Here is a 72,089-nt window from a genome sequence, read left to right as displayed (position 1 = left end):
CTGCCATGGCAGCATGAATGGTCCGCACGTGAATAGAATCAATTACGGTTCATGATTTCTTCCGAGATTTGTTACCAAATTCAACCGGATTTGTTTTAGAACCGACTTGTAACGAGTCCATATCTTCCTTATATATAAATGAATTGGGGTACGACTGATTGATACCACCACAATCGATCTAATCAAACCAATTTACCAAATTTATCTTATTTGTCTTGTTCTTTTCATGCATTAGGAGTATGAGTAATCTAGCCCTAATTTAGCCTTCCTCTAGCTTAAATCTTCACCTCTTTCGGCTCTACATCGACTAGAGGCGTCTTGAATGGCCTGCCGACCCTAAGACAACACTAGGATCTGTCATCTCCGACAGGGTCCCTCCGGAGAGGCGAGATTTAGGTTTATGGGAAGACGAAGACTCTACGCCATCGCTGACCGTTCCGGCCCTAGACACGGATCAACCGAAAGTGCGCGAGAAGGAGCAGTTCCTGCAGCAAGGTCGTGAACCGTCCACTCTCCCACAAAGAGAACCACCAGGTGGTTCATTTTTAGTGTTTGATATCAGATCGTTTCCAACACACTTTTTGGTGACTCCGTTGGGGACAAGTGCGTTCTAGATTTATTATAATCGACCGCAGATGGCTGGTTCTAAAGATCGCACTAATGTCACCGAAGATAATATCCTTAGGCAGACTGTTGAGATTTTGTCGGTCGACGAGCAACAGCGATATTAGAATCTCATGAGCCAAGTGGAAGAGGATGCATGCTGGCAAATCGCTAAGGTTCAAGAGGAGGCGAAGGATTCTTATCATAATTTACGATGGATCGACACCAGAAAATTACCAAGCATGGTGAGATCGAGATCACATCTCTCCTACCTTCGATTCAAATCTCCAATGTAAATAAATTTGACGACATCCAATCAATTAAACAATATATAGATCAATGTCACACCCGGGTTTTAGGGACCCGTGCGCGAGCATAATCACCAGTTGTGCTGGGACCAAGTCTCACACATATGATGAATCATGGTACAGAAACGAATGTTACAACTTTACTATATAACATGAGTTTCTGTACAAAATAAATAAATAATTACATCGTAAGGAGACAACGATCCAGCAACCCAAAGTTGACTGGGAGACGACGACCTAGACCTCTCACGAACACATCACAGCATCCTCCATGTGCCTCATCCTGTGGTACATGTTCTTGACCTGTGGGGGGTGTGAGACAACAAGGGTGAGCTCACATATGTTCATCGCTCAACAAGTTGTGCGGAATAATGTACATGAACTCACCAAAGGTGGGAGTTCATGTGATGTGTAAGGCTGATCAATGATAGGGGTTAAAGCTGAGTATTGCTTTTAATAAGTTGGTCAAATTTTATTAGCAGTTACTAAATGTAAGTAAATATCAAACCATAATAATAATAGAACAAAATTAATAATAAATCTCATGCAATGCAAATGACAAATTGAATTTAATTCCATCATTTAATCATACGAGAGTTTTGAACTGCTCATGACCGCGAGCACGGCTAGTATACCAGTTTTACACTCTGCAGAGGTTGTACCCTGTACACACAAAGTCGTGTATCCCATGTCGTCAGGTTTAGCTAGACCCTTAGCTACTACCGAGGTGAATGGCTAGGGATCCACTACGAGGCCTTTACAAAGTTCTACTAGCTTCAGAAAACCCGCTACAGTTTTTAGGAAGAGCAATGCAGGAATCCCCCGTCTGACCGCCATTGCAGCAAAATCAACCCGGGAACCTCCCTACACGCCTACTCCCCTACTGCCCTTGCCCCTATCGGGTAAGGTAGTCCTCTACTAGCTTTCCTAGTTAGTCAGCTAAGGGCGTCTCATTCCACCCTTGTGGTGGCACGTGTTTCTCAAGTTAAGCTCCATGTTCCAATTAAAATAATGATCTTTGTCATGAACAATAAACAAAATAACAGTATAATTGGGACATAAACATAATGTAATATCAAACTCAAAACCATATAGAGCAATAGCAAAACTACCCAATTAGTTTAGGGGTAAACAAGGTAACAAGATAACCAGACTAGGGTGACCTAATAGGTACCATCAAAATTAAGCCTATGTATGAATAAGTGATAATAAAGAACATTATTGAGTAATAAAAGTGGTCAAGGGCACAACTTGCCTGGAGTTTGAAATTCCATGTACCAGCATGATTCTTTAGATCCTCGTGACCTCACTGCTAATCGTAGCAATACAAACAAACATGGCATAGACAAAATTAACATCACATCAAACATAAGTACAAACTGAATAATAATGATCTACGCGAAGCTACGAGATCGTGGGTTCGAGAATCGCTAAATTCGGAGTTACGGTTAAGGGGTTGTGATTTATGGAAGCTCTATGTGATCCAAATATTAAACTATATTATAAATTGATTAGTGTACACCATATGAGAGAATATTCTATGAATAATTAACTCAACCTATATTTTAATTATAACTTGACCAGAGATCGTATTTTAATCAAGTTATAGTTATGGATAGGTTAGCTTTGGTTTAGAAAAGTTAACCTAGTAGACATAGGATAAATAAATATCCAACTATAAAATTATGCAATATGGTATAATTAATAATGTTACTGCATAATAAATATTCACATGAAGCTAGCCAACTTGAACGGACCAAATCGGAATTAGAACGAAGAAGTTATGGATTTCCGAAGTTTTAAGTGGTAGATACAAAACAAATTAAGCGCATAAATTTAACCATACGTTTCATACTAAAATATGATTACTAAATGATAAACAATATTTTCATGAATTTATTGCAACTGAAATGGATCAAAAAGGAGTTAAAATAAATTTTATATGAACTAAACAAGTCTATAGAATTGTTAGAAATGATTTTATGAATATTCCTACTAAATCTGGACTGGTGACACAAATCTGCAAAATACCAGGGGCCTCAATGGAAGAGAAAAGGACCCAGCCGCCATTTTTGTGAGCATTACTCTTTTGTGTCTTCTGTTGAGCCTTTCAGGGTTGACGTTGCTATAAAGGATATAGACTTGTTGATGGCTATACATGAAGAGCTCAACAACTTCAAGAGAAATGAAGTCTAGAGCTTGGTGCCACGTCCAAAGCAAAAATGTTGTGAGCACCAAGTGGGTGTTCTACAACAAGCAAGATGAGTATGGAGTGGTGACAAGGAACAAGGCTCAACTTGTAGCAAAAGGTTATGCCTAAGCCATAGGTTTGGACTTCGATAAGACTTTTGCTCCTATAGCTAGGTTAGAGTCAATTCACATTTTATTAGCGTAGGCTACTCACCACTGTTTCATGTTGTTTCAAATGGATGTGAAGAGTGGCTTCCTGAATGGACCGATCAAGGAGGAAGTCTATGTGCATCAGCCTCCTGGCTTTGAGGATGATAAGTATCCCGACCATGTTTATAAGCTCTCTAAGGTGCTCTATGGGCTTAAGCAAGCACCAAGATCATTTTATGAATCCCTTAGAGATTTCTTAATTGCAAATCATTTTAAAGTCGGGAAGGCAGATCCCACTCTATTCACTAAGACTGTTGATGGAGTTCTTTTTGTATGCCAAATATATGTCGAGGACATAATATTTGGTTCTACTATTCAAAAGTTTTGTGAGGAGATTAGCAGGATAATGTTTTAGAAATATAGGCATTTTCCATATCATTTTAATTCCATAAATTATCATTATGATGATGACATATAAAAGGTAATTAATCATAGAAATCGTGATATCAAATATATCCATAACAATATGGATCATGAGAACATAAATCTTATGAATCATATAACTCATAAATATAATAAGCATGTAAACTGACGGGACAATTGAAAATAAACAGATAATAACATAAACAGCATGACTGTAAATTAAAACAAACAGATATGATATTTTAATAGTATGAACATGCATTAGAAATATCATGATATGATATGACAGAACTGTTTGGATAATTCTATGGCTACATACGAAACAACAGAGATGGACATATATAATCTGCAGAACGTAAAACAATAACGAAGTGAATTGATCATACCCCCCATGCGCTCTGAGGATCCTGATCCTTGTCCAGCTTCTCTTGTCATGTCGCCAGGAAGAATACGTTTTGGGCAGTCTCGTAGACACTCCCCAAAAACCTAATTGCTGATCCCCCGTGCAAGGTCTCGAACGGCAAGGGCTTCGGAGGCACCTGCCTTCTCGCACGCCCGCTCGCCGCCTGCCTGCCTGCCTCGGCACGCCACGCCCGGCCCGGTCGGCGGCGGCGCGCGCGCGCGTGTGGCACGCCCTTGTCCGTTTCTTGACTTCTCAAATTAAGTGGAATAATTCCCACCATATAAGTCAAGCCAACGACCCTTGGACTTCCAATATGGTACTATTGGTATTCTCCACCATTACACACCATAGAGTTTATTCAATAAATGGGCTAAGCCCATAAAAGATCCAACAATCCCCACCAAACTCTAGGGTTTGTAATGATGAAGTATCAGAATCACAATCCTTTGATATACCAGTGTTTCGATGGAGACTATTAAGTTGAACATCCATCTAGAATAAGAGTTTCACTCATTCACAACTGAACAATGGACTAAGCCTTGAATTGACAGTTTTGTGCGAAATGAGATTCGCTCAAATCCTTTGCTGATACTAGGCTGCAAAAGGGCATCCCCGCTGTTTAGAAGCATATAAGTCACACTTCAGTGCCTTTCATGAGTATTTAGGGATTACCCAAGTCCCATAGACTGTGACCAGCAGTCTGACTCATATAGGTGTATTCCTCAGAAGATGTTCTGTAGGACAACATCTCACCTTTATAAGACTCTTGGAATACATTAAGGTAAAAACCATTCTGCCTTACGGATAGGAAAGATGTGCATCAGAAATGAGTTAAAGAAGGGATCTTTCGTCATAATCTACTTCTAGCTTGTTTCTCCACTCTACTTCACGGGATCTCCGATCACATAGAGCAGGTTACCACTAGAGTAGATTTCACATGGGTCTTATACCCATTTCTCTCGATGCACTTTCTATCACATTGCGTGACAGACCCTTAGTGAATTGATCTGCCAGATTATTCGATGTGTGGATATAATCCACCGTTATAACTCCATATTTTTTCAGCTTTCTGACAGATTTCAATCTCCTCTTAACATGCCTTGTAGACTTCATGTTATTCCTAGAACTGTTAACCTTTGTAATCACCGTTTGGTTGTCATAGTTCATGGAAATAGCCGGTATCGGTTCTTCAACTACCGGTAAATCCAATAGGAAATCACGAAGCCACTCGGCCTCAGCCCCAGCAGTGTCTAATGCTGCGTTTTCTGCTTCCATGGTAGACTTTGTTAAGATAGTCTGCTTGCAAGACTTCCAGGAAACAGCGCCACCTCCAAATAGAAACACATATCCGCTTGTGGCATAAAGCTCATCAGCATCAGAAATCCAGTTGGCATCACAATAGCCTTCCAGCACTTTTGGGTTTCCAGTATAATGAATATTGTATGTCATATTACCTTTCAAATACCGCAACACTCTCTCAAGAGCACGCCAGTGATCATCTCCTGGTTTCGACACAAACCGACTCAGCTTACTCACAGCATAAGAGATGTCTGGCCTTGTTGCACTTGCAAGGTACATGAGCGAGCCAATGATCTGGGAATATGTCAATTGATCCCTTGCTATTCTTCGATTCTTTCTCAATAGCATGCTAGGGTCATAAGGTGTTGGAGCAGGATCACAGTCACTAAAACCAAAGCGACTCAATACCTTTTCCACATAATGGGATTGTAACAAAGTTACTGATAGTCGCCTAGAGGGGGGGGTGAATAGGGCGAAACTGAAATTTGCAAATATAAACACAACTACAAGCCGGGTTAGCGTTAGAAATATAAATGAGTCCGCGAGAGAGGGCGCAAAACAAATCGCAAGCAAATAAGGAGTGTGACACGCGGATTTGTTTTACCGAGGTTCGGTTCTCGCAAACCTACTCCCCGTTGAGGAGGCCACAAAGGCCGGGTCTCTTTCAACCCTTCCCTCACTCAAACGGTCCCTTGGACCGAGTGAGCTTCTCTTCTCAAATCAAAGCCGGGAACAAAACTTCCCCGCAAGGGCCACCACACAATTGGTGCCTCTTGCCTTGATTACAAGTGAGTGTTTGATCACAAGAACAATTGAGAAAGAAAAGAAGCAATCCAAGCGCAAGAGCTCAAAAGAACACGACAAATCTCTCTCGCTAATCACTAAAGCCTTTTGTGGAATTGGAGAGGATTTGATCTCTTTGGTGTGTCTAGAATTGAATGCGAGAGCTCTTGTAGTAGTTGGGAAGTGGAAAACTTGGATGCAATGAATGGTGGGGTGGTTGGGGTATTTATAGCCCCAACCACCAAAAGTGGCCGTTGGGAGGCTGTCTGTTCGATGGCGCACCGGACAGTCCGGTGCACACCGGACAGTCCGGTGCACACCGGACAGTCCGGTGCCCCCTGCCACGTCATCACTGCCGTTGGATTCTAGCCGTTGGAGCTTCTGACTTGAGGGACCGCCTAGGTGTCCGGTGCACACCAGACAGGTACTGTTTGCTGTCCGGTGTGCCAGTATGGGCGCGCCTGACTTCTGCGCGCGCTGTGCGCGCATTTATTGCTCTGCAGGTAGCCGTTGGCGCGGAGTTAGCCGTTGCTCCGGAGTCGCACCGGACAGTCCGGTGCACACCGGACAGTCCGGTGAATTTTAGCGGACTAGCCGTTGGCGTTTCCCAAAGCTGGCGAGTTCCTGAGGCCGCTCCTCCTTGGCGCACCGGACACTGTCCGGTGTACACCGGACAGTCCGGTGAATTATAGCGCGAGTGCCTCTGGAAATTCCCGAAGGTGACGAGTTTGAGCTGGAGTCCTCCGGACACTGTCCGGTGGTGCACCGGACACTGTCCGGTGGCACACCGGACAGTCCGGTGCGCCAGACTAGAGGTGCCTTCGGTTGGCCCTTTGCTCCTTTGTTGAATCCAAAACTTGGTCTTTTTATTGGCTGAGTGTGAACCTTTTACACCTGTATAATCTATACACTTGGGCAAACTAGTTAGTCCAATTGTTTGTGTTTGGACAATTCAACCACCAAAATTAATTAGGGACTAGGTGTAAGCCTAATTCCCTTTCAATCTCCCCCTTTTTGGTGATTGATGCCAACACAAACCAAAGCAAATATAGAAGTGCATAAATGAACTAGTTTGCAAAATGTAAGTGTAAAGGTTGCTTAGAATTTGAGCCAATAAATACTTACAAGATATGCATGGATTGTTTCATTCTTATATAACATTTTGGACCACGTTTGCACCACATGTTTTGTTTTTGCAAATTCTTTTGTAAATCCTTTCCAAAGTTCTTTTGCAAATAGTCACAGGTAGTGAATAAGAATTTTGCAAAGCATTTTCAAGATTTGAAATTTTCTCCCCCTGTTTCAAATGCTTTTCCTTTGACTAAACAAAACTCTCCCCCTAAATGAGATCCTCCTCTTAGTGTTCAAGAGGGTTTTGATATATCATTTTGAAATACTACTTTCTCCCTATTGTGAACACAGTAGGATACCAATTGAAAATATTCAACACTAAGTTTTTGAAATTGGTGGTGGTGCGGTCCTTTTGCTTTGGGCTCATTTCTCCCCCTTTTTGGCATGAATCGCCAAAAACGGAATCATTAGAGCCCTCTAAGTGCTTTCTTCCCCTTTGGTCATAAATGAATGAGTTAAGATTATACCAAAGACGAAGTTCGGTCCTTTTGCCTTCTCCCCCAAAGATGGAGAGTCTCTTGGAGCGACGGCGAAGGATGAGTTGCGAATTGGAAGCCTTTGTCTTTGCCGAAGACTCCAATTCCCTTTCAATATACCTATGACTTGGTTTGAGATAGACTTGAAAACACATTAGTCATAGCATATAAAAGAGATATGATCAAAGGTATATAAACTAGCTATGTGTGCAATCTAGCAAAAGAAATTGCGTGAATCAAGAATATTGAGCTCATGCCTAAGTTTGGTAAAAGTTTGTTCATCAAGTGGTTTGGTAAAGATATCGGCTAATTGATCTTTAGTGTTAATGTAAGAAATATCGATATCTCCCTTTTGTTGGTGATCCCTAAGAAAATGATACCGGATGGCTATGTGTTTAGTGCGGCTGTGCTCGACAGGATTGTCGGCCATTTTGATTGCACTCTCATTATCACATAGCAAAGGGACTTTGGTTAATTTGTAACCGTAGTCCCGCAGGGTTTGCCTCATCCAAAGCAATTGCGCGCAACAATGGCCTGCGGCAATATACTCGGCTTCGGCGGTGGAAAGAGCGACCGAATTTTGCTTCTTTGAAGCCCAAGACACCAAGGATCTTCCCAAGAACTGGCAAGTCCCCGATGTGCTCTTCCTATTTATTTTACACCCCGCCCAATCGGCATCCGAATATCCAATCAAATCAAATGTGGATCCCCGAGGGTACCAAAGCCCAAACTTAGGAGTATAAGCCAAATATCTCAAGATTCGCTTTACGGCCGTAAGGTGGGATTTCTTAGGGTCGGATTGGAATCTTGCACACATGCAAACGGAAAGCATGATGTCCGGTCGTGATGCACATAGATAGAGTAATGAACCAATCATCGACCGGTATACCTTTTGATCCACGGACTTACCTCCCGTGTCGAGGTCGAGATGCCCATTAGTTCCCATGGGTGTCTTGATGGGCTTGGCATCCTTCATCCCAAACTTGTTTAGAATGTCTTGAGTATACTTGGTTTGGCTGATGAAGGTGCCCTCTTGGAGTTGCTTTACTTGAAATCCTAGAAAATACTTCAACTCCCCCATCATAGACATCTCGAACTTTTGTGTCATGATCCTACTAAATTCTTCACATGTAGACTCGTTAGTAGACCCAAATATAATATCATCAACATAAATTTGGCATACAAACAAGTCATTTTCAAGAGTTTTAGTGAAGAGAGTAGGATCGGCCTTTCCGACTTTGAAGCCATTAGCAATAAGGAAATCTCTAAGGCATTCATACCATGCTCTTGGGGCTTGCTTGAGCCCATAAAGCGCTTTAGAGAGCTTATAGACATGGTTAGGATACTCACTGTCTTGAAAGCCGGGAGGTTGCTCAACATAGACCTCTTCCTTGATTGGTCCATTGAGGAAGGCACTTTTCACGTCCATTTGATAAAGCTTAAAGCCATGGTAAGTAGCATAGGCTAATAATATGCGAATTGACTCAAGCCTAGCTACGGGTGCATAGGTTTCACCGAAATCCAAACCTTCGACTTGGGAGTATCCCTTGGCCACAAGTCGAGCTTTGTTCCTTGTCACCACACCATGCTCGTCTTGCTTGTTGCGGAAGACCCATTTGGTTCCTACAACATTTTGGTTAGGACGTGGAACTAAATGCCATACCTCATTTCTCGTGAAGTTGTTGAGCTCCTCTTGCATCGCCACCACCCAATCCGAATATTGAAGTGCTTCCTCTACCTTGTGAGGCTCAATAGAGGAAACAAACGAGTAATGTTCACAAAAGTGTGCAACACGAGATCGAGTAGTTACCCCCTTATGAATGTCGCCGAGGATGGTGTCGACGGGGTGGTCTCGTTGGATTGCTTGGTGGACTCTTGGGTGTGGTGGCCTTTGTTCTTGCTCATCCTCCTTGTCTTCCTTATTTGCATCTCCCCCTTGATCATTGCCATCGTCTTGAGGTGGCTCATTTGCTTGATCTTCTACTTCATCAACTTGAGCTTCATCCTCATTTTGAGTCGGTGGAGATGCTTGCGTGGAGGAGGACGGTTGATCTTGTACATTTGAAGGCTCTTCGGATTCCTTAGGACACACATCCCCAATGGACATGTTCCTTAGCGCAATGCATGGAGCCTCTTCATCACCTATCTCATCAAGATCAACTTGCTCTACTTGAGAGCCGTTAGTTTCATCAAACACAACGTCACATGAGACTTCAACTAGTCCAGTGGACTTGTTAAAGACCCTATATGCCCTTGTGTTTGAGTCATAACCAAGTAAAAAGCCTTCTACAGTTTTAGGAGCAAATTTAGATTTTCTACCTCTTTTAACAAGAATAAAGCATTTGCTACCAAAAACTCTAAAATATGAAATATTGGGCTTTTTACCGATAAGGAGTTCGTATGATGTCTTCTTGAGGATTCGGTGTAGATATAACCGGTTGATGGCGTAGCAAGCGGTGTTGACTGCCTCCGCCCAAAACCGATCCGAAGTCTTGTACTCATCAAGCATGGTTCTTGCCATATCCAATAGAGTTCGATTCTTCCTCTCCACTACACCATTTTGTTGTGGAGTGTAGGGAGAAGAGAACTCATGCTTGATGCCCTCTTCCTCAAGAAAGCTTTCAATTTGAGAGTTCTTGAACTCCGTCCCGTTGTCGCTTCTTATTTTCTTGATCCTTAAGCCGAACTCATTTTGAGCCCGTCTCAAGAATCCCTTTAAGGTTTCTTGGGTTTGAGATTTTTCCTGTAAAAAGAACAACCAAGTGAAGCGAGAATAATCATCCACAATAACTAGACAGTACTTACTCCCGCCGATGCTTATGTAAGCAATCGGGCCGAATAGATCCATGTGTAGGAGCTCCAGTGGCCTGTCGGTCGTCATTATGTTCTTATGTGGATGATGGGTGCCAACTTGCTTTCCTGCTTGGCATGCGCTACAAATCCTGTCTTTCTCAAAATGAACATTTGTTAGTCCTAAAATGTGTTCTCCCTTTAGAAGCTTGTGAAGATTCTTCATCCCAACATGTGCTAGTCGGCGATGCCAGAGCCAGCCCATGTTAGTCTTAGCAATTAAGCAAGTGTCGAGTTCAGCTCTATCAAAGTCTACCAAGTATAGCTGACCCTCTAACACTCCCTTAAATGCTATTGAATCATCACTTCTTCTAAAGACAGTGACACCTATATCAGTGAAAAGACAGTTGTAGCCCATTTGACATAATTGAGATACAGAAAGCAAATTGTAATCTAAAGAATCAACAAGAAAAACATTGGAAATGGAATGGTCAGGAGATATAGAAATTTTACCCAAACCTTTGACCAAACCTTGATTTCCATCCCCGAATGTGATCGCTCTTTGGGGATCTTGGTTTTTCTCGTAGGAGGAGAACATTTTCTTCTCCCCTGTCATGTGGTTTGTGCACCCGCTGTCGAGTATCCAACTTGAGCCCCCGGATGCATAAACCTACAAAACAAGTTTAGTTCTTGACTTTAGGTACCCAAATGGTTTTGGGTCCTTTGGCATTAGACACAAGAACTTTGGGTACCCAAACACAAGTCTTAGAGCCCTTGTGCTTGCCCCCAACATATTTGGCAACTACCTTGCCGGATTTGTTAGTCAAAACATAAGATGCATCAAAAGTTTTAAATGAAATGTTATGATCATTTGATGCAGTAGGAGTTTTCTTAGGCAACTTGGCACGGGTTGGTTGCCTAGAACTAGATGTCTCACCCTTATACATAAAAGCATGATTAGGGCCAGAGTGAGACTTCCTAGAGTGAATTCTCCTAATTTTGCTCTCGGGATAACCGGCAGGGTATAAAATGTAACCCTCGTTATCCTGAGGCATGGGAGCCTTGCCCTTAACAAAGTTAGACAATCTTTTAGGAGGGGCACTAAGTTTGACATTGTCTCCCCTTTGGAAGCCAATGTCATCCTTGATGCCCGGGCGTCTCCCATTATAAAGCATGCTACGAGCAAATTTAAATTTCTCATTTTCTAAGTTGTGCTCGGCAATTTTAGCATCTAGTTTTGCTATATGATCATTTTGTTGTTTAATTAAAGCCATATGATCATGAATAGCATTAATATCCACATCTCTACATCTAGTACAAATAGATACATGCTCAACAATAGATGTAGAGGGTTTGCAAGAATTAAGTTCAACAATCTTAGCATGAAGAATATCATTTTTATCTCTAAGATTGGAAATGGTAGCATTGCAAACATCTAGTTCTTTAGCCTTAGCAATTAAATTTTCATTTTCTACTTTAAGGCTAGCAAGAGAAATGTTTAATTCTTCAATCCTAGCAAGCAAATCATCATTATTATCTCTAGGATTGGGAATTGAAATATTACAAACATGTGAATCAACCTTAGCATTTAAACTAGCATTTTCATGTCTAAGGTTGTCAATTATCTCATGGCAAGTGCTTAGCTCACTAGATAGTTTTTGACATTTTTCTACTTCTAGGGCGTAAGCATTTTTAACCTTAACATGTTTCTTGTTTTCCTTAATAAGACAATCCTCTTGGGAATCCAAAAGGTCATCCTTTTCATGAATAGCACTAATTAATTCATTTAATTTTTCCTTTTGTTCCATGTTAAGATTGGCAAAAAGGGTACGCAAGTTATCTTCCTCATCACTAGCATTTTCATCACTAGAGGTTTCATATCTAGTGGAGGATCTTGATTTTACCTTCTTCCTTTTGCCGTCTTTTGCCATGAGGCACTTGTGGCCGACGTTGGGGAAGAGAAGCCCTTTGGTGACGGCGATGTTGGCGGCGTCCTCGTCGTCGGAGGAGTCGCTTGAGCTTTCGTCGGAATCCCACTCCCGACAAACATGGGCATCGTCGCCCTTCTTCTTGTAGTATCTCTTCTTCTCCTTTCTTCTCCCCTTCTTGTCGTCGCCTCGGTCACTGTCACTAGATATAGGACATTTGGCAATAAAATGACCGGGCTTACCACATTTGTAGCAAACCTTCTTGGAGTGGGACTTGTAGTCTTTCCCCCTCCTTTGCTTGAGGATTTGGCGGAAGCTCTTGATGACGAGCGCCATTTCCTCATTGTCGAGCTTGGAGGCGTCTATTGGTTGTCGACTTGGTGTAGCCTCCTCCTTCTTTTCTTCCGTCGCCTTGAATGCGACGGGTTGAGCTTCGGATGTGGTGGGTTCGTCAAGCTCGTTGATCTTTCTCGAGCCTTCGATCATGCACTCAAAACTTACAAAATGCCCGATAACTTCCTCGGGGGTCATTTTAGTGTGCTTGGGTAATTGAACTTGAGTAGGGTTAAGAAAAATAAGTGACCTTAGAATAACCTTAACCACCTCGTGGTCGTCCCACTTTATGCTCCCGAGGTTGCGCACTTGGTTCACCAAGGTCTTGAGCCGGTTGTACATGTGTTGTGGCTCCTCCCCTTTGCGAAGCCGGAACCGACCGAGCTCCCCCTCGATCGTTTCCCGCTTGGTGATCTTGGTGAGCTCGTCTCCCTCGTGCGCGGTTTTGAGCACATCCCAAACCTCCTTGGCGCTCTTCAACCCTTGCACTTTGTTATACTCCTCTCTACTTAAAGAGGCGAGGAGTATCGTTGTCGCTTGAGAGTTGAAGTGCTCGATTTGGGCCACCTCATCCTCATCATAATCCTTATCTCCTACGGATGGTACCTGTGCACCAAACTCAACAACATCCCATATACTTTTGTGGAGTGAGGTTAGATGAAAACGCATTAAATCACTCCACCTAGCATAATCTTCACCATCAAAAGTTGGTGGTTTGCCTAATGGGACGGAAAGTAGAGGTGCATGTTTAGAAATACGAGAATAGTGTAGGGGGATCTTACTAAACTTCTTACGCTCTTGGCGTTTAGAAGTTACGGAGGGCGCATCGGAGCCGGAGGTCGATGTTGATGAAGTGTCGGTCTCGTAGTAGACCACTTTCCTCATCCTCTTTTGCTTGTCCCCACTCCGATGCGGCTTGTGGGAAGAAGATTTTTCCTTCTTCTCTTTGTGGTGAGAAGAAGATTTCTTCTCCTTCCCTTTGTTGGAGGAGCTCTTCTTCTTCTCCCTCCTTTTGGTGCGGGACTCTTCCGATGAAGTGCTCCCGTTGCTTGTAGTGGGCTTTTCGCCGGTCTCCATCTCCTTCTTGGCGTGATCTCCAGACATCACTTCGAGCGGTTAGGATCTAATGAAGCACCGAGCTCTGATACCAATTGATAGTCGCCTAGAGGGGGGGTGAATAGGGCGAAACTGAAATTTGCAAATATAAACACAACTACAAGCCGGGTTAGCGTTAGAAATATAAATGAGTCCACGAGAGAGGGCGCAAAACAAATCGCAAGCAAATAAGGAGTGTGACACGCGGATTTGTTTTACCGAGGTTCGGTTCTCGCAAACCTACTCCCCGTTGAGGAGGCCACAAAGGTCGGGTCTCTTTCAACCCTTCCCTCACTCAAACGGTCCCTCGGACCGAGTGAGCTTCTCTTCTCAAATCAAAGCCGGGAACAAAACTTCCCCGCAAGGGCCACCACACAATTGGTGCCTCTTGCCTTGATTACAAGTGAGTGTTTGATCACAAGAACAATTGAGAAAGAAAAGAAGCAATCCAAGCGCAAGAGCTCAAAAGAACACGGCAAATCTCTCTCGCTAATCACTAAAGCCTTTTGTGGAATTGGAGAGGATTTGATCTCTTTGGTGTGTCTAGAATTGAATGCGAGAGCTCTTGTAGTAGATGGGAAGTGGAAAACTTGGATGCAATGAATGGTGGGGTGGTTGGGGTATTTATAGCCCCAACCACCAAAAGTGGCCGTTGGGAGGCTGTCTGTTCGATGGCGCACCGGACAGTCCGGTGCACACCGGACAGTCCGGTGCCCCCTGCCACGTCATCACTGCCGTTGGATTCTAGCCGTTGGAGCTTCTGACTTGAGGGACCGCCTAGGTGTCCGGTGCACACCGGACAGGTACTGTTTGCTGTCCGGTGTGCCAGTATGGGCGCGCCTGACTTCTGCGCGCGCTGTGCGCGCATTTATTGCTCTGCAGGTAGCCGTTGGCGCGGAGTTAGCCGTTGCTCCGGAGTCGCACCGGACAGTCCGGTGCACACCGGACAGTCCGGTGAATTTTAGCGGACTAGCCGTTGGCGTTTCCCGAAGCTGGCGAGTTCCTGAGGCCGCTCCTCCTTGGCGCACCGGACACTGTCCGGTGTACACCGGACAGTCCGGTGAATTATAGCGCGAGTGCCTCTGGAAATTCCCGAAGGTGACGAGTTTGAGCTGGAGTCCTCCGGACAGTCCGGTGCGCCAGACCAGAGGTGCCTTCGGTTGGCCCTTTGCTCCTTTGTTGAATCCAAAACTTGGTCTTTTTATTGGCTGAGTGTGAACCTTTTACACCTGTATAATCTATACACTTGGGCAAACTAGTTAGTCCAATTGTTTGTGTTTGGACAATTCAACCACCAAAATTAATTAGGGACTAGGTGTAAGCCTAATTCCCTTTCAGTTACCCCACCATCAGCTTCTCTAACAAGCTTGATGTTTAGAATGACATCAGCTTCTCCCAAATCTTTCATTTCGAAATTTCTCGATAGAAGATTTTTAACTTCCTCAATCACATTGAGATTTGATCCAAAGATCAAGATGTCATCAACATAAAGGCACAGCAAAACAGACTCACCCCCACCATACCGATAATACACACACGTGTCAGATTTATTTACAGCAAAACCAGCAGCTATAAGAGTATTATCAAACTTTTCATGCCATTGCTTAGGTGCTTGTTTTAGGCCATACAATGATTTTATCAACCTGCACACCTTGTTCTCTTGACCATCCGCAATGAACCCTTCTGGCTGATCCATGTAGATCTCCTCATCCAACTCTTCATTAAGGAAAGTTGTCTTAACATCCATCTGATGAATGATAAGACCATAAGAGGCTACCACGGCTATTAATGTGCGAATTGTAGTCAATCGAGCCACTGGTGAGTAGGTATCAAAGAAATCTTCACCCTCTTTATGGGTATATCCTTTGGCCACAAGCCTTGCCTTGTACCTCTCGATTGTACCATCAGGCCTAAGCTTTTTCTTGAAGATCCATTGCAGCCTATAGGTTGACAACCATAAGGACGGTCAACGACCTCCCAAGTTCCATTAGACATAATAGATTCCATCTCACTCCTTACTTCTTCCTTCCATAAGTCAGCATCAGGACAGGAATATGCCTCACTAATGGTAGTTGGTGTGTCCTCCACAAGGTACACTATAAAGTCATTACCAAAGGATTTTGCAACCCTCTGTCTCTTGCTCTTTCGAGTGACTATAGTGTCATCCTCCTCAGGGATGTGCACGTGAGGATCCTCAGCATGATCTATAGGAATCGACAGTTCGTGCTCATGGGAAATTATAGTCTCATGACTTGTATCACTAGGTGTATTCTTCATGGGAAACTCATTCTCAAAAAATGTTGCGTCTCTTGATTATACCGCCAGCCACAAACTTGTCATGCAAAGGACAAGGAAAAAGTTCGAGTTCCTTAGCTAGTGCCTGAAACTCATGAGCCTGTTCCACTACAGATCGGTTCTCAACCATCTTGTAGTCATACAACTGCTCTATGAGATACAGCTCGCTACCAGCGTCAGTTACTTCAAACTTTCCAACAAGTGCATCCCACAGCTCTTTCCCTGTATGAAGGATGATATAGTTTTTCTGGAATTTTGTATCAAGTGCGCTAATTACTGCTCCTCGAAAGAGGTTGTCTTCAGCCTTAAACTTAGCCTCATCCTCAGGAGGTAAGTTGATAGGCTTGCCCTCAATGGCATGAAAACAAGACATTGCAGTAAGCCACAATTCCATCTTAGCTTTCCATATCAAGAAGTTTTTACCATCAAAAGGATCAGGCTTTAGCACAGCAGCAAAACCTCTGACAGAAAAATGCCTAACATTAGGTTTTTGGATTGTTAGAAATATAGGCATTTTCCATATCATTTTAATTCCATAAATTATCATTATGATGATGACATATAAAAGGTAATTAATCATAGAAATCGTGATCTCAAATATATCCATAACAATATGGATCATGAGAACATAAATCTTATGAATCATATAACTCATATAAATATAATAAGCATGTAAACTGACAGAACAATTGAAAATAAACAGATAATAACATAAACAACATGACTGTAAAATTAAAACAAACAGATATGATATTTTAATAGTATGAACAGGCATTAGAAATATCATGATATGATATGACAGAACTGTTTGGATAATTCTATGGCTACATACGAAACAACATAGATGAACATATATAATATGCGGAACGTAAAACAGTAACGAACTGAATTGATCATACCCTCCCATACGCTCCGAGGATCCTGATCCTTGTCCAGTTTCTCTTGTCATGTCGCCAGGAAGAAGACGTTTTGGGCAGTCACGTAGACGCTCCCCAAAAACCTAATTGCCGATCCCTCGTGCAAGGTCTCGAACGGCAAGGGCTTCGGAGGCACCTGCCCTCTCGCTGCTCTGTGCGCGCAGAGTCACGAGATGGAAATACCCTCACTTGCGGCTGGACTGTGACACTGAAGGTTCTGTTCTCGTGTACCAAGTGACAAGGGTTCTCCCCTACTTAACCTCCCGCGGAGGGAAGCTGAAGGAGAAAGGTTGCCTCGCCTCGCCTCGCCACGCCGCCTCGCCACGCCACGCCACACCCGGCCCAGCCCGGCCGGCGGCGGCGCGCGCGCGCGTGTGGCACGCCCTTGTCCGTTTCTTGACTTCTCAAATTAAGTGGAATAATTCCCACCATATAAGTCAAGCCAACGACCCTTGGACTTCCAATATGGTACTATTGGTATTCTCCACCATTACACACCATAGAGTTTATTCAATAAATGGGCCAAGCCCATAAAAGATCCAACATAATGGTGTAGAAATTTGAGATGTCTATGATGGGCAAGCTGAACTACTTCCACAACTTTCAAGAAAAGAAGCTCAAGGATGACACCTTCATCTCCCAAAACAAGTACACGCAGGACATCCTCAAGAGGTTTGAGATGTAGGATGCGAAGCCCATCAAGTCGTTGATGGGAACGAACGAATATCTAGACCTCAATTTAGGAGGTAAGTTCATAGATCAAAAGGTATATTAGTCTATGATTGGATCCCTTCTTTATTTTGCTTCTAGACCAAATATTATACTTTTAGTTTGCATGTGTGCAAGGTTCCAATCCGAACCTAAGGAATACCATCTTAGGGCCATGAAGAGGATCTTGAGGTATTTAGTTAACACACCTCACTTTGTGCTCTAGTATCCTAAGGGGTCTACATTTGACCTGATTGGATATTCAGAAGCCAATTATGCCAGATGTTAGGTATATAGGAAGAGCACATCTGGGACTTCCCAATTCTCGGTTAGGTCTCTTATGTCATGGAGCTCTAAAAATGAAAATTTCATTGCCCTATCCACCACCAAGGCCAACTACATTGCTACAGGACACTTCTGTGCGCAATTACTTTAGATGAGGCAAACTCTCCAGGACGTTGTCTACAATTTGAGCAAAGTCCCACTGCTATGTGACAAGGAGAGTGTGATATGCATGGCAGAGAACCCTGTTGTGCACAACCGCCCAAAGCACCTAGACATTCGGCATCGCTTACTGAGAGACCGCCAACAAAGGGGAGATATCGTAATGTACCATGTGAGTAGAAATGGCGATCGGTACCCGTAACCCGAGAACTAGACGAGATTTAACTGATAAAGCGGTGGGTATGGAAGTGTCTTCTCATCCGTTGGTATCTAAATGGGCAAAAACATGTACCCATTGGGTAAGGCAGGTACAAGTACGACTAGTAGTACCCATACTCGTATACCCATGGGTAATATACACCCCCTAATTTATATTAATCCCAATAATTTTAGCTTACCTTAGTCCAAAAATAGCCTAGCCCATCGGATCCTGTAAACACTACCCACAATTCCTAACCCAAACTCGGTAACTCCCCCTGGCCACCCATTCCCACCATGTGATTTTTATTTTTACTTGTACCCAACCTAGCACATTGCGACTCTTATTTGTTTAATCAAGTGCCTATCGGGTATGGGTAACCCGTTAGGTAAAACTTTCTGAACAGGGTATGGGTGTGGGGATTTTGGTGGGTAGAATTATGTTTCACGGGTACGGGTATGGAACTGAACTACCCAATAGGTATGTGCCTGTTGCCATCTCTATATGTGAGCACCCACTCAATTAGTTCAAATGCCTTTGATCATGTTGTATTTCATATTAATTGGTTGTGTTGGCTCAACGTGTAGAAAATCATCCCCGAACCTCACAAGTCCAAGTGTGTTGGATGCACGTATCTAGGGGAGGATAGTGTACATGTTGACCATTTTGGGACCAAAAATACTTTTGAGTTGATCATGTATGTAGTCCCAAGGCGCTTCCACTGCACAATGGTATCAAGGTTCTTTGTGATGAGGACATCACTTCTATACATACAATGAATGGACCGATAACACGATCGCGTGCACGACAGCTAAATCTCCAGGTACGTTCTACCCTAGTCAATTGTGTTTCAGAGCTTACGCTTGGGGCCATGGATGTTTTGATGATTAGGAATCTTGGAGAGAACCAGCAAGGACTTGGGAAAGGCCAAGGTGTTGAGGAGGACCAGCAAGGGCGCCCACAATAGGAAGGAGATCAAGTCCGACTCGGCTGCGACTCGATCTCGGGTTCTAGGACCAGTGTGCACTAAAATGGACGCCCAAGACGCATCCGGACTCCGATTGCGACGGACTTGATATGGTTGGAAAGATAAGGAGATTATCTAACCAACCCAACTGGTTCCACCATAAAATTCATCCAGAGTCAATGGAAATCGTCGAAACAATTCAGCATTCAGATTCTGTTTTGGTGCTGCAACACTGTCTGTTGGGCCGTTGGGCCGTGTATGGCATCAGAGCCCATTAGGGGCGAGACCAGGGGTCACGCACGCCCTAATAATCTATTTATTCAGCAGCCACTGCCACATTAGGTTTTTTGTTTTTGCTTAGCTCATTCTGTCATCGAACAGTGTCACCGTCATCGGTTTGTGAGACCCCATCCTGTAATCAATACAATTTTGGTTGTGTTTCTTTCCTGTTCTTGCTTGTGTTCTTGATTGCGCTTGCAGGGATAAGCCTTCATGGCGAGGTCACTCGTGTGTCACAGGTGATAACCAATGGAGCCATGGTGCAGTGATTGCGAGGAACTGTTCGCTCAGAGCCTTGGATCATCAACGTCGAGATCTCCACTCAATCAAGTTATCGTATCTCACGGAAGATCGAGCCTCGTCTTCTACCACTTTGTCTCCATTTCCTTGTTTTTCATTGCTTCTAACTTTGATTCCCTATTTTTGGTGAGGCAATGGGGTCAAACCAATTGGTTTATCTGTTGTGGTGCTTAATGCCAAATGGAGAGAAACTAGAGGCCAAAGCAACTAGACCAACCACTACTTGAGTTTTCAAAAGAGTTTTGAGTTTGAACCTATCTTTTGATCCAAAACCCTCTTGATTGCAAAGAGGATTCCTCTCATTGTGAAAATTGCTTAGAGTTGAGTTTTTTTATCAAAAAGGGTTATCTTTAAGTCAAAATAGGTTTGGTTTGCAAAACTCAAGTGTATTTGACTTAGAAAAGGTGAAAATGTTGAAAATGTCTTAGTTTGCAAAACCAAAAAGCAAGTGGTGGCTCAAAGGTCCAAATATGCCAAATCTTTGAAAAACTTCATATATTTTATTTGGTTGAGTTTGAACTTCAAATTGCAACTTTTATCTCATATTGCATTTGAGTTAATCAAATTCTAATTGCTTTAGTTGTGCTTGTATTAATCACCAAAAAGGAGGAGATTGACAAGGAAATGGGCTAGATAGCCATATGTACCTGTTTTCGAGATTGAATGTCCAACGCAACATCGTGGACTAATTTATTTGCTAAGTGTATGAGCACTCTAATATGCAATTCTAAGGTACTAAGTCCAAAAGAACCCACAAGAGGCTAGAAGTGCAACTTTGAGTAGCCTATTACAATGTTTCTAGCACTTAAGTTTGATGTCTAACTCAATTCTATGAGTAAAGTGCATTTCAGAATTAGCTTGGGCCATAACCCAAATCTTAGTGAAATATTGAGTAGAAGGTGTGTTTCCTAGACTTAGTCAATTTGATTATGTGTTGACTATGTTTGTCTAAGTCATAGGAAAGCTTACAAGAAAGTGCAAATCAAATGGATCAAGTTTGCAAAGAAAAAGACTTCATTGTGCCACTCTCGGAGTCACTGGACTGGTTCGGTGGTCCACTGGACTGCGTCCATACGAACTCCCTTCTCTTGGGGTTTTATTTATAAAATCTCTGGAATAATGATTGCGCACGGTCCAGTGGTGCACCAGATCACCAGCAACGACAACTTCTCGGTGACACGCAAGGGGCCAATGGCTAGCTAACATGGTGGATGGTCCAGAGGTGCACCGAACTGGTCTGGTGACCATCAGCTAATGAAAGGCCCAGTCAGACTCCCGAAGAAGCTACCCCTATTCTGAGTCTGGTGGTCAATTGGATCAGTCCGGTGCACCAACCGAGCAAGATTTCAGCAACCTTTTAGAAGGAAAGTGCAATGGCTAGGAGGTGTATTTGGGCTATAAAAAGACCCCCTTGGCAACCTCCTTCATTACCCAAGCACACCAAGAGCTATTGAGCACTCCCATATTCCACCACAACACATTCTTGTCATTCCAGTGAGATCCGAGCGCCATTTTGACATGTTCTAGTCATTATGTGGGAGTGTGCTCTTGTGATCGTATTTCTTGGGTTATGTAGCTGTGTTTTGCTGTTGTGTGTGTATTCTCCTCTCTATATTGCTGTGATTTGAAGTTGTAACCCTGTCATCTTGTGTATGACTGCAAGAGACTCCAAGTTGTGGAGATTCCTTGCGATGAGATTCAGATTGATATAAAGAAGATCGTGGCACTCAAGTTGATCGTTGGATCACTTGAGAGGGGTTGAGTGCAACCCTTGTCCATTGGGACACTACAACGTGGAGTAGGCAAGCATCTTATGCTTGATCGTACCACGGGATAAAAATTGTTGTATCTCTTGTCATTGGTTCTTTGCGATTGATTCTTCCTCTAAGTTCTTGATCACACTTGTAAAGTTGCTCTAAGTCGAATTCCGCATCTAGAGAGCAATCAAGTGCAAGAACTCTTCGCCCTCTTTCACTTGCTTGGATCTTGCATATTGAACTAACACTTAATCAAGATTCAAGTTTTGTGTTTAATTTATGTTTTTCAGGTATTACCTATTCACCCCCTCTAGGTGACTCTCACGCGTACCTCTCAGCCTTATTCTCTCTTTCATACTTCCATCGCCTATTGTTTCTTCTTTGGTTAGTTGGGAGAGATCCTCCTTTCTGCCCCTTACTTCCTTACCCATGGATTCAGGTAAGCACCCTGCAGATGAGCGTCCACTAGTGACGAGGCCGCTGTGGCAACATTTACTTGAATCAGGGTAAGGGCTGTTTTAGAATTATGTTTTGCTTTCCTACCTCTTTTCGTGCTGATATTCATTGTTACATTCCCTACCTTATTCCTAGGGCGGTGATCCATTCCTTGGGAATGCGCAGGACCTTCGAGTTTCCCCTGGATATGTTTGGTCCATCCAACCTTCTGAGTCGACCTTAGCAGAACTTCGGGAAAGTTTGGCCATGGCACATAGGGCCCTCGAGGATGCTAATCGCGAGATTGCAGACCTCCGCATTCACCTGTAAAAGTTAGAATATCTCAAGCCCAGTAAGTTTTGCTTGCTTTCGTTGTTTCTCATTCTTTCGTTGATCCTTTCTCCCTTTTTTAGAGTTCGAGTTGGAGGCTCTCATTCTTCATGACAGCTCAGACCACATCGTCGAGTTTGTCCACGCACATGTTGAGGGTCAATATGGATGTATTCTTGACGTATTAAGCTAGATTTGGGACGTTGTTCATTGTGGAATCCATCATGGTGTAGCCATTGCTCTGGCCATTGTGCAACTCTAATCTGTCCACGAGTTACGCAACATCATTGGCCTTTCAGGGGCCACAATAGAGGGTGATCCTAATGCACTAGTGGATGACTTTGAGTTGGCTGCTGATGCTGTAGTCGAAGGGCTGCTTGTGGAAGACATAATCTAGAGGCCTTTTTAGGTTGTTTCGGGGGTCAAGTAGGGGATGCCCTCTTGCCCAACTCGGGCGACTGTGAGGTCGCTACCCGGCCATCCCATGGATGCGTACATCCCTCTAGGCGTCTTGAGCGGTTGGAAAGGTGTCCTCGGAACCCCAAGAAGTCGCACGAAAGCTCGATAGCTGCTGTCAAGTATCTAGAAATAGGGTACCCCAAAGTAGGCTCACAACTTCCTTCCGGCCCATTTGTGGACTAGACCTTTGTCGAGAAACCCAGTAACGCGGAGTGGCTGACCAAGCCCTCTGCCGAGCAACCCAGCAAGGAGGAGTGGCTGACCAAGTCCCTGCTGGGCAACCCTACGAGGCGGAGCGTACGACCAAGTCCTCGCCAAGCAAACCTGCGAGGCGGAGCGTACGACCAAGTCCCTGCCAAGTAACCCTACGAGGTGGAGCGTACGACCAAATCTCTCCCTAGCAACCCTGTGGTGGAACCAGCCAGATTATTCCAGCTTAGGTGCTCCAGTATCGTCATAGGACAACAATGCACTTGAATCGGAATAAACTATCAGTCCGTCGAATTTAGTCCGATAGAACCACTAACAAGGATCAAGTACCATTTACTCACATGAAGGTGAGACATAGAGAGATACAATAAAGCATAAAACCACAAATTAAATAAGTACTTGAGTTATTACATAGATCGGAGTTCAATATTAAGAAACATTGTTTTAGTGCAGCAGATAACAACTAACGATGATAATGGGGAGTAGGGCGAAGCGTGGCCCACTACTCCTCCTAGTCCTCTCCTACTGAGGTAGCATCCCACTCGACTATCAAACCTAGTGGCTGGCCAAGTCACACTCTAACAACACAAAACCATCAGCTAAAAATAATGCGTTTAGATTATTAGTGGCAAATATAGTAGTGAATTTTTCTTTCAAGTGTTTGATCTTATTTACCTTTAGAATAATTTTTGTTTGCTCATATTGGATTGATGATTGTTTTTGTGGAATCCCTTTTATATTGGAAGCCCGATTAATTAATATATAAACATTGGTCCAAAATTAAGCAATTTAGTTATAAATAATTTTGGTGTAATTATTACGATTTTTAGAAATATTTAAAAAACATATTTGTTTATATTTCGAATGAAAAAGGAAAAAAGAAGCTGAAACCCTAATGGCTCGGCCCAGTCGCTCGCCTCCTTGTCCCCTCCCGCCCTCTCTCTCTGCAGGCGGGGCCCACCGGGGCTTCTTCTTCCTCCTCGCGTATGGCTCGCCCGCGCGCCTGTCCTCGCGCCGCTGATTCCGCGCCCCGGCTGAGCCCCGGACGTCGACCTCGCGCCCTGGCCCGCGTCCCCTCGGTTCCCCTGCACCAGAAACCGCCGCGCCACCTACTCCTCTCCCTCCCCCACTTCTCCTCGCCATTATTGAAGAAACCATCGCCGCCACCATTAGGGCCATTGATGGCCGACCATTGCTCCCCCCCGACGCCCTCTCCTCTCCCCTTCTCGCTCTATAAATAGGACCGGCTGAGCCCTTCTCTCCCCTACAACCGAGCTCGCCCAAGCCTCTCCTCTCTTCGCGCTCGTGCTCTGCTCTTTGGACCGCGTCGCCGCTCGCCGGAGGTTCCTGCGCACCTCGCCCGGCCCCGTCCGTGACCACGCTCGAGGTAGCTAGACCATCTGTGTCCCCAGCCGAGCTCTGGCCACGACCGCCTCGCCCCTCCTTGCTCGTCGAGTTCCTCCCTGCGGGGTCAGCTCCAAGGTAGAAGAAGACGATTTTTCATTTTAGCCCCTAGTTTTGTGTAAAACTAATTCCGAAAAATCCAGTTCAGAAACTATTAAAAAGACACCCCTAATGTATAAGTTTAATTATAGATCAGCCCTGCGACAATATTTTGGACATGAGTATTATTTTATATTTCGAAAAATAAATAATGTCATGATTCACTAACTTGGTGATTTAAATTTAGAAACATTTGCGACTGACTTCTCATTGTAGCGCATAAAACGATATTATGTTAATAGTAGGTTAAGTTTTACTAATATAAGAAAATGAAAGAAGTACTAGGCAACGTATTGTCGGTTAGGTTAAGATATCAACTTTCACTAATCAGGATACAAATATTCATACGTATATCGCTTAATCACTTAGAATTAGTAAAATATCTATTTATGTCAAAATAACCATGATTATGTTACTAAAGTCCAAAGTTAGTAATCTACATTAATTCTTAGAATATTAATGTTAGGTATTTATATTTTTCGCTATACGTATAAATTCTATTTAGAAAGAAAAGGATAAAACCTAAAGGACTATTAATAGTAATAAAGAAAATAAATAATTAATAATTATTTTCGTAAAATTTATAAAGTCATTTTATCTACGCTCTATTAGACAAAATAGCTTCGTATCACCTGCTCATATATTTTCACCAATGATAACTTAAAGTGGAAAATCTAGTGGATTAATAAAAGAGTTATGATTTAGGCATTTTTTACAAGTATCGTTGTGTGATATACTGGCGTAGCTCCTAAAGGTCTCACTTCAATATGAATCGAAGAAGCGCTTGCAACGGCCACTTCCCTTTCATCTTCAATTTTCTCATTAGAAGCTTCGGTAGAAGCAGGAGTTGGCATCTTCGTGGATTTCAAAACAGCATCCAAAACAATGGCCATCCTCCTTTTCTTAGGAGTTATTGTTGTGGTTGCAACAGATGTTAGCTTCGGCAACTTAGTTACGGTTGGGGGACTCAACAGTTTTGGATGCTCTTCTGCCGGACCGATACTAGCTTCAACTGTCGCAGCAGGAATTGTCTCCGGAGCTAAGGGATAGCTTCGGTATGTTCAGCATTCTCTATCTTTTCTGTATCAAGCACTACGACTGTCTTCTCTAAAGGACGTGGCTTTGGCCTGCGAGTCAAAACCTTTGCTCTTTTTGGCTTAGGTGCGATGGAAGAGGATGAAGCTGCCACTTTTCTCTTTAACCCTTATTTTCGGGCAGGAAAGCAGTAGTCAGGATAAAAAAATCCGATCACATCAAAAACTCTATTCAGCCTCCTCTTGTCGCGAGCGCCAAAGGAAATTGTCATGGCTTCGTCTTCTGTCTTTGAATAAGCTCCCAACAGCTCGTCGCTGGTGGCATCAACAACCTCAAGCCAATCATCATTCGGCTCATCAAATTGACTTCTATAGCAATAGATGTATCTTAAGTAAACCAGGCCACCTTCGCTGGAGCCGGCAGTAGTTTTCTTCGGCATTTTCCAGTAATTCACCAGTGGCCACACTTTGTAAGCAATATGCTTTTGTACCAAATCCTTGGTACCAATGTAGGTGCACACAGTGTTAAAAGCCATCAAACACGCTTGCACTTCGTTCCTAATTGCAATAGACAACCTTCTAATGATAAAGCGTGATCGTATGGGATGTTGGATAATGCCCTCCACATCTTCCCTCTCACTCAGATCATAAAACTTTTAAATATTACCACTTCATCTGCTTTAGGAAGTCGAACGGTGTTTTCTCCTCTAGCTCTCACTATGGATATGTCGTGAAAATATTTTCCCTTTATCGCTTCAATTTGTCCTTGCTTGACAGTTGATTTCTCGAAAACAACATGGCTTGGTCTCCAAGACCGATCTTCGGCATCTTCATTACCACTATCAACATCGAAACTATCACTATCACTGGAATCTCCAGACAGCCCAGCCAACATTTCGCCAGTGTTCTTTTCGACGTTAGTTCTTTCCATAGTTTTGTAAAAACCAGCAAGTGTGGGGTCTATAGTCTTCTTATCTTCCGTCATTTCGACAGTGATCACAGAAAAAGCCGAAACTCAAAAAACAGTTGCGCTCACAGAAGACGAAAGCTAAAACGGCAATCACAACACAAAGAGCTAGATAGCACGAAAAATATTCGTGGCGCAAGCCTCTGTATATATACACAAGACACCACTGAGCGGTGGGTCCCACGATTCAGAATGACTCGCTATTCTAACGAAGGGAAGATGTTTTTTCGGACCTTCGGCTAAAGATCTTCGTTCATATCGCAGTCTGAATTTGTTACAAAGAAACAAACTAATACTGCGAGTGGCTACTGTTGGGGGCCTTTCTCTTTCGAAGGTCCTCAAAAACACGACTAACCATTTGTTTCTAGCATAATGTTGATTATTACAGGGGCTTCATCACAAACAAAGGTTCATGATGGGAGTTTACTCCTGTATCGAAGGTATTCAAGACGAAGATATAGGCCGAAAATAACAACAATGAACGTCGAAGCTATAATCAAAAAGTGACAGCTTCGGCTTAGAGTGGTGCCGAAGATCAAGCATGATGCTGAGCCAAATAGGAAAAGACTGGCTAGACCCTAATAATTAGGCTACAATTATGAACAAATGTCAAGGTCATAAATATATTTTTACCCGGACTGCGTCCCGTGCCTATAAATAGGTGAAAAGTATCATCGTACTGTTCACGCTGAATGATAATCGCTTTGGCTTCAACACCTTCAAACAAGTCGAACGTATCAATGTAGCATGAATCTTATTCATATGTTTATCATGAAATAAATATATGAATTGATATTGGAATGGATAATACTTATTATATATATATATATGTAAATTGTTATTCTCGCAAATGATGAAGGTGTGTCCATCATGACCTTGGTCCGAGAACCATTGTATCCGAAAGGAGATGATGTTTCGGAGGACGAAGGTCACTAGTCTTTAACAATTGTGTTGTCTTTTTCTTGATCCGCAGTGTTTGAAAACAAGTGACCAACACTACTGAACTGTAAACACGCAGGATCGAAAGTAACACCTATGAAAATTATATAAAAAAGTGTGCCAAAAAAGTATGATTGTTATTTGTATTGGGAGTAGCTGTTTATTTAAGTAGTAGGAATTCATTGCAAGACAGTATGTTTGTTTTTTTATCAGGAGTAACTGTTTATCTAAGTACATAGGAACTCGATTGCAGGCCAGCATCAATTCAGATTGATATTGTTGTAACTAAATATACTAATCCATTGCTACCTTGTAATTATATGTTCAATGGTCTTTATAGAAAATTTCCTTTGCTGCATATTCGCTGTGCTTGTCTAATACATCTCAGAATTATGTACTTGACCTGTAAAATATTGTTTTCATTAATAATGCAGTTGATTAGCCAAAGGGTTCTTCAGGCGTGACATTGGTTGGCGAGCATTGAGGCACGAGCAAGTGGCTAATTTTCATAGACAACCACAAGTCCACAACTAAGGTGATCCTGTGGTGTTACAAGTAATAAAAAGGGAAACATGTAACCTTCACTGTTTTTGGTTGTGGAAATACAAAATATTGCTGGTAAAACAACAGCATGTTCAAATTTTAACACCTCCTGGTTTTGGTATTTGTAGATGTTTAAACTGATCTTGTGTTCAGAGTCCAGACAAACACTTCAGTGAAACAGCTCCAATATGTTTATGCTGAGTTATAGTCCATTACAAGGCTAATGGTACTTTTGTTGTTTTATATTACGTACTGCTAGTACTATACTAGTGGGACCAGCTCTATCATTTCAAAGTACAGAGCAGAGGTGCACACAACGCAACTACAAAAATATTTGTTAACAAGGACCAGCTTTATGTAAATCCCTCAAACATGATTTATGGTGCAATGGCTTTCCCGGTGATCATGCTATACAAGGTGATCAGAACATTCTCTCCGTTTTCATTGCTGCATGAGCTCTTACCATGTGAAGCCACAGTTAATTAGGCTATCCTTTTTCCAGCTTCTTAGAAGTACATCATCCTGTCAATCCTGTCGTTTGGTGAAATGACTTACAAAAGTACAGTGTGTTCCAGTAATCATCTTCATCTCGTGTCTTCCCTCCCTTCTAAAACTTGCAACTTCTGTCTATCCTTTAACTCTCATGATTAAAGATATATAAGCGCGATGGTCGAAACGGTTTTCTCGTGTGATTGTGTGAATTCCGAAGCTGCATTGCTGACACTGCAGGTGTCCAGTGTCCTGTGTGTCCATATACATCATAGGGTTATCATCTGTTCATGAATTTTCTCTCAGCGGTTCAGCCTATCTGTGCTTCCATAAAAGTTGTGAGATTCTTGTCTAGGTACTAGCTTGTGCTTTAAGAGCGTTGGGAACTGAGATGTTTTCAAAGACTGTCCAGTATCGCGCGCTCTCTTTTTTTTCTCATTTATCTTCCATGCTTTCCCTGAAACCAAAGCTCCAGTCAAGAATCTTCCAACAGATGATCGCCACACCCGGCCTGTTGGCTGTTGCTGACAAAAAAATGGCTCAAATGATACAAAAAGCTATATATGAACAAGTACCGGGAGTACTCATCAGTACACATAACCAAGGATTAGTACTCGGGGACAATGGATGGTGGCTAAAGATTACCAGGAGATTACAAAAGTGCGAAAGCTATGATGATGGAAGGGATGCTACTGCATCTCGGACAGCATAATCCCCTAGATAGGCGGTAGCATATGATCAGACCCTATACAGCTTTGAATTGATAGATGAACAAAAAGAAAATAATTCGGAGAGGAGATAGAAGAAGAAGAAGAAAGACAAAAAAAAGTTACATGTTATTGATTCCCAGCTCTATCTTGTCACCATTTCCAATGTCGGCCGACCAACCTGTTGAACGTCTAGCTCCATTCTGCACTACATGCTGTAACTTTAGCCCTGCACGACGATTGAGTAGTAGCCTTGTGTCTTGTAACAATGGCAGCAAAATAGGTTCCGTCGTCTGCGCTTCAGTTTATCAGGCCAGCAGGTCCGGGAACAGCTTGTAGCAGTTGGCCGGCGGCTCCTTCCCGTCGTCGGGGCTGCTCTCCTCGCCGGCCTGCGGTGGTGGCGGTTCCACCGCCGACGACGACGAGGAGGAGGAGGAGGTGGACGGCGACGACTCGTGGCGCGGGAGCTCGGCGAGCATCTGCACCACCTCGCGCATGGTGGGGCGCTCCACGCTATTGTCCTGCACGCAGAGCATGGAGACGAAGAATAGGTGCGCCACCTCGTCGGCCGGCGCGCCGCCGACGAGCCGGCGGTCCACGATCCCCGGCACGGCCTCCCGGCGGCCGGCCGTGGCCCGCTTCGCCCACTGCACGATGTCCACACCTTCCCCGAAGTCCCCCACGGGGCGGCGGCCCGTGATGAGCTCCAGCAGGACCACGCCGTAGCTGTACACGTCGCTCTTCTCGTCCACCCGCAGCGTGTACGCGTACTCTGGAATGTTTTTTGTTTTTTTTTGGGGGGGTCAGAAAAGAGCTTGCACGATCAGTAGGTATATAATTATTAAGCAGGTTATAAAGCAACAGTAACATAATTTAGCACTTTAAAAGATAGGAATCCAAATTCAGTTGTATCTAGCTACGCGCTGTTTTTTTTAATACAGCTGGTCCTGTGCGTAGAGGACAAGACCTATAAAGCGCCGCAACGAATTCCAATAGGAATGGCGATCCAAGGAATCCACTGGAATCTTTCACAAAACTAAACCTTTGGCAAACCCAAGGAAAATTCGTGGTCCGATCCGGATCAACAGAGACTGCCCTAATTAATCTTTGTCTATTATGCATGCCCATGCGGCCATGCCTGGGCAAGGCGATATACCAGCCAAATCGTTATCTTTGAACACGCATGAACCGAAAAATAAACTAGTGTATTGAAGCTAATGTCACTGTTACCAAAGAGAGAAAGAGAGAGAGAAAAGAAGAGTTCGTGACTGCACGCGGCAGCAGCAGTGGCGTATATGTGCGCCTCTGCAGTTGAAAAAGCATGGCCCTTGTCCCTTTGGCGACGTTGCTTGCATGGAGCACGCCGCTTTGGCGAAGCCCCAAGCGGGCGGAGGACCGCGGGCGGACGACGAGGCCTTTTGTTGGGCTCGGTGCTATTGCCTGCGTGGTGGTCAAAGATACAGCAGGGAAGGAAAGGGAAAGGGACCAAAGGCCAGCCGTGTCTCGCGGCTACGGAAAAAACGCAAGGTATTCTTGCTTGGACTAAAAAAGAAAAAACTCGATTCGTCGTCTCAGCTACTGTACTGCACTGAGAGTGACAGCGTATGTGTACCTCCAATTTGGAACCGCTGGCTGGCCAAGACATCTCACATCTGGACCGCACCACTATGCATGAGACCATGCAGGACACTGCAAACATGCATGCGTTCCCAGGCTTCAGGCAGCCACATTGATGGCCTTTGGAGTTTGGCAAGCCCGATGCTGCTCCTCTGCGGTCCGCGCCTCCATCATCGCGTCTCTGGTCTGGCGGCCTGAGCTGACTCTATCAGACTACGGTCGGCCAGCCGGCCGGCAGTACACCTCCGGTTTGACGTGCCAGTCCCCCTGCCAGTGCCAGGGAGTACGTACAGTACACAGGCGGTACACGGACACGGGAGCCCCGACGCGGCCCAGCAGGCCACAGGACCGCGCCGTGCATGCAGCATGTCGCTGCCCTGGCGCGCGTTCCGATGCGCGGCTTCCGAGGGACTGCGCTGCCCTGTCGTGGGGCGGATCGGCATCGCGTGGTGTGCGTGCAATGCATGACCTTGCTGCTGGGGCTGGGAACGGCGAGGGCGGACCGCCGGGCCCGCGCCCACATCGTCCAGTCACCATCGTCGCGACGCGGGGCCCGCGCCGGGAATTATTGGGCGATCGAGTGCGGGCGGACCCGAGTCGAGTCTGCCCAGAGGACCTCTTTTCGGCCGTTTTCGATGCCGGGCCCACGACTCATTGCTGACGTGTCATGGCCTTCAACATGTGCGCGTACGTCTTACGTACTGTATGTGTGCCCTCCAGAGGCCGCAGCGGCATGGAGCCATATACCCCCGATCTTGCTATTCCATAATGGCTCAATCATTCCTCGCTTATACGCAAGCTAGTCTACGCTGGTACGTGACGCACTGCTTGAGGCGCGACTGTCGCGTCCCGTCCCGAATCACCAGTGGCCATTGACACGTTCACTAGCTGACACCACCTTTGACTTCTCCCTGATGTCTGGGACCCACGCCCATTCCCCCCACCAGATAATCGACCGTGGTGCTAAACAGACCAATCGAATCCTAACCGTCTGATTGTCGGCAGCGGCACCTCATGTTGATGTAGGAGCAGAGACGAAATCTAATAAATAATTATGGTAGTACAGTACAGTACGTACCAGGGGCGATGTAGCCGTAGGATCCAGCGACGGCGGACATGGACTCGGAGGTGGCGCCGCACCGGAGGAACTTGGCGAGGCCGAAGTCCGCGACGCGGGCCTCCAGGTTGTCGCCGAGGAGGATGTTGTTGGACTTGACGTCCCGGTGCACGATCATGGGCGTGCAGTCGTGGTGGAGGTAGCACAGCCCGCGCGCCGCCTCCAGCGCGATCCGGTACCGCCGCTCCCACGCCAGGAACGCGCCGCCCTTGCCGTGCAGCACCACCCCGAGGCTGCCGCCGCCCATGTACTCGTACACCAGCACGTTCGCCTCCCGGTTCGTGCAGAAGGCCAGCAGGCGCACGATGTTCCGGTGCCGGATGCTGCCGAGCGTCCGGACCTCCGCGCGGAACCCGCGGTCGTCGCCCTGCTGCGCGCCGGCGCCGCCCTGGGCCTGCAGCCGCTTCACCGCGATCGCGCCGCCCGACCGGGTGCGCCCCGCGTACACCACCCCGGCGCCGCCGCGGCCCACCACGTTGCCGTCCTTCATGCACTCGATCACCTCCGCCACGCCAAAGTCCACCTTGTGGAACGCCGTCAACCGCCACCTGCCCGCGCCGACGTCCACGCGGAACGACCGCGCCCGGAGCACGGCCGCCACGGCGAACACAACCGAGCAGGCGAGCAGTCCCAGCGCAAGCACCAGCTTCAGCCCGCCGAGCCGCGTCGTCGCCGCGCCCGCGACTCCGCCTCCTCCCGTGTAGTTGCACGGCCGGCTCACCACAGAGCCGCACAGCCTCGGGTTGCCCGCGAACGCCGTCGCGTTCATGTACCCCAGCTGCCCCGTGTCCGGGAGCTGCCCTGACAGGTCGTTGTACGAGAAGTCCGCCGCCGTCAGGCTGCTCATGGCCCCGATCGCCGTCGGGATCGCGTCCTCCAGCGCGTTCCGCGACAGGTTGAGGTAATTCAGCACCCGGACGCCCGCGATCGCCTCTGGGATCGCCCCGGACAGGTTGTTCCTGCTGAGATCGAGATACGTCAGCTCGCCGCACTGCCCGACCGCCCCGGGAATCGGCCCCGACAGCTCGTTGCCGCTGAGGTCGAGCTTCACGAGCCGCCGGAGCTCCCCGACCTCCGGCGGCACGGCGCCGCCGATCCGGTTGTTGCTCGCAAGCAGCGTCTGCAGCGCGGTGAGGTTGGCCAGCGTGCTCGGCAGCGGCCCCGCCAGCAGGTTGTTGGACAGGTTGAGCTGCGCCAGCTGCGAACTGGACGCGCTCGGGCTCGGGTTCGACGGCACGGCGCCTGAGAGCAGGTTGTTGTGGAGCTCCAGCAGGCTCAGCCGCGGCAGGTACAGCAGGCCGGCGGGGATGCTGCCGTTGAGGTAGTTCTGGCCGAGCCGGACGCGGGTGAGGCTCGTGCACGAGCCGAACGAGCCGGGGATGGGCCCGAAGAGGAAATTGTTCATGAGGATGACCGTGTGGAGATCGCCGGACGCGCACAGCGCCTCCGGGATGACGCCGGTGAGGCGGTTCGAGGACAGGTCGACGAGCCGGAGCGCGGCGTTGGCGCCGAGCCCTGCGGGGACGCGGCCGGTGAGGTTGTTCATGAACAGCTGCACCGTCTCCAGACGCGGCAGCGCGGCGATGAAGTCGGGCACCGGTCCGTGGAGCCGGTTCAGGAACAGGTTGAGCAACTTGAGCGAGGTGAGGGACGCCAGCGAGCGAGGGACCTCGCCGGTGAGCGCATTGTTGGAGAGGTCCAGCGCGGTGAGCGACGTGAGGTTGCCGAGCTCCGGCGGGATGGGCGCGGAGAGTTGGTTGGTGTGGAGGAAGAGCGTCTCGATGGAGGCGAGCGCGCCAAGCTCCGCGGGGACGCGCCCCGTGAGGCCGCAGTTGGAGACGTCCAGCACGGTGAGGCTGCGCAACCGGCCAAGCGCCGGGGGGATGCCGCCGTCGAACACGTTGTAGTAACCGAGGTAGAGCTCCCGGAGGGTGGTGAGGTTGCCGAGCTCCGGTGGGATGCGGCCTTGCAGGTTGTTGCCGTTAAGGGACAGGTACTCCACCGCGGGCATCGCGCCGTACGCCGCCGGGATCTCGCCCGTGAAGTAGTTGCCGCCGAGGTCCAGGTAGCGGAGCCTCGGGAGCGCGGCGACGCCGAGCGGGAGCGGAGCCGAGAAGTTGTTGTCGTAGGCGTCCAGCACCTCGAGGCCGGGCAGCGACGCGAAGTCCCAGCCGTCGAGGCCGCCGCCGAGCTGGTTCCCCGACACGTTGACGTGGCGCAGCGCCGGGAGCGACGACGCGGCGACGGCGCCCACGATGCCGTTCCCGGCGAGCGAGATGGTCTCGAGCGCGCTGAGCCCCGTCACCCGTGCCGAGACGGGCGCGCCGCTGGACACGTTCATGTTGGCGATGTCGACGGCGACAACGCGTCCGGCCGCGCACCGGACGCCCGTCCACGCGCACACGGACCCGGCATTGCCCTCCGACCACGACCGCAGCGCGCCCGGCCGGCAGCCGAGCGCGGCCTTGAGGGCGAGCAGCGCCATCGCGTCGCCGCGCAGGTCGCCGTTCCCATTCCCATTCCCATTCCCATCGGCGGCGGCAATGGTGGACAGGAGCGCGAAGTGCAGGAGCACGAACAGGAGCAAAGGTGGCGAAGGCCTCATCACGGGGTGGCGTCGAATGTTCCCTTTTTTTCTCCGGGTTTGCTAATTACGGTGGGAGACTAGCTAGAGGAACTGAGCTGCCGCCATTGGCACCGGCATTGGAGGTAGTTTAGTAAGATGACCAGAGAGAGAAAGAGAGAGAGGAAGGGTAAAGGCATGCGATCGCGAGAATCTTGAGAAGCTTCACAAGAAGATGGAGTAGAGGCTTGAGAGTGAAGCTGAGAGGTGGAAGGTGATAGTGTCTGGAGCGATCGACGGGAGGAATATGTTCGTTCGTTGTGGAAAGGAGGGCTTTGTCTTTTGAGATATATATGGCGTGTGGGTGAAGTGTGTCACTCTAGAGCAGCAGCCCTGCGCAGTGCAGTGCAGTAGTACTGATCTAGCTAGTGCATCGCTCTGCTCTACTATCCGACCGATTCATCCCCTTTTGCTTTCCTTCGGGAGGAGAGGGAAGCCAACCGTTCAAGGCCCTTTTGTAGGCAAGGAAGCAGCCATGGCAAAGAGATGGGATGGGTGGCAGGTGCCTTGCACCGGGCTAGGGAGTTTCTAGCTTTGAATTCTCCAAGGACATGCATGGTCCCTTTGGTGTTGTATTTTGCTTCGTTCAAATCTATCTTTGTGCTACCGGTTGGTTAACAGGGCGTTTATTTGGAGGAAAGTTTTGTTTGAATTATGATGGCATTATCGCCCCACAGGAAAAGAGGAACGCACTCCGGTCTCCATCAACGTACAGGAGCGGGCCCTAAAAGAGTTCCGGTAATAATTATGGAGCAAACAAAAACAAATGGATCGGGGAGATCTGCACTCCTGGGCTGTCGCATTGTTAGGGCTAGTTTGTAATCCACAAAACCTAAGGAAACTGGGGGCTTATTCATTTTTGAATAAGAGAGAGTTTAAGCCTCTCAAATTCTATTCGGTTTTCTCGCTCTCAAACTTTGACGCCGTCAAAATGAAACCTTTAGCCATGGCCTGGGTACAAATTAAACATCATTTACGGTAAAACCATAGAGGCAGATCGCGCCTTGCAGACGTCCTCTTGATTAGGTGAAGCACCGAAACAAAAAACTAAAAATAATAATAATAATACTCCATTCTTGAGCTCGCAGAGAAAGACAGATGCTGTCTGAATGTGAATGGGCAGGAAGGAAAGCAAGGAAGGGGCAGGTTGCATATCACCCTGCCATCCCCATCCACGACGAGGTGGGAGGCAGGTGCAATTGCAGGCCAAGGCCAAAGCGATGCTAGCGCGGCTGGCCGGCTAAAGCGGCGTTCAATGGCGGCCAGCTCCGGCTGGCTGGGACGGGACACCAGGGACAGGGGGCCCAACAAAACAAAGCAAAGGCGCGCCGGCTGCAAAACAAAAGGCGGCGCTTGACCACTTTGCATGCAGCAGAGCACCCCCGTCCCATCCGGCGGCTCCAGCTCGGCAAAGCGATGACGCGGATGGGCGTGGCCAGCGGCGCCACGGCACGGACCGCATCCAGGAGGACCAGGATAAAAAAGCATGCATGGAACCATATGAAAATTTAGCATAAATTATTTGAATACCCGCTCCATCAAGAATATGTTTGATTTGAGATAAAAATATTATGAGATAGAGTCATCCTTAATTTGGGGTAGAATCATTTTTAATAACTTTTTGTTTGTTAGAAGGGATGAACTTAGATGGAACCATCCCAGTTTTTGTTTTGGATGCAACGTGAGAGGGTATAGGCAGCACTATCCGCTCGTTTTTTGGACCGCGCCGCCACCAAAAATTACTCTGGTGTTTACCTTGTCGCTGCTTGACCATCATCCAAACATTATAGAAAACGTTCCTGCTTGTACATCCAACCAAATACACCCCAAAACTCAATCAAAATGAGGAGAGAGAGGATTCAACTTAAGAAAAATCAACCAGTTTTCTATTCTATATGAAACATAAACCCATAGATCACGGTGTGATTATGACCACACTTCCTCCAAAAATCAAATGCATAGATGCCTTAAGTCCAACACATCTAGGGATCTCCTAACAAGATGATTGAATGTGTTGGTCACTCGTTCTCAAATGCTATGAATCAATAACAAGACAACACAATCGTTAAGGATTAAGGATCTTCGTCTTCTGAAGCATTATCTCCACATGGGGATAATACTCATCAGACAAAGATCACGAAAGACAAGCATTCACTATTTAATATATGAATGGGGATACGAAAGGATAAAGATGAAGATTGGATCTTTATTAATTCATTTATATTCATGTTCCATAAAATGTAAATGAATATTCAACAGTATTGATATTACATTGGTACATTCGGCTTGCTCGAAGGCGAGAATACAGGAGAGTGATTACAATCCAGCGTGAACAGTTCGGTGTTACTATTCATCTATTTATAGGCACAAGACGCAGCCCGAGCAAAAGTACATTTATGTCCCCAACATTTACACATGATCGTAATACAAGTTATTAAGGACTAAGTAGTCTTTTCCTCTTTCGATCATCATCATTATTCACCATCTTCATTGCGAGCCGAAGCTGTCCATCTGGGGATGGCTTCGGCGTTTACTCTTATCCTCTTTGATATGTCTTCATCTTGTATGCCTTCATCATGAGGGAGAAGCTTGTATCTTGAAGACGAAGTTTCCTGTAATAGCTTATGCTGAAAACAAATGGTTAATTATGTTTTTGAGGACCTTCGGAAGGAGAAGGCCCCAACAGAATGGTCCAGGCCTCCCTCCTATTTATAGAGGGTTATTCCTCTTTCCTAAACTACCCCTAGACAAATAGAGCTTATCCACTCAACCTAGGACAAAATGGACAAAGTATTGATGTATTGATTTGACAGCTATGCACTTTTTATGGTTCCTTCTGAAACAGAAATTGGCTTTTAAGCCATTTCTATTTTGGTTTTGGTGTTTCATGACCATCACAACATTATAGACTAACTAGTTTGCTAAGTAAATGGTTGTAGGTTTATAAGAATAAGAATAGAAGATTCAATATGAGTAATAGTTCAAAAACCCAGTTAGAAAGAGAATAATTTAGAAAAGAGGAACCTTGAGTGATTCAAGTGTTTGGATAGGTTTTAAGAGGCCCTAGGAACATTTTGGAACCCTTGGAAGTGGCTACAAATTTTAGGAATGCAAAAGGGGGTTCTAGGAACTAAGTTTGGAAAATTTGAGTTGAAAAGAGCACATGGATTAAAAAGGGATGGAAAAAGGACGAAGACCTATGACTTAGAGTGTTTGGATAGATTGAGAATATGTTTCTCTAAGTTATAGAAGTGCTCAAATGAATAGTAAAATGAATACAAGAGAAAAGAGCCACAATTTGGAAAACTCAAGCTATTTCGAGGTGCATCAGACCAGTCTGGGGGTGCACCGGACCGAACTTCAAGAGAATGACTCAGGCGTCCTAGATAGCTGGCGCACTGGACTAGAGTTATGTGTGCACCGGACTAGTTTTCCAGAGAGGGTGCTTTCAGACGCAGAGGGCTTGGCACACTAGACTAGTCCGGTGTGCATATGGATCATGCACCGGACCAGTCCAGTGTGCCAATGGACCATGCACTGGACTAGTCCGGTATGCCATTGGACCATGCCTAGACCAATTTTGAAGAGAGTAAATTTTCAAACCTAGAGCAGTTGGTGCAACAAACCGAGGTCTGGTGAGTATTGGACCAACAGTGCGACCAACGATCATGAGAGTTTGCCAACGGTCGGATGAAGTGGCACCGATGTGGCAGGTCTGGTGGTGCACCAAACCTGTCCATTGAGTTTGAGAGACCGACAAGTTTTGCAGAATGGTCAGTGAACTATCAAGGTGACAGAGGTCCGATGTGCACGGCATCAAGTACTATTCAAGGTCCGATGCAGTCGAAAACTATGTAGATTTTGTAGTGGATGACCAAAGTAACAACTCAAATTTCTATTTTAGAATTTAGAAAGCTCTCCAAAAGATTTTTGAATTAAAACATCTTTTATTAAAAAAGTTTCCTACCTTTGAAGTCACTCTTCCCAAAGTGATTATACTTTCTATATAAAATTAAACAAAAGAAACTTATGTAAACTAAATTATCCCTAGTTGAAGTATATAGATATATTCATAAAAAACTATTTCCTAATATATAGTTTACAACGGAAATTTTTTTAAGAATAAAATAATATGTGTGCATGGCATGCTTTAGAGCATTTATTTGATGGAATGTAATAATAAGTAAATAAAAGAAAGGAAATAAATAATCAAAAATACTTTTGTATTTGCATGGTGGAGTTTCTTGATTGTGCAATAAAGCTTGAACTTAAATTTAAAACCATTTAAACTTGGATTTGAATTAAAAAGAAAAGGAGGGGAAGGAACCAACCTTGCGCATGGGACAAAACTGCTTCTGAGCCCATCACCTCATCCCATCCGACCAACCCAAAACCTCACCACCGCAGCCCATTTTGCCCTGGCACTCAGTCTATGACACATGGGCCCCACCGGTTAGGCATCAACCCGCACTAGTCGCACGTGCTCGTTCCGCGAACCTGCTGCACGTTGGGCCCAATGGTCAGACTCACAAATCATCGCATGTTCTCACTAAGTATCTGTCGCGTAGGCCCAATTTGGTAGATGCATCTTCCCCGGTGTTCGTTGCAACGAAATCCTACATCCACGTCGAACATCTCGGGCCTGGCCTAGCTGGCGTCCAGCCATCGGACTCCGCCCTGGGTACATGAGTCGTTCCACCCTAGCATGCAGATCCTCTATTGGATTATTGCTTCCACTACTATTCCCCTCATGTCGAGGAGCCAATTGGTGTCGGGTAGACCTTGAGGTCCGGTTGCCTTTTGTTGCATGGTCTTGGTACGTGTCATACCTGCATAAGAGGGAAAGATTCATTTAGTATAGTTTGAACATAATGCATGCATGACCTAATAATTATGGAACCAACCTTTTCGATCCCTTACGTCCTACATATACTATTATTTGGCACTCTGTTACCCGACTCCAGAGATAAGTTACTACCAGAAAGTGTCAAGATAAGAATGAAAGAATGTTTCAAGGTAAATATTTTTTAAAATCTTTTGAAGTACTACGTAATGTCTGAAGAGACGGGCTTCGCTCTGATACCAGCTGTGACGGAACCTCCCAAGGTATTAGGTCCACCTACAGATGTCCTTGTCCTAAGGACCTCAGACAGTCATGCAGGTGTGCATAATGACTCGGCAAGTTCGGTTATATGTATTTTCATCATATCGCCCAAGAGCGCTTAACCCATCACGCAGACATTACACATCATCGGAGTAGAGAATGAGCGGAAAGGACTAAATTAACATAATTTACATTCATATAAAAATATAGAAAGAGTACTTATTACATAACCGGGTGTTTGAGTGCGAAACTTATTATTACATTACTGGGAGGCAAAACACCCTCCCCCAAATAAGTTTAGTGTTCTTCCTCCTGCTTTGGCACTACCTTAGAACAGAAAGAGAAGAACTCCGCCATTTCATCACCTACAACAACATGGGTTCGAAAACCCTGAGTACGGAGTGTACTTTCGCAAGTCTTACCCGTCAAAGGAAAAAGACTCTCAAGGATATGCTGGCTTTTGGGAATCAAGGTAAAGTTTATCAAGATTTAATGACTCTGTTTGCAGAAAAAGCTTACTAAGAGTGGATCCTTAAAAATCCATTTTTATTAAGAGGTTAAGTAATTACCTGCATCTAGAATTCTGTCTATCCTAGATCAAGCACTTGGCCTACACTAGACATCTTTTATCAACCCTTCAGTTCACTTAACTGCTACGTGTAAGTCAGTGACCAAGTCTTCATGTCCGAGAAGTAACGGCGATCCGACTCGATTAATACCCAGCTGGGGATCTCCAACCACATGACATATGTAGCACTTAACCCTTGCATATGTCAACTCGCCACCGGGTTTCTCAAGACCAGAATGAGTTCACGCCAACCGAGAGCACAGATACACCACTGTCCAGCCTCTTGCCACGGAGGGTATACACTACTCTCGCCATCTCTCCACTCCCATTGTGTGGTGGCCTTTCTGGTATTGGTCCGACCGAGGCAAAGCTTACCCATGATGAGACATATGGCTAGTTAAAAGGTCCTCGGTCAGCAGGCCTACATCGGCTCGGTCCTTAAGCGACTCAGACAGAGACACTACACCGAGACTTCCTTCTCGTGCAAGTCACCCGCCTGGTCTCGTCTTTATCATTTAAAACCCAAAGTTTTGGTACCTGGCAGAGGTACATCTTTTCATATGTTGAACCCATCACGGCCATGATAGATTCACCATCACTAGTCTTTTCTTTATAAAATCCCCATCCCACATGAAACATCACCTTTTTTTAAACAAAACATTTTGTTTTCTAAATCAAAGTTAAGCATCAGAAAACTTTAAGTAAATCAGGTAACAAGGAATGGTGATCAGTTCCAAGGAAGGGAATGCATCAAGTGTTTAGCACACAACTCCTATCACCTAATGCATCATATAAGGTGATAAAGATTTTAAAACATCAAGGAAAGGGGATAATGCACCGGGGCTTGCCTTGTGTTGCAGGAGGTTCCGGGTCTACTCCACAAATGTGGAAGTAGAAGTTATTCTCGGCTCGAGGATTCTCATCTTGAGTGACAACTTCTTCTTCAACCACAGTTTCTTCCTCGTTTTCTATACATGACAATACATGTATATGAATGCTTATGTGATGTCATGAATATGCAGTTACAATAGAAACGTACTAAGTTGTATATTGAATATAACTTTCCATCACGGTACACACTAATCACTAGGGTTTTCTAAGTTGGTATTCTACTAGTATTAAGTAACTTAACCATAGGAGGCTAGTGTATTGGGTTTGTGACCAAACAGTGTCCAAATCATTTCAAACTTCACCCAAGGTCTTCAATCATCATACTAAACCTACCCAAAAAGTTTTACCATTTTTGGAGCTACTAAATTATTTCTAAAATTCTAAAAGGCTTGGTTTGAACATCTTTAAATGCTAAATAATTCTAGACTTGGGATAAAAATCTGGGAACTATTTTTATTAAATACTAGATGATTTTAGGAGTCTTGAAAAATTAGTCTCATAATTTTATCTACTATTTTCTACATAATTCGTAATCTACCAACAAAAAGAAAAAGAGAAACAATGAATAGTGTTGGGCTCAATTCAGCCCAAGTCGGCCCGCAGACGGGAGAATACGCGCGCGCACGTGCCCGCGCTAGCGAACTTGTGCAGAGGCCCCTAGTTATTCAAATAACCCATAAAGAACCTGCGACACTATTCACCTGTCCTCACTGACCGTTGTGAAAGTCGCCTGGAGGGGGGGTGGATAGGCGAAACCTGTAAAACTTATAATTCTAAATACAATCTAGATCCCTTGATTACTGGTTAGAACAAGATTCACAATTATCGGAGTACAAAACTAAGTCCTTTGCTTGCAACGAGTATTGTTTTCAAAGAGTGCGGAATTTAATCAATAGCAATACTACTAGAAATGTTAGTGGTGAATAATGCAAGAGGACTTAGATAAGAAGAGAATAAACTCAAGTTCTTTCTTGCAAGGAGTTGCTTCTCTAAAAGAGAATTTAACTTGAAGCAACACAAAGTAATATTAGCAAAGAGTAGCGCAAGAGAACTTAGAAAGGGAGAGAACAAACAAATCACAAGCAATAAACACAAGAGACACGGGTGATTTGTTTTACCGAGGTTCGGCCCTCAAAGGCCTAGTCCCCGTTGAGGAGTCCACTAAGGACGGGTCTCTTTCAACCCTTTCCCTCTCTCCACCGATCTCAAAGATCGGCGAGCTCTTCTTCTTCTCAAGGATCACTTAAGACCCCGCAAGGATCACCACACACTTAGGTGTCTCTTGCTAGCTTTACAAGCCTCCAAAACTTTGGAGGAAGTTCAATGGGAGTCAAAACTCCACGCACAAATGAACGCAAGATGTAGTACACACTTTCTCTCAATGAATCTCACAAGGCACTAGAGCTAAATTCTCACAAGAGGCTTTCTTTTGCTTGCTCTCTCTTTTGTGGCACTTGTGTGGGTTGTAGTGGTCTAAATCTTGTGTATAGGATGGATCAACGAATAGAGGTGGTTGGGAGTGTTTGGATATGTCAACTATGTGACTTTGAAGTGGCCGGTTGGGGTGGTATTTATAGCCACCAACCAAATTGTAGCCGTTAGAGAAGGCTGCTGACGATGGGCGCACCGGACAGTCCGGTGCGCCACCGGACAGTGTCCAGTGCGCCACCGGACAGTGTCCAGTGCGCCGCCACGTCATCCTGTCGTTAGGGCTTGGAGCTGGTCGACCGTTGAAGGCTTTGTCCTTATGTGGCACCGGACAGTCTGGTGTCACACCGGACAGTCCGGTGCCCCTTTGACCTGCTGCTCTGACTTCTGCCGTGACACTGTGTTGCACTGTTCATCCGTCAGAGTCGACTGTTGCGCGCAGATAGTCGTTGCTCCGCTGGTGCACCGGACAGTTCGGTGGCACACCGGACAGTCCGGTGAATTATAGCGGAGCTGCGCCTGGGAAACCCGAAGCTGTGGAGTTGGAGTTGATTCACCCTGGTGCACCGGACACTGTCCGGTGGTGCACCAGACACTGTCCGGTGGTGCACCAGACACTGTCTGGTGGCACACCGGACAGTCCGGTGCGCCAGACTAGGGAACACTTCGGTTTCCTTTTTGCTCCTTTCTTTTGAAGCCTAACTTGTTCTTTTTATTGGTTTGTGTTGAACCTTTGACACCTGTAGAATGTATGATCTAGAGCAAACTAGTTAGTCCAATTATTTGTGTTGGGCAATTCAACCACCAAAATCATTTAGGAAAAGGTGTAAGCCTATTTCCCTTTCAATCTCCCCCTTTTTGGTGATTGATGCCAACACAAACCAAAGCAAATATATAATTGCAGAATTGAACTAGTTTGCATAATGAAAGTGCAAAGGTTACTTGGAATTAAACCAATTTACATTTCATAAGATATGCATGGATTGCTTTCTTCATTTAAACATTGTGGACCACGGGACCATGCTTGCACCACTTGTTTTGTTTTTGCAAATTCTTTTGGAAATTCTTTTTGAAGTCTTTTTGCAAATAGTCAAAGGTATATAAATAAGATTTTGAGAAGCATTTTCAAGATTTGAAATTTTCTCCCCCTATTTCAAATGCTTTTCCTTTGACTAAACAAAACTCCCCCTTAATGAAATCCTCCTCTTAGTGTTCAAGAGGGTTTTAGATATTAATTTTGAAGAGGGTATACCAATTTGAAATTATATTAAAAATAAGATACCAATTAAAAATCTTCTCTTAACACAAATTTGAAAGACTACATTTTTGAAATTGGTGGTGGTGCGGTCCTTTTGCTTTGGGCTAATACTTTCTCCCCCTTTGGCATGAATCGCCAAAAACGGATACTTGTGAGTGAAATATAAGCCCTTCTTACTTTCTCTCCCCTTTGGCAAACAATATATGAGTGAAGATTATACCAAATTGGAGAGCTGGTGGAATAACGACAAGGAAGGATAATACCGAAGATGTAGAGTGGAAGCAATGTCTTTGCCAAATACTCCATTTCCCTTTCAATCTAAGACTTAACACACGAGATGCTCATGGAAACATATTAGCCTTAGCCTTGGCACAATAGAGATAGGAAATAAGCAAGTGTACCAAAGGAAAGAGACATGGTTAAAAAGACATGTCAATTAAGCTTAAACAGTTCTATATAATATAGATTGCTCCCCCTAAATATGTGCCTTGAGAGGAATACGGATTTTGGCCTTTAAATGCCAAGTGCACATAATTAGGTTAATGAGAACATAGCTATATCATAGAAACTATGAAGTGCAATGTGTCATAATAAAGGTGTGATGCTCACGACAGGCTATGCACTTAAGAAAGCATGTTAGAAACATTTTAAGCATTTACCCTTAGGCCCTGTTTGTTTTCTTTCATTTTGAGGAATTGAAATCTTACTATTGGAATAGGCTATTTTTTTAGAATGTGACATTCAACCACTTTCTAAAGTTATCATATAAGTCTATCTCAAATTCATGGGGTGAGAGATGGAAATTGATTCTATAGATTTACATGCTATTTTTTCGTTGTACAACTTATAACACACTCTTTTACTTGCTTCGTTATAACATGAATGTAGTATATAACTATCTCTCTCATATGATTTAAGATAATATACAAATATATTACATATATAAATATATAAACTTAATTAGTTTTGTCTAAATTATAATTATTGAAATGGAATTCAATTCCAACGAAACAAACGGGGCCTTAAGGATTTCAAAGAGACTTAAGGACCCTCCACCTTTGAAACAAAGGTAGCTTATCCTCGTTACAAGGTTAAGCTTTAAGCTCTTTGACAATAAAATCACTTCACCTAGTTGCAACAAAAGTGCATTAATGCAAGAATGAAAATTTTGAGATGCGAAACTAGGTGTGAAGCAGGGATATGCATAGACATGCTTTCTCTTCCTTTTATACAAGATATGCAAGAAATGTATAGAAAAGGAAGATTTAGGTACATGTAAAAATGAGAGGAAGTAGTTTTACCCTTTTGTACCTTCACATAGAGACACTCTCCTCATTGTGCTTTGTCCTTAGTCTTAGTAACTTAAGACCTATACTCAAGACAGTGTATGGAAATATTTTGCACAAGAGAGAGTTCTACAACTAGTGATCCTTTTCTAAGTCATGGTTATTATATATCAAGTAGATCACAAATTGTATAAATATATCATGAATTCTCCTTTTAACTTAGTGCATATGAAGAGAGATATCGATTGAAATTATATGAGGCACTAAGAAACATAAGTGTTAATTGAAGTTATTCAATGATCAAACAACAGATCTGATTAAAAGAACAACATAGGCATTAGATTTTCAACCAAGCTTTAAAACAGGAAAATCCAGTAAATATGCTACTTTAACATTGAAAGTTACAATCATACCAATTGAAATGTAGAAGCATACTTTATGAGAAACTTATTCTCATCTTTGAGACTATATGAGAAAACTAAGATGAAGAATTAGTCTCAAAATAATCAAGATATAGAAATATGCTCCCCCTAAAGACATGCATCAAGGTTTGAAAGAATTGGACTCACTTTTAAAGATAAATAGGGAGAAGCATTATTCATCTTGATCAAGGCTTATAAGATCATGATTGTTTTGAAGATCTCATTATCCAATTTGGTGTTGTTGCTCTTGATGTCTTCCTTTTTCATTTGAGTGTTCTCCCTTTGTAGTTGTCTCTTTTTCCTTCCAAACTTATTGAAAATACTCAAGAGAGATGTTAATAGCACAAGGGAATATATGATGAAGAATGATTTCTTTTAGATAAGGAATATAAACAATTCATCATTCACAAGTCACACAGACATGAAGTAAAATCCTTAACATTAGTGCACATTATTAGAAAAGAAGAATAAGCACTTTTTAAATATCTTGATCAATCATAGGAATTTTACTTATTCATATTGAATTTATTATCATAACTTAATAGCATATCAATATGAGAACAGATATAGCAAAGGCATGAATTAGATTCTAATGGACAAGTGCATTTTATGAGAATGAGATTGAATGCACATCTGGCTGACTTAAGTCCAATAAAGAATCTATTCTTCATAGGTAGAATATGATAATTTAGAGTAAATAACCATTGATGGGAACTATATTTGATTAAGAGGATGAGTTCCCATACCTTTGCTTTTACCTTTCTTCCTTTGGGTGAAGAGTAACCCTTGAGGCTTGTGGCTAGCACTTACTTTCTTGTAGATTTTCATAAGTAAGCTCAAGAGATATGTCATTAGTAACACAAGCACTAGTTTCCCTTTTTGTAATCATTTTTGACAAGGAATGGAAAGCAGATTACTAAAGCAAGGAAACTTTATAATATGAACTAGGTTATTCCATGATGTATGCTTAATTTTGCTTACAAGCATAGATAATTTTTAAGATTATTGGAATAAATCTAATTCATAACATGGAGAGCGATAAATATGGAAGAATCATATCCAATTTAAGCAAGAGGCAAAACAATATAAATCATTGGATTGACTTTTCTTTTCATGTTAGATTACGCATCTCCAAAGAGAAACTTATTCTCTACATGTGAGACTACTTAGGTTATTTACACAAAAACATTAGTCTCACGATTTCTAGATATAAAGAGAGATCCCCTTTATAAGTGTCCTAAGGAATTGAATTCCTTACGTGACACCTTATTCTTTTAAGAACATGGAATATCTCTCTATATCTAGAATCATGGCAATAATAGGATGATTAGTGAAAAGCATGCCATGAGATACTTACAACAAATTAAAGCATGTAGATTGCCATGGTATAGAAATGATGAATATACAATCTACGATATGAGAGGAATTTCTTCAAAGAATGGTGACATAATTTAAAAACATTTGAAGTGCTTTCTTTTTCTATGTGACTACACAAGACACATAAGAAATGATAATTTAAGATACTTGCACTTAAAAGCATAATTGTTACCATCCTTTGGCTTTCCTCCATGTTGTAGGCCTTGACTTTTTGGCATAGAATTAATTCTTTATTTCCTACAACATCAATATCTTCCTCGAGATGATATGAGTTTTAGATATAATTCAAAATAACTTTGGGTCAATCTTGGATATAGATCATTGAAGATTGATAGCTTGAGTTAATAAAAATTGAATTGACTCTCTCAAGCACTCCAAAGCTTCATACCATCTCCTTTTCCTTCAAAGCTTGTCAAGCATATTTTGGTACCCATCTCTTGATGGGTCCATCAAGGTTAGTCAACAAAGATCTAGGAACCCAAACGTCCTTTGTGTTAGCACTAGGTAAACTCATTACCTTTCTAGCACAAGTTGCAATTTTGGGTTGCCTAGTTACATGAGAATTAATTGACAAGCTAGAAGTGGGGTAATTACCAATGGGACAATCCTTGCATTGATGTCCCTTCTTTCGGCATATGTAGCAAAGGCGATCTTCAATTCTTGAAGATTTCTTCTTTCCTTGTTTCTTGCTGGCTACATGGTTAGTTAATATTTTCTTTTCTAACACTATGCCTTTTTGTTTTAAATGGGGACAAGATCTAAATAAGTGTCCCTTCTTTGAGCATTTAAAATAGAGTTTATCATCCTTGTTAATAATCAAGTCGTTTTGAATATAGGGACATGACCTAATCGAGTGTCCCTTTTCAAAGCATTCATTACACTTCTTACTTCTCTTGGTGTGAAGTGTGACTTGATTATTACCTTGGATGTTACCTTTTATGGAGGCATGGTTGAGGCTTTTGTAAGAGGTATTGATTTTCTTCTTTTGTCCCCTCCTCTTGGCAATCCTCAAGTCCTTGACATTTTCTTTAAGGGATTTAGTGCATGCCACGGTTGTTCCCGTCTCAAGCTTCTTCACCATGTGATCACGGTTATCTTGAGAAGGTTGAGCAATGCACTTCCCTTTTAGTTGTGTCAAGCTCATTTTTAGCCTCTCATTTTCTTCTTTGAGCTTTTGATATGTATCATCTTTTGTTCCTGCAAATTCTAGCTTAAAGGAAGATTTGCTTGTCGATGGACAACAAGCATTAGCACATGGTAATATAGTTTCAATTTGAGTACATGTGTATGAGTGAGGTTGTTGGGATTTTAAGTTTTCTATCACAACCTCATGAGCAATATTTAATATGATATGATCATTTATAAGATTTTCATGAGAACATAGAAGCATATCATATTTTTCTTGAAAAGCTAGATTTTCATCTTTTAGCTTTTCTACTTGGTCCTTAAGAAAGGCATTTCTATTTACTAACTGAGCGATACAATGAAAAGAGTTATCTTGCTCAATTGAAATAGTTTCATACCTTTGGACCAAATCAACATGAGAGCTCTTTAGCTCCTCATGTTCTTTAGTCAACTCGTCAAAGTATTGCATTTTCATGGAGAGAACATTTTCTAGCCTTTGACGAGCTTCGCTTTGCTCTCTCGCTCTTTCTAGAAGATTGAGCACGACCGCCTTATCTTCTTGGGTTAGACGAGCGTAGAGTTGCATGAAGCTTCTTTCTTCCTCCTCATCCTTATTTGTGCTTCCGCTATCATTTTCATTAGCCACACAACATATGTGGGAATCAAAATGGGAAGACAAACCTTTTGGAGAGGTGGATTCATCATTTGGTCTCCATCGTTCATTTTCTTCTTCTTCCTTCAAAGGGTTAGTTTCACAAATACCAAAGGAAGTAGAAGCACAAAATGGACTATCATGTTTGGACTCATTAAATTTAGTTTTAATTCTAGTCCAAATATCATGTGCATCACGAATGGATTCATTATAATTCATTATGAATGCATGATAATCTTCTTTGCTAAGAAAATTACTTAAGATGTCATAAGCTAGATAGTTTAAGCGTATACATCTTTGATCTTCCTCGGAAGCATTTTTCCTATCATAACTAGGAGGAATAATACTCTTGTCTAAGATTTGATCTAATTGTGGATCTACGGTTCTAAAAGCATTTATCACTCTAGTAGACCATGAATCATAATTAGAACAATCGAAAAGTAATATTTCAAGAGTTACCTCCTTGTTCTCCTTCGGAGTTGTCTTCTTGTTCTTTTGGGATCTTCTACGAGCCATCACTTCAAGTTGTTAGACTCAATATGAAGTGCCTAGCTCTGATACCAATTGAAAGTCGCCTAGAGGGGGGGCGGTGGATAGGCGAAACCTGTAAAATGTATAATTCTAAATACAATCTAGATCCCTTGATTAGTGGTTAGAACAAGATTCACAATTATCGGAGTACAAAACTAAGTCCTTTGCTTGCAACGAGTATTGTTTTCAAAAAGTGCGGAATTTAATCAATAGCAATACTACTAGAAATGTTAGTGGTGAATAATGCAAGAGGACTTAGATAAGAAGAGAATAAACTCAAGTTCTTTCTTGCAAGGAGTTGCTTCTCTAAAAGAGAATTTAACTTGAAGCAACACAAAGTAATATTAGCAAAGAGTAGCGTAAGAGAACTTAGAAAGGGAGAGAACAAACAAATCACAAGCAATAAACACAAGAGACACAGGTGATTTGTTTTACCGAGGTTCGGCCCTCGAAGGCCTAGTCCCCGTTGAGGAGTCCACTAAGGACGGGTCTCTTTCAACCCTTTCCCTCTCTCCACCGATCTCAAAGATCGGCGAGCTCTTCTTCTTCTCAAGGATCACTTAAGACCCCGCAAGGATCACCACACACTTAGGTGTCCCTTGCTAGCTTTACAAGCCTCCAAAACTTTGGAGGAAGTTCAATGGGAGTCAAAACTCCATGCACAAATGAACGCAAGATGTAGTACACACTTTCTCTCAATGAATCTCACAAGGCACTAGAGCTAAATTCTCACAAGAGGCTTTCTTTTGCTTGCTCTCTCTTTTGTGGCACTTGTGTGGGTTGTAGTGGTCTAAATCTTGTGTATAGGATGGATCAATGAATAGAGGTGGTTGGGAGGGTTTGGATATGTCAACTATGTGACTTGGAATGTTGCTTGGGCTCCCACACTTTGAAGTGGCCAGTTGGGGTGGTATTTATAGCCACCAACCAAATTGTAGCCGTTGGAGAAGGCTGCTAGCGATGGGCGCATCGGACAGTCCGGTGCGCCACCGGACAGTGTCCGGTGCGCCGCCACGTCATCCTGTCGTTAGGGCTTGGAGCTGGTCGACCGTTGGAGGCTTTGTCCTTATGTGGCACCGGACAGTCCGGTGTCACACCGGACAGTCCGGTGCCCCTCTGACCTATTGCTCTGACTTCTGACGTGACACTGTGCTGCACTGTTCATGCGTCAGAGTCAACCGTTGCGCGCAGATAGCCGTTGCTCCACTGGTGCACCGGACAGTCTGGTGAATTATAGCGGAGCTGCGCCTCGGAAACCCGAAGCTGCGGAGTTGGAGTTGATTCACCCTGGTGCACCGGACACTGTCCGGTGCGCCAGACCAGGGAACACTTCGGTTTCCTTTTTGCTCCTTTCTTTTGAAGCCAAACTTGTTCTTTTTATTGGTTTGTGTTGAACCTTTGACACCTGTAGAATGTATGATCTAGAGCAAACTAGTTAGTCCAATTATTTGTGTTGGGCAATTCAACCACCAAAATCATTTAGAAAAAGGTGTAAGCCTATTTCCCTTTCACGTTGCACAAAACCCCTTGCACTTCTATTTCTTCACGGCTTTTGGTCCACGACGGAACCGCGTCGAGTACATGGCCGGAGTCGCAATTCCACGACGACGGCGACCCGTACAGGAGGCAACAAGCACGTGGACATCGTGCGCAAGTCTACCCGAGCAAAAGCCCTCACTCAATTGGATGGGTTCGACTTTAATCAATGCTTGTTCACGGTCACGGCGGCGCAAGGGCTCCGGCGAGCGTGTTCTGAGCAACCATATGCGGGAGTGCCTAAATTGAAGCTAGGGTGAGTTTCACTGATTCACCAGAGGTTGGGTATGTGCACAAATTTGGACAGAACGGGGGTGGAAGAGTGGGTCGACGTGAGTGTGCGCTCGGAGGTGTTCCACGGCGGCGAGATGATGTTCTCGATGCCCAAACGCGGTAGCGCTCAATCGGTTGGGCCGATGAGCAACGTTAACAGTCAAGGATGCTAAAAAACGGCACAGAAGGGGTTGAACGGACTTGTAGATGGCTAGCCAGGGCGAGGTATCTTACGGCGGCGCGACTGACCGAATTAGGGGAAAACTGGAATTCTCGGGCTACGGTCGCTAATCGGGGGTGAGGACTGGTGCACTAGCTTCATAACAAGTTAGCAGAGCAAGCCAAACACTCAATTTATAGAGGGCGACCAGGAGTACGACGAATTTGGACGGAGAAGAGTTTGCGGTGATAAGAGAATGAGTCACCGGAGTTCATCTGTCGTGGCGCTCATTGGGCAAAGGCTTACGACTGTCACTGGTTACTCTCCACGACTCGCGACGACGTGGTAAAACGACCTATGGCGTGGCGCGACCGAAGTGAACGGCGACAACCTCGATGACGGTCGCACGACCACGTCGTCGGGCGAGTGGGTACGGTGAGGCCGGCTCGATCCACTCCCCCCTCCGATCTTTTCACATCCACGGTAATATCTTCCCCGAGCTGAGCACGAATCTCAGTGGCCGGTGCGGATCACGGCGCGGGTTCACCGGCGGCGAGATTCACTGAATCTGTGATCTTCTTCAGGTCACTATACCATGGAAACTTCCTTCAGTGCGCCTGACAGAGCAAGTTAGAGGGCTTCGTTCTCCAATTTTCATGTGACCACCCACTAATCCGTCTGTATCAAAGTTGTTCTTCTATAAACCAGCTTCAACTTTGTTACGAAGTTCTTGGCTGAATACTCACTAAATCATGCATAATTCGGCCCCAAAGTTGGTCAGACACCACTGTCAGTCAAGTTTCAGCATCTGACCCGACTGACAGCCTAACTTTCAGTCCATTTTTCTCCAATTTCTATGTAGCTCTGGGGCTAGATCACTTAATCAAACTTGACCTACTAACATAGCTCTACAAGTTTGTTGTAATGACCTATGGCAAAATTTCCCTGGATTAACAGATACAGGGTCCCAAAGTCAGCCCAATTACACTGTTTTTCGGAGTTAAGCCATATGGGTGTTCTTGGGGCTTTTTTGCAATTAACTCCCAATTGTTCCACACAACATGGAAATCTCCAAATGTAAAAGTTGCTTAATTTTTGATACTCTACCACTTTGATATATGCACTTTGGTCCAAAAGTGTATATAAATTGATCCCATCTCATAGAGCACAAATTAGGGTTTCTAGGGTTCTTATTAGGGTTTTAACTCAAACTCTCCAAGTTTAGTCTCCTATGAACATCTCCACTAAACTTTGAGATAATACTGAATTGGTTATCACACACACCCACATACCTCTATCCCTTGGCTAAGTACCATATCCTAGGGTTAAGGATCACTTCAAGTCATCACATCACAACTTGTTTTAAACTTTTAGCCTAGTGGATGCACTCTAGGTGTAACATACATAATGAAATGTCAATGCATATGATGTCATGCCCAAGTTTTAGTTATTGTAACACTAGGGGTGTTACAACTCTTTTGAAGAACTTAATTCTATACTCCGATTATTGTTTATTTTGTTCTAACCGCTAATCAAGGGACCAAGTTTTGTTTTAAAAGTGTTAAATTTTAGGTTTCGATTATTCACCCCTTTAGACGGCTATCACTAATGTTAAGTCACTAATATTGATTGGTGTCTCCAATCAATGTCAATTTATTCATCATTACCGGTTCTAAAGCAAGTGGTACTAATGTCCTCGAATGGAAGCCTCATTTTTTTTTAATTTAGCAGTGAAAGAACGGAGGTAGTAGTATTTATATGCTGGTGAAGCAGATTATTGGATTCAATCATTTATGTTTTAGCTTGCAGACTGTACAAATTTTGCAACCTGCAATCCACGATCTTCGAGAGCTAAAACAAACAACATTACTACAGTAAAAAAACCGTCGCACTTATCGAACTAACCCGTAGTTGCCTACCTAATTGAACATGACCAATTTTCAGCCGTTCATTACTGTTTCTGGATGTTGATATATGTAATTTGCTATTTGCAAATGGACCCTTCATTTTCTATATAAAAAAGAGATCTTACTAATTTGAAACATCGTATAAACCGTTATCTAACACAAGAAGCCAACTTCAAGGTGAAGACTGCAACCAACAGACCAGTTTTATTGCACAAAGGTGTTCGTAGCTTGCATCTTCCAGCAGCAGTAAATGTCTTGTTCTACAAGCCTGCTCGAGCTCGGTAGTGATTCTCACTTGGTCTGAACGGTTAAAGACGCTGATCTGCTGTGTCTCTGCATGCATAAAAGAGGAACAGGTTCTTGTTTCGCTTTAGCCTACTGCTGTTTAGATCTCGTGTGGCCTTTTATTCTTTTCCTTTCCATCGCTATATCTCTGCCTTGCAGTTCTCCAATCTTTCTCTCTGATCAGACCTAATAATTTTGACGTAGTGAGGTAATGAAGTACACTGACGAAAGATATCACGATCGATTCGATTCCGGTGAAAAGCAAGCACTTACTGATCCGTAACATGACTCTTCTGTTTCCTCCATCAGGCTGCAGAGATTGATGCTATGGAATGGGAATTACTTCTCAACGAAGCAATTCATGTGAAAACGTGACCTCTGCATCTGGCGATGCATTGAGCAAAGATGCAGTGAGACTGGCCGCAGCGCCCCACGCTACGGCGCGCGCTCCTCTTGCATGGGGGCTACAACACCCCGCTAAAGCCCGCAGCGCTGCACGCTAGCGCGCACGCCACGCAGCGGTACTGCTCTCTCTCCCCCCAGCTGCAGCGCGCGCTCTCTCTCCCCCTACCACTGTTCCTGTGGGTCCGCCTTCAATTAATAGTAGAAGAAAAATTGATAGTAGATAAAAAGTAGGTATAAAAAATGATATTTTATATTGTAGTGGGGTATAGGGGGAGTATTTAGGGGAAACCACTGCGGGAGATGAAAAAGTAGGGGATACACTATTGATGATTTGACCCAGAAAAGTGATATAGGGGGAAAAATTTAGAGGGAACCGCTGCGGATAGCCTGAGCCAGTGAGTAAGTGGCAGAATGAGGGATGTTTGAATTCATTCGAACTAATAGTTAGCGGCTAAAATCAGCTGTAGACATTCAAACAACTCAGCTAATAGTTCAGCTATATTAACTGTTTTTAGAAAATTAGTTTATATTAAGTTAACTATTTATTAGTTAGATAATTCCACCAATAATTTTTAAATCAACTTACTATTAATTCTAATCCATTCAAACACCTCACGTCCTCCATCAATCTTTCATTCACGTTATGACGTCATATATGATATATGGTCTGTAGCATAGCCATCATAATTTGAACTTAAGATACACACAGATATAAAGGTGTAGTGTGGAAGGAAACAACCGAGGATATTCATGAAAATATAGATTAATAATTGATAAGATTATCACAACTCGATAGATATTCTAATACGTATGGTTATTTTGTTAGAAAATGAACAAAGAAAAAGAAACTTATAAAACCTTGTTCGGTTATTATTATATCTTGTGGATTGTATGAAATTAAAAAATATAAAATATTTTGATTTGTTTGGAATTTGAACTCACTCAATCCTATCCATTCCATATAGATTGAGAGCAAAATGAACAAGCCATTAGTGATTTATTTGTTATAGGAATATAACGTTGACTGATAATTATATCTGCTAAGAATGTAATAGATTGATGCATTAGTATAATTAATTCCACCTACATAGCTAGTATGCGTGTGGTATTGTCATGGGCATAATAGGGAGCGAGAGGCAACAGCCAGGCTGGGATAAGGCTAGAGATTAAGATTAAGATGAGCTAGGATAAGGTTAGAGAATAAAATTGAAATGAGAGAATTGTGGAGAGTTGGTTAGCATCAGATAAGTCCAAGAAAGTAGGAGTTAGTTGAGAGTTTGTAGGAGAAGTTGGTTAGCCATAGGGCTATTTATAAGCCGCATGGCAGCAGGAAATAAATCAAGCAAGATCATTATCAAACCAGTCTCTCTCTCTTGCAATGACCCTTTCAAGCGCCTAGGGCTGCTATCCTAGAACCAAGCCTTCGGCAGAGGGGTATAACCTCGCCGGAGAAGACAGTTATCTCCATGGACAGAAGGTCCATGACACCTGGTATCAGCTCTAGGTTATCCTCACCACCACCAGCCGCTACGCAATCAGTCGCCGCAACGCCCTCCCACCCGCCCTCTCCAACTCCAGATGCATTCACTCGGCTCGAAGAGAGTTTTGGTTGTCTCACAGAGAAGTGGGATCAGTTCGTTGTGATGTTCCACCGCTACAAGGAGAAGACAGAGAAGGAACTCCAAGCAGCGGTGCAGCTTCAGGCGGCAGCGCGAGGGTTCCTGGCACGCCGCTAGGTACAGTCCCTTCGTGGGGAGAAGCACCTTGCTGTGGCCTCCAGGGCCACCCCATGGCCGTCATCACATGAGCAGGCCGTGGTGCGCCTGCAAGCCGCAGTGCGTGGCTTCCTTGTTAGGCGGGCGGTGCGGAAGCTGCACTTGCTGATCAGCTCATCGCTGCACCAACTCGCAGCCTGCGCGCCCAACCACCAGGTCTCGTCTATACTTTTTGAACCCCCTGCAGAAGTCGAGATCTGGGTATGCAGCCCCCCTGCATGGCCAAAGAGGGTCGTCTCCTTCATTCGGGCAACTGCCTTGGTGCTGGACAGACCCAACATAAGAACGGGCTCGTTCCTCCTTCACCTTTCATCCAACGTGAAGTCCGCAGTTCAGCTCTTTCCTTGAGATCCAGGAGGACAGGAGGACATAGCTGCACTTCAAATTTATATTTTAGTTCCACAATTATTTTGTATTTTCGTCTTAAATAATAAAGGTAAGCCGAGATGTAAAAGACCTAACCTTAAGTCGTGTCAGGTAAGTCTATGGCAGTTCGAGAACGAGCTGGTCCTCAAGCGAGGGGGAGATGTCATGGGCATAATAGGGAGCGAGAGGCAACAGCTAGGCTGGGATAAGGCTAGAGAATAAGATTGAGATGAGCTGGGATAAGGTTAGAGAATAAGATTGAAATGAGAGAATTGTGGAGAGTTGGTTAGCATCGGATAAGTCCAAGAAAGTATGAGTTAGTTGAGAGTTTATAGGAGAAGTTGGTTAGCCATAGGGCTATTTATAAGCCACATGGTAGTAGGGAATAAATCAAGAAAGATTATTATCAAACCAATCTCTCTCTTGCAATGACTCTCTCAAGCGTCTAGGGCTGCTACCCTAGAACCAAGCCTGCGGCAGAGGGGTATAACCTCGCCGGAGAAGACAGATATCTCCATGGACAGAAGGTCCATGACAGATATTAAAAAATAGATCCAAGTAAAAATGGTAGATGAACCACTTTGCGAGTTGGCATCACATGGTCACTGCTAAGACCCACAAACAGAGTGTAAAGCCCTCCTCTTACAGATTAATAAAGGTGAACTTGAACTGAATGATGGTACGTAGGGAGTAGGGGACCATACCTAAAGCAGACACGGGCAGAGATCAGAAAAGATTCAGACAGTTCATCTGATGCTGCATTACGTGTGCACGCACTACTGCAATAAAATCGGCCGGCGGCCGTACGTACGTGCAAGCAAAGGGCATTTCGCAAAGGTTAAGACTGCATTATGCCTAAGCTAATTAAGGCCTGGTCGATCGATCTGTCTTGGACAAAACTAGTAGGATTTGGCCACACGCATGCTTGGACGGATCACGGATCAAGCATGCATTATTTGATTTTGGTGTGCATCATTGCTTACAGCTTGCCTGCGACTGCGACCAAGGCCTCACGTACTACTTACGTTAAATAAATTAAGATGTACGTACTGTATATTCCCTTTCTTCGCCTACAGTAATTAGCAAGTATTCTTTCCCTGCGTAAACGTGATCCAGTTAAAGGTTGATGCTTTTGACGTCAGCTTTGCAATTATTCATCCTTTTTAAATGTACTAGGTGTGTGCTCGTGCGTTGCTACGGGAGTTAAAAATTAGTATAAACATAAAACATCACTAATTTGGTAAAATGCTTACTATCTAGTTATTTGCACAGTGCAGCTGCAAAATCTAATCCACTGACTCTAGACTAAGGGCCAAAATTTTAATTTAAAATGTCAAGATTTTCTGAAAATACAAACAGTAGAATTAGAACATTGTAATTAGTATTAATCAATCCCCTTATTTAGACCTTACTCATGTGAGAGCTTTCGGCACTGAGTCTATCCTATTTGTTTTCAATTATACATGATATATTATAGACAAACTAACTATGTGTCCGGACCATGACTAATGGCTTGTAGTAGCTGCACCAAGTTCATGCTTCGTGTTCGCAAAGAATAGTGCAAAATACGTTCTTCTTACCTAAACAATAAGTATCACGAGAAACTTCTTTAAGTGAGGTGATCTCTACTTATGCACATGAAGTAATCTAAATTATATTCATGTGAATTTCCCTAAAATATTAGCCTTGCCTTTGTATGAAACAACTAATATTGCAGCATCACACAAGAAGCAATCTAATTTAATACAATAGTTGTTATATGTACATTGGAAGCGAAGCAGCTCACTATAACATGTGTAAAAAATGTAATTTGAAACTTGATAGTAACAGCTCACTAAAAAAGGTGTAATACGAGAGGCACTTGATGGATTGTATTTGAAGAAACAGGTAACCCACAATAATTAGTATTGAACAATGCATTAATAGCAATATGTGTGAGAACAACCTACCTTCATCATCTGAGAACCTAGTTTCTCCTCACGACAAATCAGCAGGCACCAACCTCAAAGGGAGATAGATATCTGATGTTATCTTCTTTAGCCAACCACAATCACCAGTCCAATTCAAAGCTAGGAAGCAATATCAAATCAGTCTTCAAATTTATCCATCTATTCAAGAATCTCGTGTCCTAGAGCTACCAAAAGCTAGTCATCCAGAAGTTTAGCTTTTGTTATCTGTCAGCACCCAAAAACACAAGAAAAAAGACATGCCGAGTTATCAAAGGATGAACATGTTTTGTGGGTCTAGCAGCGAACCAATCTTCCCCGGTTCCAAAATCATTGCTAAATGCAAGCATGAAGGAAAAATATCATAATTCCACTTTGTTGTCTTACAATGATTCTAGTTCTATGCCTATTCACCAACCCTACCAAGTACATGGCGTAAAGTCATCTTTCGCATATGTCATTTGCTTTTTTGAGTATGGCGCAAAGTCATCTTCCGCATATGTCATCTACTTTTTTTGAGTATGCGGATAATCCTTTGTCCATAAGCTCTTTTCCTAAACTGAGTCTTTCTCTTACAACTGGTTTGGCTAATGAATCTGTTTCAACAGGCAGAACAGCTTGTGCAGGCAGTCTTACAAATGCAGATGGTAGGAAGGTTGCTAGCTTTGTTGAACCAATAAGATCAACTTATGTAGATAATGTTTCACAGCCACCTGCAAAGAGAATAAGCAACAAAATAGCTTATGCAACAGATAATGTTTCACAACAACCTGCAAAGAGACAACTTGTTACAGATAGACATGATTTTATTTCTATGGGCCCAAACATTGTGAACCAACCATTCACCTGGTTGGTCACTTAGTGATGCAGTCAGTCCTCAAGTACTTGATTTTAGTAAAAAATGGCAAGAGATGTTGTTCAAACGCCAAGAAATTAAAGCAACAATCCAATGACCAGTTCTAGTCCAGCTCTGCCTATTGAAACATGGTCTTGGCCTAGGGTGGTTGCAGGGGCTAATACCATGTTGAAGCTAGGTCAAAACCTAAATGAGCATTCCAAATTGCTATATCCACCAATTTTTTAGTTGACAGTGGTATCAATTCCATTGTATTATAGTAAAAAGCAAGAAAAAAATATTAAAGCGTCCTTGTTGAAAATAGATCTGGAGTTTATCAGTATTCAAACAGTCAGGCATAGGAAACTTGTAAGAGCTCTACGTTTCTGAGCGTGTCATATCTAAAAAAGCTCGAGAGTTCAACTGTACAGATTGTTACTACTTGAGTGTTTTGTGGGCATTCAATTTCTAAGGCTTACTTGATGGGCATGTTGTATAGGTCGTGCCCTACTTCTCGAAAAGATGGTTGGTCGATGTGCCCTGCTTCTCGAAAAGATGGTTGGTCGATGCCTCCACCTGAAAGCACATCAGAAACAAGTAGAACCCCACACAATCAACGTCCCAAAATCAAATAGAGTAGTGCGAGAATCTTAGAAAGAGGAATCACCCCATCTCAGTAAAAATATTGCGGAGCTTTGGATAACATTAAAACATCATAAAGGCGTTGATTCATAATACCATTCGAGCCAGAGGCACTAAAGAAAGACCAAGCCTTTAGGATCAAATTAATGAAATGGAAAAACCTTTCCAACAATTGCTGGTCCAATAATATTATTTACATTGTTCACAGCCTAGCAAAAGACAATACGACTTATTAGTCTAGTGTGAAAATAGAAAATACCCATAAAAAACATAATGGTTGTAACCATTAAAGCATGTTAGCTGTGGATTCAAAATAAGCCAAAAACTACACCACATAAATGTGGAGGATACAAATGTTGGTTTCTATTATATAAAGTTAACCATAACCATTGAGAATAAGAGCCGCATATCCTAGCCTATCCCTAATCATACTACCAAAATATGCAATAGGAGTCGGGCCTATTGACATTGACCTAAAGGGCCGTACCGAGTGAGCCTAAAATCTGTGTACCGTTGTTCATTCAAAATATTTTATTCATATTTATTTTCTAGCACCACATACTACCATAAATTTAATCATATGAAGGAACTGCTACAACATTACCTTAACATTAAGTTCAATATGGCGTGAAAATGTGAGTGCAGTTTGTAGTAACCACCTTCATAGATGATATGCCCTTCTAGTGCTTCTTTTGCTGCAAATGAAGTTTGAATGTCTACCAAAAAGCATAAAAAACTTGAGATACATGAGTCACATGCCATGCATGGACAATTAAATTTTGTGTCCTAACAAGTTGGTTTTTACCTAGATACTGGATCAATGCTTAAAAGTCATTCTTCTCAAAAATAGCAATCTTCTGTACAAATCCAAAAGTTGAAAAGACCTGACAGTTACAAGATACAAAAAAGTTGGTGAAAACCACATCTAGTAACTATCAACATTGTTTACTTTTAACATATTACCTCATGAAGCACATCTATTGTAACAACATATTGCATATTCTCGATAGATGCAAGTAGTATATTGCCCTCTGCCTTTTGCTTTTTCTCATCCTAGTCATAATAGTGTGGACACAATAATTATATAGAATGCTGACAAGGGCAGTTCCTCACCTACAAAGTCATTGTAATATAGATATGAGCTTTCACTAAAAGGCAAAGAAAAAATATAATGCCTATGAAAAGTTATGACTTATAAATAGAAGAGCAACAAGATATGCATGTGTATATGACTTTCCAGTATTGCGGTACCCGTGAGCATTTAACATGACATGTTTTACCTTCTTCGCCTAAAGAGAATAATGTATTCATTTCGCTTAATTTGCTCCATAAGTTTCTTTAGTCTCTCTTCAAACTCTCCATAAGCCCCATGTCAAGAGTAATAACCTAACCAGAAAAAAGAATAAATATTGATTACTTCTTGAAACAACTAAATGATGTATAGATACCTGATTATAATTTGAAAAGGAGGTTTATTTTCCTTTTTCTAACAACTGACATTAGAAATCAATACAGATCCAAACAATCCTACTAATGGTTGGCAAAGTAAATTCACACAACAATCTAATTATCCCCAATTTGGGCTTCGATGGAAACATGAATAGAATAGAAGAAAGAGCTATATTGTTCCAGTTTTGGGGCATCAAGCATTTTGATAAAGCATGGTGTGAACAACATACTACACATGATCTGTGGGGACACTAACCATTATATCTGATGACCTAGATGAAATGGATGTTTTCAAAATATTGAGCCTAGCACATATAAAATAATTACCCACTCTTGCAAAAATAGAAAAAAAATTACATCGATCAAAGCACTGTAGTCAGATATAAGTCTTCAACACCTAGTATAGTTCACCACCAATAAACTCAACATAGGATAAATTCGACAGAAGGGGAAAAGTTGCTGCTAATAAAGGTGTCGGGAATTGTACATCTGGTTTTATTACTATAAACACTCTTATTTCAGGCATCGCTACCTCCTTTGGTGGTATGGAGCCGGAAAAGTAGGTAGAGGCAAACTGAAGATAGGAAAACCGATCCAGCAAAGCATAAGAGGTCATTACAGGTGACAAATACTAATCCTTTCAGATGTAATAGGTATGTGTCCGTGCATTGCTACAGAATCAATATGATAAAATACATTGATATGCTAAAACACTAATTTTTATTCTATACTTTTGTTAGCATCACTAAAAGTGGATGTTTACATATCCTAAAAGATATAGTTAGGAAAAAACCAGTGGTGACAGATGGTCATAATAATCCTGTGTGGAGGAACCTAGAGGAACCAGTGGTTCCTCCCAAACACGGCTACAAACCTCTAAATTATTATATATACATCAAGTACCGCAGTGTATTCTACTTAGTGCCGACTTCCATACACGTCAAATAAAATATAACTGAAGATGCTTAAATATGCAAAATATAAGAGAATCATATCCAATGTAAATATGAATGCTATCAATTACCTTACAGTTATCTTCAGCCATTTTCATTAGCATATATATTCTCTTTCTTGTGTTGTTTGTTGCGTCAAATATACCTAAGGACAAGTTGATCCTGTCAGATTGAGTGCAACATTTCATTATTTCATGCAGGTTATGCAACACCAACTTACCTGCCTCCACCATGCATCCAATCTATCATGTCCTCCATTGATAAAGCAGGCATCTAGTTAATGTTGCAGGTTGCAAGTAACATACTGAAACAAAGATACAGTTAAATTTTAATATTACATATTGAAATAGTGCATGGGACATTGCACGTACTACAAATCACAATTTTCAGGCAATATAAACACTACAAGTTTTTTCTAGAAGCCATTAATAAACCTTTTTGTCCATTAATTTGTGCATAAATTGAACGGGGCAACCCTACAATATCCAGTTTAATAGTAGTAGATGAGGATCAAGGTGGCTTCTCATCCCGATCTGGCTGTGTGCATCCTTTCTAAAAAGTGTGGACAAGTTATAAGCGCTAAGGAAAACCTTTCTGAAAAGGAAGGAAGAAGCAGATGACATTGACTTTGTTACCATGTCATTTCAACTTTGAGTTACGGATCTCTCCGTGTGTATCTTATTTGCCAAGAGCGCATCTCCATAAATGGTTTGGCCACAAATATAGGAAGCTCGCTTATTTACTTGGCAGTTGATTTCGCCATCTCCATGAGAAACAAGTGCATGTTTTGATATATTAGAAACAACATGTATATTTGGGGCTACAAAATACAGCCTTATCTCGGATAGACATCACGCATAATGTCTGCTCTTGGCAAATAAGATAAGGCTGAATATAGCCAAATGCTAACGATAGCCCACAAAAGAATATAGCCAATTGCTAACAATAATGTCTGCTCAACGGTCTGAGTAGCTACCGGCTTGCAGATAGACATCACGCATGAACAGTAGTGCAAGTGCAGCTGACTGTAAATATGGTCACTGTTCAGAAAACGCTGCAATGAGTGACAACATCAAAGGTCCATCCAATACTCACAAATATAACCTGAATTACTCATTCACATTAAGTGTTATACTAAGGAAAGCAGAAGCAGAGACATGCTTACCATCTTTCTATGTATCTGAACACACTACCATGCTGCCAAACACAAGACATCGAACTAACTCAGGAAGTACAAGTGTAGACTTTATGCATCACTAACTGTTCTTGTTGATACAACACGCGCCACCACCAATCTTGATAATTAAATTAGGATCTTCAATGAGCTGCCTCACTGGCAACAGGTTCATAGAGTTATCATCACTGCCGAATAGGACATCCCAAGTTGCATAAACCAAACACACTCGTTAAGTAACATCCCAAGTTGCCCAACAGGTTCATTCGTTAAGTAATTTAGAGAAGATGCAGCAGCTGAGTGGCTAGATTCACTCATTTGAGCAAAGCACCTCACAGATCTAGAAAAGGGGAACAAAGATTTCAAGCCCCGAGGTACCTTTCGACGATATCAGCCTTATTCCTGGGTGCGATGGTAGCAACGACTCGCCCATGACGGTATCGACCGACGATACCTCTATGCTCTAGGTCTGACCTCACCGCACTGTCTCGAGGTTGGACAAGGCTCCCTCCTCTTCGATGGACTTCGGAGCTGGTGGCATCTCCGCTCCATGACTGTGACTGCGCGCCATTCACCACCGCCGCTAGCAAGGTTTGGCTCGAGGACTGGATCCAGCATGCCCTCGCCCCAAAAAAGTAAAAGCGAGAAGGGGATCGATCAGGTTACCTGCAGGGCCAGGCGGCTGAGCTCGCATAAGGCACAGTAGTCGTCGGTGTGGAGCCAGGACGCGGCGAGCAGTCATGGCGGCGAGGTGGGGGCGACAGTGGTAGAGGAGAGGAGGTGCGCGACGTAGTGGCAGATGCGCATGGTGCTGGTCAGCCGTGGGGCGGGTGAGGAGCAACCGATGGGGCAGTGGAAGCTTACCGACGGAGGGAAATGGAGGCTCGCCGGCGGGGATGAGAGCCGCCGCGCGACTGCCTGCGGGATGAGAGCCGCCGCGCGAGCGCGACTGCCTGCAAGATAACGTCTCTAGGGTTTTTCCTAGATGGGCCTTATACAATTTAATTAATAGATGGGCCTCATACGTTAACCAAATAACACAGCACACGCAGGCTACCGCGCGGCGCAAATATATTGTACCATATCGGCCAGCCAAAGGTTGCGGTAGCAACTTATAAACCTTCCTACTACAGAGGAAGCAATCAGCTCGTGTAATCAGCTCGTGATATTGTCAACATGTGTCGAATTTTTGCGCGCGCGGATGGGGCGGTGTGAGGAGGGCGCGTCTAGCAGGTTAGTGTGGCGATGGACGATCCAGATTGAACGAAGGCAGAACGGCAGGCTACCCTTACAGCCTTAATAAGTTGCGAGATAGCAAAGCCAACCCTATAAGAGCTTGTTAGGTTTGGATCCAAGGTGATTATCCAGACTCAATCAAGCAAGCCCTAAACTCAATGCTGGAGCAATTCTTAAAACCGTAGCAGAAAGATGAGTTTGACTCTCATACTTATTGAGAAATCATTTTTTATTTTTTTACTTTAATTGTTAATAAATCTGCTATATAAATTTATATTCTTGTTTTTAGCATCGAGCTTGTAAAGGTTCATAAAAGTTAAATCTAACCATATATCTTCTCAAATAATATATAAAATTCGGATATAGATACAAATATGAATATTTTTTCATTTTTTTATGACAGGGAGCAAATAATGCATAAACCAATTTATACAAAACTTTATTTTTATTTGTAATAATATGCTTGATAAAATAAGAATAGATCAACATCAAATTTCATAAATATTTATTTTAAAATATTAAATTTGTCTTAATAATTCGAATAATCCCTAAACATACATACATATGCCACGTGAAGTGTATTGTGTCAAACTTTTGTTGAGTCAACCAGGTTATTTGGTGCGCCACCCGCGCCATGCGCGCAAAAAAGGAATGCATGCATGAGTCAAACATGTTACCTTGCATGCATGTAAATTTAGGAAAGATATGTGTGACAGTTTATATTTTTAAATGCTTTATTTCCTCCATAAATTTAGGATCGCTGAAATAGCCATGCAGCTAGACTCGTAAGGACCATTTTATGACATATACTGATACTAATATGCTACACTGTGTAGATAATTATGCAATTTGGTATACTGCGTAAAAATCTGTTACCAGCTGCATGCACACAAATTTATGATGGAAAGAATATGCAACGAAAGGAAATGAATTGCACGCATAGATACAAAAAATCGTATTTAATGTTTTATTTCCTTCATAAATATAGGATCCCTCTAACAGCCATGCAACTAAACACATTAGAACTAGTTTATGATATATATTGATACAAATTATACTACACGATGTAGATATTTATGCAATTCGGTACACTGCGTAAAAAATCTGGCAAGTTGTTCACTGGTGGACGCATCTCCAGGTTGGAGCGTAAAAAGTTTAAGTTTTGAGCATAAAATCCCTCAACTATAAGCGTAAATACCGAGCAAATGTGAGAGATTGATAGCTCTAGTAGGTTGTTATTATGATCCTATTTTTATGGCAGATCCGAAAAACATGGCAGCCGCATGCATGCGGTTTCTATTTTTATACAGATCCAAAAATTATGGCAAAATGCATGCATGAGTCAAACATGATACCTTGCATGCTCGTAAATTTAGAAAAGATATGTGTAGCGGTTTCTATTTTAAATGCTTTATTTTCTCCATAAATTTAGGATCGCTACAGCAACCATGCAGCTAGACTCGTAATGACTATTTTATGATATATACTGATACTAAATATGCTACACTGTGTAGATAATTATGCAATTCGGTATACTGCGTAAAAATCTATTATCAGCTGCATGCACACGAATTTATGATGGAAAGAATATGCAATGAAAGGAAATGAATTGCACGCATAGAAACAAAAAATCGTATTTAATGTTTTATTTCCTTCATAAATATAGGATCTCTCTAACAACCATGCAGCTAAACGCATTAGAACTAGTTTATGATATATACTAAAACAAATTATACTACATGGTCTAGGTATTTATACAATTTCTTACACTGCGTAAAAAATTTGGCATGTTGTTTACTAGTGGACGTATCTCTGGGTGGAGCGTAAAAACCTTAAGTTTTGAGCATAAAATCCCTTAATTATAAGCGTAAATACCGAGTCAATGTGAGAGGTTGATAGCTCTAGTAGGTTGTTATTACGATCCTATTTTTATGACAGATCCGAAAAACAAGGCAGGCGCGTGCATGTGGTTTATATTTTTATACAGATCCAAAAATTATGGCAAAATCGTGGTAGTTTCCATTGCATGCGCGCAAATTACGAACAACATAAATCAAGGAATTGCCTTTCCAAAGTGCATGCAGTAAACTGATATACGAACTCCGTGTTTAAGCATAAAATCGTACAGTTTTTAGTGTAAATAATACATGTGGTATGCATAAAACACAATAATCGAAAATAAAACTGTGCAGGATCGGAGGATGTCACGCGCGATCATCGCTGCGCGCATCTCGCGCCTTCCGTGACGCCGCTCGCTCGAACATCGCCCCTCATGCGTCGCCGTCGCTACTCGCACGTCGACAGACGTCGCTTGCTCGCCGTTCTGGGAAGTGCCGCCTCCTCGGGGCCTCGGGGACGCCCCGATTGCTCGCAAAAGGGCCCCGCTGTCGCTCGCCCTCTGGATCGGGGAGCAGCCGCCACCGACCTGGGAACCACCGCCACTACTCCGGATTGAGGAACCTCTGCCACAGCGCGTCGAGGACATGGAGTTGTGGCCACCAGCTGGGGGTCCACCGCCACGCACGCTCTGGAGCAACCGCCGTCGTCGTACGCGGCGTCGCTAATGAATTGGGGTGGAGCGTAAAAATCTGAATCCTAGCACTCGGGGTCCTGTTTTATAGACGTCCGGATGTGGTCCGGCTCGACCGGATTGCACCGTCCGACCTGTACTTCCTCTCTCTCTCTCTCTCTCTCTCTCTCTCTCTCTATATATATATATATATATATATATATATATATATATATATATATATATATATATATATATATATATATATATATATAGCGGGAGCCCTGGGCTTCCAATAGTTAAAGGAAGCCCAGGCCGACGATTCTTGCAACGTGGTTCAACCCAGCGCGCCGACTCAACCAGGCTGTCGGGTGCGCCACCCGCCCCACGTCTGTGCACGCAAAAAAAAGAATGCATGCATGAGTCACACACGTTCCCTTGCATGCGTGTAAATTTAGGAAAGATATGTGTGACGGTTTCTATTTTTAAATGATTTATTTCCTCCATAAATTTAAGATCGCTGCAACAGCCATGCAGCTAGACTCGTAAGGATCATTTTATGATATATACTGATACTAAATATGCTACATTGTGTAGATAATTATGCAATTCGGTATAGTGCATAAAAATCTGTTACCAGCTGCATGCACACGAATTTATGATGGAAAGAATGTGCAATGAAAGGAAATGAATTGCACGCATAGAAACAAAAAATAAAATTTAATATTTTATTTCCTTCATAAATATAGGATCCCTGCAATAGTCATGCAGCTAAACACATTAGAACTAGTTTATGATATATACTGATACAAATTACACTTCACGGTGTAGGTATATATGCAATTCAGTGCACTGTGTAAAAAATCTGGCATGTTGTTCATTGGTGGACGCATCTCCGGGTTGGAGCGTAAAAATCTTAAGTTTTGATCATAGAATCCCTAAATTATAAGCGTAAATAACGAGCCAATGTGAGAGATTGATAGCTCTAGTAGGTTGTTATTACGATCCTATTTTTATGACAGATTCGAAAAACATGGCAGTCATATGCATGCGATTTCTATTTTTATACAGATCCAAAAAATTATTGCAAAATCGTGGGAGTTTCCATTGCATGCGCGCAAATTACGAACAACATAAATGAAGGAATTGCCTTTTTAATGTGCATGCAAAAAATATGCATGCAGTAAACTGGTATACGAACTCCGTGTTCAAGCATAAAATCGTACAGTTTTAAGCGTAAATAATACATGTGGTAAGCATAAAACACAAGAATCGAAAAGAAAACACGAATCGAAGGAGGTAGTGGCCGGAGGACGTCGGTCAATGAGACAAGCACAAATGTAGGTCGTCACTCGGGCCGCCCAAACTGCGCCGGATCGGAGGATGTCACACGCGATCATCGCTGCGCGCATCTCGCGCCTTTCGTGACGCCGCTCGCTCGAACCTCACGCCTCATGCGTCGCCGTCGCTACTCGCACGTCGACGGGCGCCGCTTGCTCGCCGGCCTTGGAAGTGCCGCCTCCTCGGGGCCTCGGGGACGTCGCCCTTGCCCGCACAAGGGTCCCGCTGTCGCTCGCCCTCTGGATTGGGGAGCCACCGCCATCGACCTGGGAACTGTTGCCACTACTCCGGATCGAGGAACCTCCGCCACCGCGCATTGAGGTCAAGGAGCTGCGGCCACCGGCTGGGGGTCCATCGCAGCACACGCTCTAGGGCAACCGCCGTCGTCGCACGCGGCGTCGCTAATGAATCGGGGTGGAGCGTAAAAGACTGAACTCTAACACTCCGGGTCCTATTTTATAGACGTCCGGACCTGGTCCGACTCGACCGTATTGCACCGTCCGACCTGGGCTTCCTCTAGTTATTGGAAGCCCAGGGCTCTTAATATATAAACTATATATATAGTATATGTATTTAGAGCCCTGTGCTCTGTTTACCTATAGGAAGCCCCGACCATCCACCGACCAGGTGCGCAGACCGCACCGGATCCTTTTTAGCTTATTGTACCTAACTGCTTACGATAAATTATAATACGAGTTATGCTAATATGTGTATCAGTTTATGCAAGTATAGTATGCGCACGTTCCGGGTATCCGGGCCCACGAGAAGATTGTGCTCCCGCAATTTGGGCAGCCGTACTAGTCCCCACACAAATATTGGTATTACGATGTTATATGTTTCAGTTTACGAAACAGTAATGCACATGTCGGTCTATGGGCCTTCGCGTAGATTTCGACCTGCATATTACGTGTATCGGGCCCACGATTCCACCCATGAGCTCGCAGTTATTCAGCGCACCTCACCCACAACGCACGCGGCGGCGGAACCCTAGACATACCTGCGGCTGTCGCCTTCATCTTCTCCACCGCAGAGAGACCGGAAATCGGTCGGTCCTCATTCCCCTCCACACACCGGTCAGTCCTCCACCGCCATCTCCTTCATTTTCTCCGCCGCATTCGTGCCATCACCTTCATCTTCTCCACCGTAGAGAGACCGAAAATCGGCCGATCCTCATTCCCCTCCACACACCGGTCAGTCCTCCATCGCCATCTCCTTCATTCTCTCCGCCACATTCGTGACATCGAGTCACTTCGTCCGTTCGCCCAACTTCGTTTGAAGGAAGCACCAAATAATCGCATTGGAGGAGCTGTTATCAGTAAGTTCTAAATCTCTAACATTCTATTTGATTCGTTGATTTTATCGTGGTTCTACATTTAGTTCGGCAGTTTTCCTTTTAATTATACATTTCATTATGCTGCAACAAACATATGAGCAAAACACGCATAGTTGCATCCGGTTATTCAGATTGACCATCAGACCGATTTGGCATATACGGCCAATTTTTATTAGTCGCTAGTAGACATAGTTTGATTATGTTGCCTGATAATGGTAGTAACAATTGAATATTTTTTTATTTTTTTTGTTTCGGTTATGTTGTTCATTAACTAAATAATACTATCCTTGAAGTCAATATTTTATGATTAGATTCAGGAAGCAAACCCTTCGTTAACACGCATGTTTTCTAAATGTTATTATGCTCTCCTGCATTTGATATCTACATTTCAGTTATTGACCTGCATTTCATATTTACACAAACTGTATCGTAAATCAGTTTCACCTTATAGTAACTCAATTGTTTCATATATCGAAACACAAATCAGCGTAAATTCAATGCTAATTTAGCGTAAGTCATTTAGTGCGAGTACACAAGAAAGAGCCCAGGTGTGGTATTTGGTAATCGATGGTCATTCGTGGTTTGTAGGTTGTCGTGGCTTACTACATTAATTTGTTGCTGCATATGTGCAGAAAATTTTTTTGGTCCAAAAGATTGTATTTATTTGTATATGTGTGGTTTGTTTTGGCAGGAAAATCATACATGAAGAGCGTAGACCGACCTCCGTCTAATCTAAAGCGCATTATAATCCAGTCTATTCAAGAGTGCTTTAGTGTCGACATACCCCGTGTTCCGGCGAATACTGTCAGTCACAAAGCAATGCATGCCGGTGACGACAACGATGACTTTATGCTAGTATTGAAGAAGCATAACCTTGATAGCAGTCCTCCAAAAATGATGAATAAGATCGTTACAAAGCGGATGAAAGCAGTGGACCCCCCCGACAGGTTAGTATTGATGTTCAATGACAATATATCATTTTTCTGCGTGAAAATATGTTGTACGCTGAAACAATGTCTATTAAAAACTGAGTTGTCATTATGCAGATGTAAATGTTTATGTTATTGGTATCTCATTATAGATGTATAACATATTCTTTGTTATATTTATACAGCAAAGGCTTAATGTTAGATGCAATCCCCAAGATGTTATAGTAAGCATTCAGATTTTAAATGACAGACAACGTCAAGCTATTGCACGGAAGGAGTTCTCCAGTATACTTGATATGAGAGTTGATGCGTTTAGCAGTAGATCTCATTTATCTTGGCTGATGGAAAAGCTTGATCATAATGATATAACAATTCGAGCCGGCCCAGCTGAAAATTACAAAGGACACGGTGCACCTTATAATGGGGTTACTGAAAGGGAAATGTGCCCTTGGGCCATTTCTAAGTATTTTGGTGATTAAGTGTCCAACACAAGTGCCTAAGTGTTAAATTGTGCCAAGGACTCAAGAAGGGCAAATCAAGATTAAAGGTATGTTTCTAGACTTAGTACATTGTTTTGAAGACTAATATATTGTGTCTAAGTGCTAGAAACAGGAGAAACAATTATGGAGAAGTTGGTTGTGTACAGCCAAAAGACTGCTCGGTCTGGGTGCACCGGACTGTCCGGTGGTGCACCGGACAGTGTCCGGTGCGCCAGGCTGGCGTTTGTCAACTGGCTGCTCTCGGTTCTTCGACGGCGGTGTACGGCTATAAATCATCGGACTGTCCGGTGGTGCACCAGAATGTCTGGTGAGCCAACAATCGGCCGGGCCAACGGTCGGCCGCGTAATCCGCACGCGACGCGTGGCAGAGCCAACGGTCAGAAGGGGGCACCGGACAGTGTCCGGTGCGCCAACGGCTCTGAATCTCCAACGGTCGGCTTCGCCAAAGAAGGAAAGAAATACGCACCGGACAGTGTCCGGTGGTGCACCGGACTATCCGGTGCGCCAGGCAACTGAAGGTAAGAATTGCCTTCCTGGAATGCTCTCAATGGCTCCTAGCTGCCTTGGGGCTATAAAAGGGAACCCTAGGCGCATGAAGGAGTATACCAAGCATTCTCTAAGCATTCCTAAGCACCAAGACTTCAATTCCGAGCATTCGATTCTTTGTGATAGCAACTAGAGCTCCATTTGAGTAGAGAACTCTTTGAGTTGTGTTGGGAGCTCGTGTTGTGACTTGTGTGCGTGTGTTGCTCTGATTTTGTGTCTTGTGTGCGTTGCTCATCCCATCCTTACTTCCGTGCTTCTTTGTGAACATCTTTGTAAGGGCGAGAGGCTCCAAGTTGTGGAGATTCCTCGCAAGCGGGATATAGTAAAGTGAAAGCAAAACACCGTGGTATTCAAGTGGGTCTTTGGACCACTTGAAAGGGGTGAGTGCAACCCTCGTCCGTTGGGACGCCACAACGTGGAGTAGGCAAGTGTTGGACTTGGCCGAACCACGGGATAAACCACTGTGCCATCTCTGTGTTGATATTCTTGTGGTTATCGTGTTGTGCAAGAACTCTTCTCAAGCCACTTGGCTTTATTGTGCTAACTCTTAATCAAGTTTTGTGAATTAAGTTTCAAGTTTTTACAGGATCACCTAT

At 43.5% G+C, this 72,089-nt stretch overlaps 1 protein-coding gene across 1 annotated transcript; it reads right to left on the bottom strand.

Moving 5' to 3' along the window:
- Positions 1–29,318: 29,318 nt before the first annotated feature.
- Positions 29,319–34,930, bottom strand: LOC100384637 (uncharacterized). Its single transcript, NM_001368220.1, has 2 exons — positions 32,090–34,930; positions 29,319–30,166 (listed from the first exon to the last, which is right to left on the bottom strand). The coding sequence occupies exons 1-2, from the start codon at positions 34,731–34,733 to the stop codon at positions 29,703–29,705; spliced, it is 3,108 nt and encodes a 1,035-aa protein (NP_001355149.1). The 5' UTR covers positions 34,734–34,930; the 3' UTR covers positions 29,319–29,702.
- Between the last annotated feature and the right edge of the window lie 37,159 nt (positions 34,931–72,089).

This window comes from Zea mays, chromosome 2 (genome assembly GCF_902167145.1).
Source record: "Zea mays cultivar B73 chromosome 2, Zm-B73-REFERENCE-NAM-5.0, whole genome shotgun sequence".
NCBI classification, from domain to species: Eukaryota; Viridiplantae; Streptophyta; class Magnoliopsida; order Poales; family Poaceae; genus Zea; species Zea mays.
The sequence above is the reverse complement of the archived record's forward strand: the minus strand, read 5'-3'. Positions and strand labels throughout refer to the sequence as shown.

Excerpts from the sequence above, each read along its gene's own strand:
- LOC100384637 (NM_001368220.1), bottom strand. The coding sequence starts at position 34,733 with ATGAGGCCTTCGCCACCTTTGCTCCTGTTCGTGCTCCTGCACTTCGCG. Across the intron at positions 30,167-32,089 it reads CTACGGCTACATCGCCCCTG|AGTACGCGTACACGCTGCGG; the intron begins GTACGTACTGTA and ends AAAACATTCCAG.